At 42.7% G+C, this 72,089-nt stretch overlaps 4 protein-coding genes across 4 annotated transcripts; 2 read left to right on the top strand and 2 right to left on the bottom strand.

The window, feature by feature from the left end:
- Window positions 1-7,879: 7,879 nt before the first annotated feature.
- On the bottom strand, window positions 7,880-9,280 carry tcf21 (transcription factor 21). Its single transcript, XM_072441993.1, has 2 exons — window positions 8,814-9,280; window positions 7,880-8,228 (listed from the first exon to the last, which is right to left on the bottom strand). Exons 1-2 carry the CDS (start codon window positions 9,243-9,245, stop codon window positions 8,139-8,141), a joined length of 522 nt encoding a protein of 173 aa, XP_072298094.1. The 5' UTR covers window positions 9,246-9,280; the 3' UTR covers window positions 7,880-8,138.
- A 19,750-nt stretch (window positions 9,281-29,030) lies between these two features.
- On the top strand, window positions 29,031-36,818 carry tbpl1 (TBP-like 1). The gene is made up of 7 exons (XM_072441991.1): window positions 29,031-29,076; window positions 30,480-30,696; window positions 30,769-30,851; window positions 30,928-30,991; window positions 31,081-31,184; window positions 34,190-34,284; window positions 36,505-36,818. Exons 2-7 carry the CDS (start codon window positions 30,562-30,564, stop codon window positions 36,585-36,587), a joined length of 564 nt encoding a protein of 187 aa, XP_072298092.1. The 5' UTR covers window positions 29,031-29,076; window positions 30,480-30,561; the 3' UTR covers window positions 36,588-36,818.
- A 22,548-nt stretch (window positions 36,819-59,366) lies between these two features.
- LOC140356942 (TATA box-binding protein-like 1) lies at window positions 59,367-61,620 on the top strand. The gene is made up of 6 exons (XM_072441992.1): window positions 59,367-59,578; window positions 59,651-59,733; window positions 59,810-59,873; window positions 59,963-60,066; window positions 60,687-60,781; window positions 61,477-61,620. Exons 1-6 carry the CDS (start codon window positions 59,444-59,446, stop codon window positions 61,557-61,559), a joined length of 564 nt encoding a protein of 187 aa, XP_072298093.1. The 5' UTR covers window positions 59,367-59,443; the 3' UTR covers window positions 61,560-61,620.
- A 2,855-nt stretch (window positions 61,621-64,475) lies between these two features.
- Window positions 64,476-71,572, bottom strand: slc2a12 (solute carrier family 2 member 12). Its single transcript, XM_072441986.1, has 6 exons — window positions 71,558-71,572; window positions 70,833-70,939; window positions 68,173-69,456; window positions 67,559-67,681; window positions 67,337-67,469; window positions 64,476-64,635 (listed from the first exon to the last, which is right to left on the bottom strand). Exons 2-6 carry the CDS (start codon window positions 70,903-70,905, stop codon window positions 64,563-64,565), a joined length of 1,686 nt encoding a protein of 561 aa, XP_072298087.1. The 5' UTR covers window positions 70,906-70,939; window positions 71,558-71,572; the 3' UTR covers window positions 64,476-64,562.
- Window positions 71,573-72,089: the final 517 nt, after the last annotated feature.

Genomic DNA, 72,089 nt, shown 5'->3' with positions numbered 1-72,089 from the left:
ATTTTGACTAAATTACAGTCTTACTTTAATGAAGTAAAGGTAAAACACCTTTCTGTTTTCATCAAAGAATGTCTTTCAGCAAAGTAGGTACACCCTTACACACTGATTTGACATATGCCAACCAAATGATATTAACCTAAATAATTCAGTGACTTCTTCCATAATAATGACGTTTTTTTACGTACATCTTTGGCCTGTGTGCTTTGTGTATTTTTCACCCCTCTCAGTCGTTCCTCATCCCTATGTAACAGGAGCCAGCCCTCCCCTGTCAAAAATAAAAATCATTTGTCCGCTGCACGAGTGTGTCCATTAAAAATGCATGGCAGAGGGAGCGAGGAGGGGGGTCACTGGGGAGGGAAACTGATACTTGGCTCCTCCGGAAGGGCATTCAAGTACCAAGGTGGACAAATGGCATCTGGATGGAGAAAAGAGAGCAGGCAATCGGCTGTTTGGGGAATTCTCTAAGTTCTTTAATGATCGAGTCGTTCCCATACTTTTGAACAGGCCTTTCTATGTGTTGTTTTATTCATTGACTAATTTAGATCACAATGTCATTTAAATGGATGATTTCTGATTTTACACCCACTACTCTGACCTGCAGGTTACATAATCCATACATTAACAAAACATGCTTGCAGTCTGTCTGGGATTAGATAACCCTAATTTGCATTAGAAGCCCGTATGAACGCGAGTTGCACCTGAAAGCAAGTGGGCAGTCCTAAGTGGTTTTAATAGTTTAGAGATTAAAAAGCATGGAAACGTTCTGGTGTTGAACTCAGTTGGAGTCACACACACTCAATATTAAATGAGCAGAATATCATTTAACATTATCACTGCCATTTAAGACCTTTTCACACGGACCTAAAGTGCTTTCTCAAGTGTATGGGAAAATGACTGATTAACTATTGAAACCCATCTCATAACAGAAAATCCACAAATGTTGAAATGTACAGTTTTATAATAGATTGTTTTATAATTGTTGGGGTTATAACTTTAAATGACAGTTAAATAAAATTTTTTATTCCTCTCAACTCATCAGTGCAGTAGTTTAAAGACTCTAGAATGAGTCACTTGTGTCAGAAACAGTTCATAAAGGTGTTGCATGAAGATAAGAATGTATAAATTATTAATCTAAACCAAATCTAAAAAAGATGCGCGACGTAACATGAAAAAATACTTATTTGAAAAGAAAGCTGCACAGTTCAGGGTTTGACCTAAAGTCAAACGACAAATTATGATATTCTTTTTATATAATAAAATTTTTCTGAAAAACAAGTTTGAAGCTAGTTTGATGTGTAGCTGTAGTTCCGAAGAAAATACATTCCTAATTGCTAAAAAAAAATTGAAAAAATTCTTTAGGAAGGAATATCATTATTTGACTTGGATATATTTGTTAATTAATTGTTATTTTTTTCAATATGGCACATTGATGTCACATTGCAGGACATGGGAAAATATCTAGTTAGAGTTAAACCCAAAATTATGTAACGCTTGTGAAGACTAGTGTTGTAGATCTGATTTGTTTTGAAAGTTAATTTTTATACTTTGCTACAAACACTGGGGAACAATTAGATAATAATCATAAACCAGGTTAAAGCACCTGCACAAAATGAGAATAAAACGTTAACTCCACCTCGACTTTATACTATGGACTCTTTGCTATGACATCGTCATAATGCCATATTCCCCACTGTAAAATAAGTTATTCTCTTTAAAATGGAGAGGTTCTTTGGAGATATTCAGTAAAACAACCCAAAAATGTATTTAAACATAGTCAATATTTATCGATTTTGCGCTTTAGAGTCATACAACAAACCCAATGCAGTTTGCAGACGACATCAGCATTGAGACGTATAATACAGAGTTTGGCTTGTTCTTCGTGTTCTGTGCAATATCAAATAATAAAGCTATAGATTTAAATCACACTCTCCAAATATTCTCCTCCCCACAGTTGTATTTCTCCTCCTCCGAGCTGTCAGTGCGGATGTGTCACTCGAGCCACCTGATAAATCTGTCCAACAACCACCACTGAATGAAACGTGTGTTAAATCACCATCTGCAAAAATTCAACCTTCAATAATTCGACTAACAGGAAGCTAAAAGATGATTGTGTTTTGCCAAATACATCTGCAACTTCTTACGGCGCTACATCTATCGCTTGTCCGTCTTCCTCGCCGTGGTTTCTTTGCCTCAGCCGTATCCATCTGCTTCCTATAACGCAAAAACCCCCTTACAAAAACCAGCACTTTATTCAACCAAAATAACACCTTTTTTCCAACAGAGTAACTCGCCCCAAAGCTCGCTCCAAAGTGTGGTCAATCTGGAGACAATTAAACAGGGGACCCCCTAAATTTCCTTCACACCCAGCGTGAGGAAGACCTCTAGATTAGACGGAATATTTTCCTTATTGGCAATTTAGCATTTGCAGAATTCCATGTGACGATAATTGAGCCCATGTGTGCTTGGTATTTGGGCAAAAATGGCACGTTGTTACAGCCACCAAGGTTTCAGCAATTTTGATAAATCCACTTCTGTTTTTAGAATTATTAGAAGATGGAGTTTTCCCTTTTTTGGCGTGCGTGCGGAGAGAGGTGGAGGCCAAGCTGAGATCAAATAAACAGAGTCACCTGTGAGTGATTTGAGTGTACAATGAGACACGTGTTGGCTTGTTTAGGCTGAAGGCCACGGTGCGTTTGATAACGGTGGAGCAGGTCGGGTTTGTGGACATGGACTGTTTAAACTCTCATTTGATCAGGATTAGCCACTGCTGCCCACAAATGCTTAATGTAGATAATATAGATAAGGTTGTGTTCACGTATTGACTGAACCGGGCCATGAATACTGTCGGATATTCTTGTAATATATATATAAAAAAGATAACGGGACAAGCTCGTTCTGGTGTAAAGTGACAGTAAAGTGTATTTGAATTGAGATAAGCAGCGAATGCAATATCTCACAAGGATCTAAAAAACTGCCAATTTGTGAAACATCTTCAGTGTCAGTAGATTAGTCACGTTCATCTTATTTTTGGGCAATGTTTTATTGTCAGTATTTTCAGTTCAGTGACAAGTTTTCTGCCATTTTACTCTTTACAATGCACAACTTTTTTTGTTTGTTTCATGTTGTTGAAGGAACATTACCTAGTTTCAGAAAAAAATGAATGAAATAAAAGCTGTGAAATGAAATATGAGCTATTTAAAGAAAATATGAATTTGTAACCAACTGTAAAATTGTAATGAGCTTAAACTTTCACTACATAGGGCTGTAGCCAACAATAGTTTTGCTATTCGATGAATTCTTCTTTCCATTAATCACTTTGTTGTTTGGATTACAAAAGGCCTGTAGTAAATAGTGCTGCTTGATGACATCTTGATTGAGTATTTGTAGACAAAGTGTATTTATATATTCGTTTGTGTCCAGAACACTATGTTCCCTGTGTCATTTGTGTGTAATTCTTGCTTTGTCTGAGCCATAAAACATCTTTTATTTTGGAGTCTGTGTATAGTCTAGATAACAATTATGTGATTACTAAAATAGTTGACAATTATCTAAATAACGATTAGTTGTGATTAGTTGATTAACTTAGGCCTATGAGTGGATTGACTGAGGAGGCTGATGGTTCTGCTGCTGTGGTGGAGTCTTCTGTGACATATGGCATGAGGTACTAAAGACTGTGAATTCTTCGCCGCTATTTAAGTGCTGGAACCCAATTTTGAGTCATGTCTTCCTAATTGTAAAAGACCAGAATCTGCTAAAAACAACATGTGGCTAATTCTTGCGCACACACAGACGCACAAATGCGCAGAGATGTTTATGTGCATTAGAAACACACACATACTCAGCGCACAGGTAATTGTGTCCACCTGGGAAAACATCATTTAGCCCCGCGCCTCTTCCTTAAGCTAACACGGCTCTTATGCACATGTATAACTGGATGTGTGTCAACGTGACCTCTTTTGACCCTTACCCATGCTTTGATCCCAAAGTGTGAGCAAATATCAGCACCTACTGAGACTTAAAACTGTCCAATTACAATAGAGTGTTTACAAGTCACACGGAAAAAAGACCAGACATGGAAATAAATAGGAAATGAACTGTCTTTTGTGCTCCAACACGCTTCCTTGTTGATTTCTCAATATATGTAATGTTATCTTGGAGCCAGGAGCTGAGAACAGGCACATTACTGTCCTCTGCAGCTCTGAAGGAGATGAATGATATACAGCCAACAAGCAGACCAACCTCCAACCAGTCTGTGTATTACTACTTCAGTCAGTTTTACATTAATACAAATTACTTCAATCATCCTTTTTGTTCCAAGACAATACAGCTGTCATTGAAAATATAGATTGACTTTCTCACTGTAGTAGATTCATAGATTAGGAGTTGTAGAGGTATTCATAAGGGCCTATACTCCTGACATAGCCTAAATAACTAACATGTTTTAGTGTTTTGGTCATTAGAGAGACATGCATTTCAACATTACTGAAAAGAAAATGTAATGTAAAAATGTATTCTGTGCTGTACCAAACAATGGTACAACAAAACTCTAGTACAGATGCACAAAGTAACACATACTCCTTTTTTTGTTCTTCTGTCTTGCACACACACTTTTTTTGGTTAAATTATTGCCACTTGCCTCTTCTTTCATTAACTATGCACTACTGCCACCTGCAGGCTATAATTAGTGACTTCAACTTTACTGAAAAAGTCAAATACATGTTGTACACAGAAGAGGGTAGGATTGACTATTAAATAGGTTTGTCAAAAATGTTGAAATTTGAATGCTGTTCTAAATGTAGAATCAAAAGTAGATACTTATCAGTACAAGTATCGATCCAAAACAACAATCCCATAAACAGGACAAAATGTTGTCTTTCCTGATTTTTTTTTTTATGATTTTGAGCTTTATCAGAACTATATAACCACTATGATGAAAATATCAATGTATTTTTTAAGAACTTGACATCATTGTGTCGAAATCAATTTCTAAAAACAAGTATTTTCCTTGGTATCAATATTGAGTTTGAAATTTTAGAATTGTGATAAAACAGAAGAGATTTAAGCATTTGTTTTGTTTTATATTTTGACCTTTATTTAACCAGAAGGGAGGAGCCTATTGTACATGTTTTAAATGGTAGGGGAAACCGGAGCATTGTAGAAAACCTACACAGACACAGGGAGAACACGCAAATGCCACAAAGAAAGGTCCTGTCATCCAGACCTTTTTGCTGTGAAGCACCTGTAAAATAGCAGTAGTTTTTATATTGTTGGTTTAGGCCTGTACTGGCAAATATGAATTAATTAAGAACAGCTTTATATAGCCTAGCAATAGTTCGATGTAGATACTGTTGCACAAATCTGCAGCAGGTTAAAGACTGAGTCCATATTCATGCAGCAGCAGGAACAGGAACATGGACTTTTGATGTGATTTATGATGTGAAATGTTAATATCACAGACATGTTTCTACTCAAACTCAGTATGAGCTCACTATTTTCATATGTTAAGCTCATCTTAGTGACAAGTGATTCATGTAGTGACTCAAATGAGTGCATTGTGTTTGTGTTCAGTCACATTAGTGTGGACACAGAGCTCACTGCTGCTTCACTCTGTCATGTTCATACTTTATTACACTCTGACCTGCTTTTACCTGTGGCTCCTGATCTGTCCATGTTTGCACTGGTTTGGATGTTTTCCTCAGAGAGCATCATCACAGAAGATTATTTTCTTGTTGTTAGCTCCACATTAGTGCCACTTTTAGCACAGCTCTAATGTCCACAAAACCATCTCCTTTCTTTCTTCCACATGTTTCGCAAATCCACACGTCTCTTTCCTCACTGAGACCTCTGCTCTCGTCTGTAAAGTGCATGACGCGCTTCAGCACTTCTCTCTGCACTTGCACCGGCAGCACACACAGCAGCACAGAGCAGCATGTGGGAGGGGTGGCCCCTGCAAAGGATTATGGGACGTGTAGTTCTAGCGATAAAAACACTAAATATCTATAAAAAAAAATTAAATATAAATTCGAAAATTGTTCGGCGGGCCAGATTAAAATGTCTGGGGGCCTAGATTTAGCCCGCGGGCCACCAGTTTGACACATGTGCTGTAGAGTCTGTGCAGTCTGTGGAGGCTGTAGAATCTGTAGTCTGTGCCGTCTGTGATGTCTATGGAGCCTTTGATGTCTGTGAATTCTGTAGAGTCTGTGAATTCTGTAGAGTCTGTGGAGTCTGTAGAATCTGTGGAGTCTGCGCAGCCTGTGGGGTCTTTGATGTCTGTGGCGTCTGTGGATTCTGTAGAATCTGTGGAGGCTCTAGAGTCTTTAGGCTGTAGAGTCTGTGGAGTCTGTGCTGTCTGTGATGTCTGTGGAGCCTTTGATGTGTGTGAATTCTGTAGAGTCTGTAGAATCTGTGGGGTCTATGCGGCCTTTGGAGTCTGTAGAGTCTGTGGATTCTGTGGAGTCTGTGGATTCTGTGGAGTCTGTGGAGTCTGTGGAGTCTGTGGAGTCTGTAGAGTCTGTGGAGTCTGTAGAGCTGAGGAGTTCTTAACTCTGTGGCTGATGTATGAGGTGACAGAAGAGTCGGCTCTGATCCACTTCTAGCACTGATGATGGACATAATGAGTTAATTCATGTTCTGAGCTTGGGCTTGTTTCATTCCTTTTTATCTAAACTCAGAATTGAATCCATTTTTGCGGCATTTGATTTTTTGTACATTTGAAATCAATCTCTTTTCCAAATATCACTCACCTATATTTCACTTATTAGATATTTTATTTGTCTAAATACAAATACATTTGCCATATAATAAGGCAACTATATATTTACAATGAGTGTGCGATTTTGACAAAGATATATTTTGGAGTAATCCGATAACGTTAGTCAGACGATTGAATAGGAATGTGTTCAAATGTGTTCACTGAGGTTGACAAATTTGAAATGTAAACTTTTTTATTTTTTTTATTTTTAATCAGCTTTTTGTATTTTCTTTTTGTATTTTTAGTTCTTCACTACTTTACTATTTTATGTACTACTTTACTGTTACTATATATAGAGAGAGCTCAAGTTACAGAGTGAAACATGTGATTTGGAGTTAGGCTCATATGTGGAGAGGTTGTGTGAGGTTTGGCCTCTGCCTGGGTCGGTTGGTTGTGAGGAGTAAGCTCGAGGCGGCGGCGCAGAGAGGCCCACGTGTCCACAGCTTCACATAAATAACTGTCTGCTGGATGTAAACACAGCGGTCATAACCCGACCCATTTAAAACAACTGCACACAGCGGGACCAGCACCAATACTACTACTAACACTGCGCCTTTGATCCTGCTTTTATTCCCAAGATCTCCATGTTCTGTGATTGGTTGTGAAAAAAACATACTAGCAAATCAGGACACCATCTCTACCTTCAAAATCCATATTTAAAAGTGACTGTAGATGACACAAATTGGTATAGTTTGCCTTTACATCTCAAATTTTGGTTATTTGTTTGTTTTTCAAAGGCTTGTGCCGCAATCTCAGCACTCACTTTCCTATATTATATACAAAATAATGAGTAATAACCTAATTTCTTAGTCAACAACGTGTTAATCAATTGTACATACACTGCAGGAGATTAACGTCTATTTCAGTCATGTGACTTTAAAGCAACAATGCTCTAAGGTGAGTACATTTTTGGCTTGTTTGCACCAGGGCTCAGTGTTTGAAACAATCTAGTTCTAAGTTTGTTTATGTAAAGACCAAGATGTCCAGTGGTATCTTTCAGAAACAACAGAGTGAGTGTTATCTGCCCAGGCACTTTGTTGGTGCTCACTTTGTGTTATTGTGAAGAGGTGAACAGATAGGAAAGGTTAGCTGCATGGCCCACACACAAACGCTCCAATATACACGAGGTGAGCGAGATACAAATATAGTTTTATATATGTACATTTTAGACAATATTGAGACAGAGGTAAAAATGCATCAGCGTCCTTAACAAAAGCCAGCATCATCTTTGAACCAGCAAAGATCAACAATGCATTTAAATAAAAAAATGTCATACGGGAACGAAGGAGTGGAAACATTCCCTCCATTATTCCCACTCAGAGAAGTGTCTATTGTAAAGTCCTTTAAACAGGCAGCATGAGTGTTTATGGTCCATTCAGAACACGTTTCAGGAGGCGGTCGTTCCACACAATCTGCTCGTGTTGAGGATTTCCTTCAGCTCGCTCTCCGGTTTTCCTGCAACCATGAAAGGCCACGTCTGAAGAGAGAAAAAAGAATGTGGTTTATTTAAATAAAAAATAAATTTAAAAAGTCCAACCAAGTACAGAACGTTTCAAATGATATCAATATACCTTATACTTTTGAACACTTGGGCCCACAGTTTAAGAAACATGCAAAATTATGTGTTGTAAAATACCTATTTTACATCTACCTATTTTACTTATCTTATAACTACTTATTTCTATCATTCTTAAATTTTAAATGTAAAAAAAAGAACAAAATTACCAACATTACTAAATTCACAAATATTGACTAATATTTGTGCTCAAGTGAACATGTTTCCAATGACTGCATTAAAATAAACATTTTCTCAACAAATAAAAAACAAAAAAGTACAAATTAGAGAAACAAATCTTGAAAAATGAACTTGTGCTGCGTGCGTAATGTGCGTCAAAGTGGCTGGAGTCATCAGTGTGAAGTGCTATGTTCCACAGGCTCCTACAGGGCTATGATTAGGCCTCTGTTATTATTTATGCTGCTGCTTTATCACGGCAAACCTGCAGCTCAATCGCGTTGTGAAACTTGGAATACATAGGAATAAAAGCATGTTTCAGTGTATTACCAGGTTGACGGGGTGGATAAATCCGTTTTCATACTTGTCGTTGGCCAGAATCTGCCGGAGGTGCGCGATGTAGCTCGAGGCCAGCCTCAGCGTGTCCAGTTTGGAGAGCTTGGTGTCGGAGGGGACCCAGGGCAGGGAGGTCTTGAGGCGGGAGAAGGCCTTGGACAGGACGCGCATCCTCGCTCGCTCGCGTGCGTTCGCCGCGTTCCTCTGCACCTGCTTCCCCTCCTGCGGGGCCCCTTTGCTCGCAGCTTTCCTCCCCGTGCTTTTCCTCCTCTTCCCCCGCGCCTGTCGCTGCTCCTCCGCAGAGCACGCGCCCTCACAGTTGGAGCTGTCGTCTGTGCTCTCGTTGGAGTCTTTACCTGACGAGCCAAACTTCAGGATCCCGTCAAGGAGCTCGTCATCGACATCGCTGAGAGAGCCAGTGGACATGATGGACGATCTCCCGGAGCCGGTTAAAACATGAGAGCACCCAGGAGTGGATAAAGATGACCACGGGGCTGTGAGCTTTCATGTACCGCGGACACATTAGGGTTGAGTAGTTTTATGTTTAAGCGAGAGGGCGTTTCTGTGCGGGGAGGAGACTGTGGTCCAGCTCCCACTCAGCTGGAGGACGGGAGGACGGAATTTAGGCCAACTATTATCAGGCTAAATATTAAAGTGTAAATATTGTATGAAAATTATCAGCTAAACCACAGAAAGCAACTAAAACGTTTTTATTTCAAATCATTCCACCTATTGTAGTATTTTATTACAATATTGTCTGCAGTATAGTACATTTAAATAGTGCATGTATTGTAAGTGGACTAATGTTATTACAATATTGTCTGCAGTATAGTACATTTAAATAGTGCATGTATTGTAAGTGGACTAATGTTATTACAATATTGTCTGCAGTATAGTACATTTAAATAGTGCATGTATTGTAAGTGGACTAATGTTATTACAATATTGTCTGCAGTATAGTACATTTAAATAGTGCATGTATTGTAAGTGGTCTAATGTTATTACAATATTGTCTGCAGTATAGTACATTTAAATAGTGCATGTATTGTAAGTGGACTAATGTTATTACAATATTGTCTGCAGTATAGTACATTTAAATAGTGCATGTATTGTAAGTGGACTAATGTTATTACAATATTGTCTGCAGTATAGTACATTTAAATAGTGCATGTATTGTAAGTGGACTAATGTTATTACAATATTGTCTGCAGTATAGTACATTTAAATAGTGCATGTATTGTAAGTGGACTAATGTTATTACAATATTGTCTGCAGTATAGTACATTTAAATAGTGCATGTATTGTAAGTGGACTAATGTTATTACAATATTGTCTGCAGTATAGTACATTTAAATAGTGCATGTATTGTAAGTGGACTAATGTTATTACAATATTGTCTGCAGTATAGTACATTTAAATAGTGCATGTATTGTAAGTGGACTAATGTTATTACAATATTGTCTGCAGTATAGTACATTTAAATAGTGCATGTATTGTAAGTGGACTAAAAGCACATTTTACTGTTACACATGTTACTTTTTGAGAGGATTCTGGTGCCATTGATTGCGCTTGCTCCTCATTAATCCAGATCATTAAAGCTCCCTGCGAGTGCCATGTAACTTTCAGCACGTCCAGCCCGTTAGCAGGGCTGAGTGCAGGACAGGGGGGTCAGGTCTCACAAACTGGCGCCTCGGTCCCTTCTGATGAAATAGATATGCAGCACCCAAAATCCCCTGTTTGGCCTTCCTCTTCATTCCACACCGATGCTCAGCTCCGGCCTGGTCCCCAAGTCCAAACAACAGCAGCAGAGAGCGCGGGCACTTAAGTCAGGGCTTACAATGAAACACAACACTCCACGTTGTTACGAGAAAAAACACTGTTTCAATGAGTGGTATTTCTTCATCATCAGCTTCCGACGGATTTTATGATTTAATGTCCTTATTTTAAAAAGCAGGCCCCATTTTATTCCAGGTTTGAGGAGTAATTTCAATGAAGCAGCAGAAACTATAAAAAAAAAACATCTTCCATTCATTCATGTTGTTCATTCCCTTTAATAATTCTCAAGACCCTCGATTGACGCAAATGAGACTAAAGGATCACACATTAATTATGCATGATATTGCTGTGGTTTGTTGTTATGCTTTTATTAGAACAGTGCACAACAATACACTGACCAAGAGAAAGTTATTGTTATTAATGCCAGGTTGTAACGTAAATGCTTGTTTACACCTATACTTCCTGAGCAGATTGGTATAAATACTGAAATATACAGTTAAACACAGTACATTAGAACCATTACAAGCCCAGAATCCCTCTCGACGCATACTGTGATGTATGCACGGCCCACACAACTCAAGTGTGTGCAACGATAAGAGGTGTGTCTCTGGAGGATTGGCCTTTGACCTCGCAGTTCCGGTCTCTTCTAAACAGGCACCGGTCCTGATTTTTCTTCCACGACATGATGCCGTAAAATGGATAAATACATTGTCATTGGTGCGCTGTATTTGTAAACCATGGTACTTTGAAGTAAAAAACAAAAACAAATCCACATAACTAAATTCCCGTACTTGAAAAGTGATGGTTACTTTGGGACCGAGACTGCATTGGAGCCTGTTCTTGTCTCGTGGGTGGGCTCTGAATCAAATCACTTAGTGGAAAAATAAAAATAGACTGTGCTAGATTGATGTTCACTATTTAGAGATACATGAGTTCAAGATTAGGGCAAATGTTTGTGAGGGGTGACGTAAAATAGCTTTTACTGGTACAATAATGCTTTACACTTTGGATAGAAAATATGCTTTCGATAGTTAACGTGGGAGCTAAATCTGCAGTGCCACTGTGACAAAACGCAACAGGTGGAGAGGGGGGAGTGTGAACGCTGGAGAAAGACAAAAGCAAGGGTCCCCAGCAGTTATGGAGGGACATCGAGCTAATTAGCCGCTCCAGGGTCAGAGGTCAGGCCGTTTGCGTGATGTCGCCGCTAAGGGACGGGTTCCAGATGCTGTTCGCACGGCCACCGAAGAGGAAGACACCTGATGCCGTGGATCATCAGCGTTTGCAACTGTTTGGAGAAAATGTAGTTTGAAATCAGATGCAGCCTTTTGACATGTGTGACTGGAAGGGCATCTGGCATAACAGTCTTTTACAATTCAAGTCATGTATTTTTTTTAATTTATTTTTTGCCATGCGCTCCAAAGTGGTTGGCAGTGCGTTTATTATTGTCTCCCTCAAACACCACATTTATGAGGAGATGGAAAATATATCTTTTGATGTTGTTTTGAAGATATGCTAAATTTGAATAGCGATTACAATGTTAATAGTTTAAAAAAATGCTGGTAAAAGAGCTGACATTTCACATTTGTCTAATAATTCAACCTCAACAAGGACGTTTGAAAGCATGTTTTAACACATTCCTACTGGATTTACATTAAATCTTCTGAATATTGTTAACGGGATGCTCAAAAAAAAAAGTTACAGATATTAATTTTTGTCAATATCACCCACCCCTAGTGTCTTGCCCAACAACGCACGGGCAGAACATGCAGTGGTCACAGCTTTCCAGTTAAAATACTTCCTCCCTGAGCCACTGTGGCCCATTCTATAGATTATTGTGACAAATTGAAGATATTATTTTTTGTTTTTAGTACAAACAGGAGTTGGCTTCCAAACACTGTGGACAAATTCTACAAAATGTAAAAAATTCAGTTGGCTCGTTTTCGTAAGACTAAAAGGGGGAAATCAGAAATGTCCAAATGGGGCTTAAGGGTGAGAAAAACATCATTCATCTATGTCCTAGCTCCAGTTGTCTGTCCCTTATCAGCCGCACTCCCCCGACAGCAAAGCAGACACACTTTTAACACACAAAAGTCTCAGCTCAGTTCAAGTGCCTCTGAACGCAGCCTAAAGGAACACGAGTGAACACGAGGTTGCTCAAAGTGCAAAGATACAGGAAGTGGCAGACAGGGAAGACAATAAGAGAGAATTATGAACATCTTTATGGGAGTCGTTCATATTATTTTTTCAAAAGCAGCACAATGCTTTGATATTCAGTGACAGGGACATCCGGGGGCAGACTGCTTCAAAATAAGACAGATTTTGTGTCACTTCGCAGGTTAATGACCTGGAAGTCTTGTCCCGAAGTTACAGTGTGAGGGAGTGTCTCTGTGGAAAGTCCAGAGCCAGAATGATTGTATTTTAGAGATGGGACAAGATCTCGTGCCACTAGATTGTTTGAGATTTCTTTCTTCATGGGTTCAGCCTGGACTAATAAAGGGATTAACATTTTTTAAATTATGGACCCAATCTCGTTTCTTGTTTCAACTCGTAGGAATTGTATCTCGTCACTAATTGTTTTATCATATTACATCATATGAACCTGAATTGAATTGTTTATAGTAGTCTCAGTCTCTATAAGTCAAAATCCAGTAATGACAATGACAGTCATAAGCTTAAAGATGAGCTACAATTATAGACAATAGGAGTGTAATTGTGGCATATTACACATGGCATATTACATACGTATTACAAACTGATATGAATCATAAAAAGAGTTTATGCTAGTTCCTGACTCAAGCTTCCATATTCTTCAGGCTTTGGTCTGAAGAGCTGATACGTCTTTGTAATGTGTGGCCAGTAGCTACAATATAAGTATTTGCTCATATCTATCAGATATTAGCAGAGGTTTAAGTTGTCTGTGTTTGTACAAACTGGACAGACCTGTTTTTATGAGTTTTTGTCTGGTCTCTGTCACTGTGATAAACAGAGATGGGAGAGGGGGGCTGCGTCTGTCCCACGTGGTTCCGCCCACATGTGCGTCTGGGCTCTAAATCCTTCACTCGGTCCACTCTTGTCTGTCCAGGACCAAGGATCTGGTCCTGGTCTGGTTAGTGTAATCAAGTCTAGACAAAACAATTTATTAAACTTTCACCCACTAAAGGTTTCTGCTCTGTCTGTTACAACTACACGTTCAAAAATATTGTCAATGTTCAGTCCACTAATGTGTGATAAATCATTTACCCCAAGCCCAGAGAAGACTTTGTTGACACTAGAGCAAAAACATTCAAAACAATGCAAATAAATGAATCCCTTAGAATATGTATGAGACCAAACAAAAACAGGACACGAGAACGTTGTTAATAGAGTTTCACAGGTAGTTTTTTATATTAAACGTCTGAAACTCCTTTATCACACCTAGTTATCTCCCCGAGTCTCTTTGCACCTGATCAGTCAGACTGTTGGGTGATGGTGCCGTGCTCTGATTGGCTGGATCAGGCTTCTTTGATCTTCTTCCCTCTCATTAGTCTGAGGGAAAGAGTGGTGTGTTAGGGTACGATGTCCCGGAAACAACTGTGAAAATGTATTGAAGTTGTATGAAAAGCAACCATATATACTCTTTGTATAAAGGGATGTCAAGATTAATCAAGTTAATAGATAATTGTGATTATTCAGGTCACAATATAAATATAATTCAAATAAAGAACTAGAAAATAATAATCTTGAGAATCTTGGCAGCAACATTTTGTCATTTCAGTTCAATTTATTCTTCAAAAAAGTGAAAAACAACTGTAAATGTAAAGTACTTTTTTAATCTTGCGACATGTGACAATATCATTCTTTTTCAGAACGTTCGCTTTTATAAAGTGAGGACTGGTAACCATTAGAGTTATTAAGGATTTCACTGTTGTTTGCTCATGGTGCCGACAATTGTTAATAATCGTAAAATTGTGATGTTTCTTCTCACTAATTGTAACATGTAAATTTGATATTGTGACATACCTATTTACACTACATTTGAGTAAGTATTGCTCTGACACATCTGCGGTTGCTCCATCGTTTACTGCAGCTCGACACAATGAGCAGCAATATTTTCCCTTCCTCAGACGTTTATCGGAAAAGGACATTTTTGGCGGCTGACATGAACTCTTGCGTCACATCTGCTCTATCTCCTCTCTACGTTAGCTCATAGCGTTCACTCAAAGAAGCACACATTCGTTATCTGTGAGGTTGGATGCCGTGCACGGGTAACTACCACAGCTCCCGGTGCAGGGCGTCGCCGGGCGTTATCAAACCGCGGCCCAGATAGAAGCCGCTTGCACATTATTCCATATTGCATGAGGGGGATCACTGTTCTCTGTGTCCAAGCATACAAACTCCAGGCTCATATGAGATACACCACAAGCAGTCTGTCTCTGCGGCTGATAGGCAGGAACGTGTTGACTGCTTCCACTGTAGGGAGACCTCTGCATTACGCATATCCAACACTCCCCAGGCCCACAGGGAACCCTCGCCCCCATTGCACCCCAGAACGGAGCCTCCATCCGGGGCCAGGCTGCTCACACTCCCCCCTGGAGCAGTCATGATGCACGGGGAGGCGGCTCGTACAAACAGAAAGACTGACTTGTACGTGAAGTCTGCTTTAGTAAATCCTCACATACTAACATAAAGTGACAGATGTAATTTGTACTGTAAACATCTCCCACACATGTAATATTAACACTGAAAACATGCACTGGGATTTGTCAGTTTTGACTTAAAGCAAATAACGCTTTTGCTTAAAGTAGCTTTAGGGCAATAGGCATGTCTACAATTTCATAATTTGTACATAAATGAATACACATTTGCACACCGGGACTAAACACAAACTAAACTCTAAATTAAACCTGGACTACTTCAGGGTTAAACAGGACCAACTCAAGTCAACACCAGGACTAAAATGGGCTGAATTTAGGACCAAACTCTAAATATCCTCTTTCTTCTTCTTTCAGCTTCCTGTTTTGAGGATTTCTCACCAAAATATTCAAAATATATCTTCATCAGTCAGAAACCTATGAATAAAGAAGTGGAATTACATAATAGAGAAGTTTACTCAACACATTTTTCACTTTGAACCTGAAGATGTTTATTATTATTTCTCGTCATTGTAACTCCAAACTCGTTTTCTCAAAAGCCTTTTCTCTTAGCGGAACATAGAGCCGTACGCGCTCGTCACTGCCTAATGTCGTCTGTCAGGGCCTGAAAACCGCTGAAACACCAGATGCCACAGTGTCGTTGTGTCCTTAGTCAAGACATTTCACCCACTTTGCCAAGTTTTATTCTGGTGTCTGTAAATGAGTGGTGGTGGTCGTGGATTGGCAGCCTCAATAGTAGCTCACAACTACCACTTGTGGAGTGAAGAAATAATGCACTGTAAAGCTCTTGGTGTCATGACAAGTTACACCAAGAGGCATAAATCCAACGATTGATTAATGAATTAACTAAAGAGAACCTATTAAAGTACTACCTAAAGTACTACCTGCACACCAGACTTTACCATCTTACACTTCAGATTATGACAGATTGTATCAAATTTTATTCTAAGCCCAAGTCATTCAAATGTTAATTGTTAATGTCAAATATAGTTTACTGAAATACTAAATAGGATTTTCATTTTTTTAATAAATATAGCATCAATCAAATGACGCAAGATATTTAGACCTGCCTCTGTCCATTGTTCAGATTTATATGTTCCAAATATGTGCAATTTTTCCCATTTCACTCACAAAATGACACATGATTATACACTTTCCCCCCATATATTCATTTATGTGAACTTTAGGGCAAGATTCAAATGTGTACCTGTAATTTCACCTGCAGTGTCTCGTTTTAATAACAATATGTAGGATGTGCAGGTCCAAGCATTTTCTTCCTTCATTTCAAAAGCTAGAGAGAGCAGACATGGTGTTTGCAGTCGTAGATGTAGCTGACCTGAGCGGCACCTTCCTCTCATTTCATCCTAATCTGTGTGTTGTGTGTATCAGTTCTCCCCAGAGACCCAGAGCTACCGGACACAGACGGGAGGTGAGGAAGAGGTGAGATGAAGGTCCTGATAAAAGTGCCCCTAATGCCCACATCAACCCTCCAGAGACGCCCCCAAAACCCCTCTGAACCCCAGGGCCCGGGGCAGGAAGCAGACACGTGTGCATGTGTTGTGCTAGCTCATTAGTGTGTGCACGTGTTTGTTTGTGCGGCTCAGCTCCGGGGCCGAGAGTGTCCACTAAGAGACAGCGGACAGACACAACAAGACATAATCCACGTCACCAGATTCTCCACAGCAGTCTGAATCATTCACCTTGCACTTTATCCTAATCTATAGAAATAAGGAGTCATCTTAATTGACTTTAACTGCAGAAAAAGAGGGACACACAGTTGAATGCGGCGGGACATGGAGAAACTGACTCGGGGAAATTAAAGCTCATGGAGAATAATTGCAAAAAAACACACGTTTTAGTTATTTTTATCGATCGTAAAACACAGAAAGAGATAATAAGAGTTGTAAGTGCCAATATATGCAAAAGCCAGAACACCAGAACACCAAAAAACACCAAAAAAGCATGAACGTAATGCAGCCAGAATACCAAAAAAGCCAGAACACCAAAAAAAGTCTTCATTTCCTTAAGAGAAAATAGAATGTATAGTATGTTAATATCTCACTCTTTAGGAAATTCATGTGGTATCAATGAAAAAGTGTGACGAGGGCCTAAATATCTGTGCAGGACAACCAAAGAGGGACATGTGGTCACCCTAAGTGTCATAAAGGTTGTGTTCACATGACATAACAACATTGAATTCACATGGTTTAAAATTGGCATTTGCTGTTTAACTGCAGATGTTTGGACCTGGTTTATGCTAATATCACTATCATTACTGAGACAAAAATTAGCACAAAGTTTGACATCTTATCTGACTTAGTTGTTTTTTATTTCAGAAAAACATTTGGTGGTCTTTTGTTAACCCAGAGTCTACAGTTTTTCAATAAGCATCAGTTACATTTGGTCTCATCTCAAATGCAGGAGAAAACAGGAGTACTCCCACATGCATGAATCAAAAAGAATACGACTGTGAGTAAGTTAAGGATGAGGAAACACTGTTATAACATGTGTAAATCTCTCTTGTGCAGATGGTCTGACAGATGTACAGTAAGTCCACTCAATCATCTCCAAATTCACACTGAACGCAGAATATGCGGAACGCGGAATATGTTTAACTTTAACAAATCAGTGACGACATAAAATAAATGAATCGTGTGATAATTTCCACCAATACAAAACAAAACTAATTGTAGCTCCCACAGTCACAATCACAGCCAAAACATAACATATTATATACATTTCAATTTATCTTCAGTGGTGCCATCATTCAACCCTTAAGATGGGATTTTTGTGAATAAATGTTTGGGACTCACATGGCAAGTTTGTGGATCCACTCTCTAACAAATAATATATTAACAAACAATGATAAAGATCAACATTTGTGGATGTTTCTTTCAAAAGCAGTGAATCTCACGTAGAGTTATAAAGACTCCTCCAACTAAAAATATGGGTGTGGTCACATCAAAATTGGGACTAAACCTTAAAACTAAACCTTGACTAGATCAGAAATAAACAAGGACTTTAACAAGAAATAAGTCCAATTCAAGACAAAAATGGGCTCAATTTAGGACCAGAACACACCCTCAATATACTTATTTAATAGGACATTCAACAACAGAGACAGTAATAACATCAAGCCGCGCCCTCTTAATGTTTATAGTTTGACTGGTTGTTTGGACTACAGTGGAATCGGTTTCTCGCTTGTATAAGATTCGAATGTAACTTTTGCCCAACTTGTTTTGTTTTATTGTTTTATTTTTGCTTATATTGCCAGCTTAAAAATCTGAATTGATCCATTTACCAGTAGATTACTGGTCAAAATCCTGTTTTTTCTTTCACTGCCATTGTGTCTTTTTCACCTTGTTTGTCTTTGTCTCCTTTGTTTATGTGACGATGAGCCTGGGGAAGGTGAGTAAAGGTGAAAGTATTTGTGTGTCATAAGAAAGAAGTGAGACATTATAAAGAAGTTGTGACTGAGATAACTTTGGTCTTTTTTTTTTAGGTGAAAAACTGTGCGCACATCCGTCAGGTGGTGCTGGTTCTTCTCTTGCGCCGTGTCCCCCTGGATGCTAATTAAAGACAATAAACCCCAGGATCATTTCTCTAAAGGTCCAAACTCGGCGTCAGCGCTGTCCTCTCCTCTCTCACTCACACACATGCGCCGCTGAGGCCACACACGGCTCTTCAAAGTCGCAGGTGTGCGGAGAGATGTTTTACACAGCTCTGAGCGATACAAATATCAGTGAACAGTGTGAAAGGGCAACGCCGGAGAGAACTATTTAGAGAGCGAAGGAGGGGACGGGCGGATAACAGAACAAAAACACATGCGCATTCTTGGCTGTGGAAGAAAACTGAATTAAACCAAATGGTAAATCTGTCTCGAAGTCTTGGCGCTGTGATGCAAGGAAAGGATTTGACAAACCGTGACCCTATATTTGGGAATAAGAGCTGAAGATGCCGGGTAATTACTCGATTGCAGTTGTTTGTGCAATATCTAAACAGACAAGTATGTATATGAATTCCTGGTAAATGTCAGTGCCATCAGAGCCACGACATTTTGTGTAATCATTTTTTTTTTCCAATATGTAAAAAACACTTAAAACACAGAACACAGAAAAAGACCAAAAAGCAACCGACAAAGCAAAATGACGACAGGTGGCACAGAACATCCACAAACAGCATCACGAGTCACGACACATCAAACCCAAAAGAGCGGCCCAACCCAGTCCAAAATCCGTTAAATGTGTCAGTTTCCAAATGATGTCCATGGTCTGTGTATCCTTTATGATTCTAGTCCGGCCCTTGATTATAAGTGCAACTTCTGTCATCCATTTTTTGTGATGGCCTTTTTCCCTGCTGCCAAAAGCATGTTCAAAAGGCGTCATTTATGTTGTCCATGGCAGGAGTTTTGAGGCCCAAATACATAGTTCTGTCAAAACAATTCTGCAATTCCTTTTTAATTTCAGTCCAATATTTTTGAGCAACAGGACAGTCCCAGAACACACGACAGAGTTGTGCCACCTGGCAACCACTATTTCATATTTCCCTGTGACTAATGAGCACTTTGACATGCTGTTATGAATAAAGGCAGATTGAGAATGAGTCCAGATGATACAACTGAATCTTTTTCTACAATGGAACACTCCTGGACGAATGGAGGATTACACCCACATGAATAAACGGGTCACATTCTACCAACACATTTTTTTCCAGATATGAGATTTTGTGGTCCTCCAATTATGAGGTGCATGTATTTTCCCATTCTCTGTCCATCAAAACAAAATTGCTCCCTGTGTCTCATTTAATATATTTAGTAGATTGGCTGTTCAGGTTTCTAATGCATTTATAGTGTGAGAAAGTGAATTTTTATGATTCGATATGGATTTATTTCAGCTGATACCGATATCCACAATGTGTCTTGCTACTGTGGCTTGAAATTAATATGTCAAGATTTTAATATCTATTGCAAGACTCAAAGATGTATGATAAGTTGAAGTTAGGTTGGGCACAACCTGGGGCAGCTACATACATTTTGGATAAATTAAATAATGGACCAATATTGATAACTGATACCTGGAACACCTCTCCAATATCACGATACATATTTAAAGGTTAAGCTACACGTTATTGTACCCGTGGGAAAATTTAGTTTCCACATTTGACCCTATAATATTGTTCATCCATAATGTTCCTCAGAGTATGTCGCGGCTGATCCATAGGTTCGCTCACTTAAAGTCTCAGTACGTAACTTTGAACAAAAAAGAGGAAAATAAAAGCTTTTTTTGTGGTTGTTTTTATTGCATTAAAAACAGGTCCTTACTGTGAGTGGGCCTTCTTGCCTCTCGGTGAGAAGGTCCTGAGATCGATTCCAAGATGAGGTCCTTCTGAGTGGTTCTGCCTGTGTCTGTGTAGGTTTCCTCTGCAGGTTTCCTGATCTTTAAACACATGCTGGTGAGGAGGGAGAGTCGTGTCAGCTCAGGACTAACCACCATCTGATATAACATAATTTTGTTGTACAACTTGCATGTATATTGACAACTAAATAAGTTAAGATAGTCCACATAATGCCATAAACACATCTATCTTCTATGGAGAATGTTCAGAAATATATAACTATATAACTTTCTATTTTCATGGAAGAATGCTGGTGACGTGCCACCTCCAGAAAGTGACAAACTGTTGCTTTAATTCAACTTTATTACATTCATTGCCACACACTGTTGTTTTCCTGCAGCTTCTCACAAACAAAGACATTTATTTTGGCTTTGAGACATAGAGTCTATGAGTGCAGTTTTTATTGAGCAAGAAGATAAAACGGCGGTTCTGCTTTGTGTCCATTAGAGCTAAAATGTCCAGAAGAGTCTGATGAAATGGAGTAAACTGTTGTGGTTATCTCCTCTGGCTGCAGGGCCGGGGAGAGTACAGCGCAGACTCACAAATACAGCTTCATACACACACAGCGTAGTACTACTCAGTGGTACTGCCCAGGTCTGTATTTACTCTTAACCATAACACAGTCAGTAGATAATGGCTGATGGGACCATCGTAAAAGAACCTGGCACAAGAGTGTTTGAACAACCCCCATATCCTGCATTCTGGCTCATGGCTCCTGTTCATTCAAATCTACCAGCCACAGGGAAAACCAAGCAATGCATTTTGTGTTTTTCTATTCCTAATATGAGTGTATTTATTTTGGCATGTATGAACTGTCTTATCAGCAATAAAGCAAAAGCAGCGACTTGTTTTCCCTCCAAACAAGTATCCATGTTTGCCTTGGATACAAAATGCTTGTCCACCAAAAAACCAAATTGAGAAGGAGGAAGATAAACAGAGAACAAAGTAACTACATTAATCACATTGATTACTTCCCATAATAGGTGAGGTTACATAGAGTCATCATAAAAATGATACATTCATATTATACTAAGAAAACTGGTAGAAAGTTCAGTAGCAGACAATGTTAAAATGAATGTGGCTGAGCCTGCAGGTTTTTTACAATAGAATTACAATTGAACAAACTTTAGTAAAGTTACCTTGCAACAGTCTGTCATGTTTTAATTACTTTAGTAGTAGTAGTAGTAGTAGATAGTAATCATGTTGATGGCTTCTTGTTAAAGTTCTGGTACTTAGGCTACATAGATAATATTCATCCAAACCACTTCTTCATCGTGGCATTTCGCCATGGCAAGCAGTAGATTTTCATTTATATGTTTTTATTTTTGAAAAATTACTACGTGATAAGCTTTCAACCCTGCCCTGGAGTCAACTTGTTTTTTTTCCAAAACTCAGAAGTATGTTAAGAGTGGGCGGGGATAGGGGGTGGGTGAACATCTCTAATGCAGTGCAGTACTCTGAGTTAGTGATGAGGGAACACTGTAATAACATGTCTCTTGTCTGACAGTAGTCACATCTTCACAGGGAGACACTGCAGACTTGTACTTCAACTGCTCCGTTACGACAATATATATATATATATATATATATATATATATATATATATATATTATACAATAATGTTATAAATATTCTACTCTAAGAACAAAAAGTAGCTAGCACAGTCACAATCACAACCAATTCTTAATAAGCACAATTAAATAGAACCTGAATTTTTTGTTGCTGTTGGATTCCTAGGGAAGATAGCTCTACTGTTACCATGGTGACACTGTTGCTGGCATTTTACACCTCGCCTGGGACTACAGATGGAAACCAGCTAAACTCCAGCTAATACTGGCACATTTACAGAAATGTTGATTAATGTGCACTGTCCCAGTTCAAATAAACTAATTATATTTTTTCTAAATGTGTTTGCAGATATGTGGCCGTATCCGCAAACAGAAAAGTTTAAATGATGAGGAACTAGGACCGTTGCCATAGCAAATAACAATTTAAAATAAAATACACCTTTTGAGAAAAAGTCCACAAAATGTTACATAAAACAGGAAGTTGAAACCCATAAATAAATCCTCTTGGGAAAAAGAAAAAAACAATTCCGGAGCCTGAGATCAATTCGAGCGTTCATGTCCGTTTGGTTCATGTCTGTTTGACTTTCAGCAAAATGTTAGCATGACTAACTGAAAAACAGGCTACTTCATGTTTTAACTGCAATTCTATTTGAAAAACAGACTTACTCACGTCAGTAATTTCAACTTAATCAGTGTTTATGGTCAGATTGTGTCAAGTCTAATCAGAGTCACAGACAGAGCAGTGCCTCCACGTGGCCTTGCACCCCCAACTGATGACGATGGCATCTTGTGAAAAGCCTCAAAGGAGACCTGAATATTGAGAGTCAAAATACTCTTCTCTTGGCTATTGGTGATGCAAGGTGGGTGGCAAAATGCAGTCGTTTTTTGCAGTACATTGAAGTGGCTGGGATGAGTCCTTCCTGAAACACAGTAAAGATGTACAAGCCAGAGTAATGTGGCCATATCCGACGCATTCACAAATCAGACCGCACTTGTAAAAGAGCTCATTTACAAACTGTGCCCAGGCATTGGTTTGAGTTGCTTCACCGAGCGTCTCCTTCGCTTTACAAGTCCGGAAACAATACAACAGATAACTTGAGTAAACTCCCCGAACTCTGAGGGAGGACACGACAAGCCAGTATTTTATAACTCCACACGATATATCTGACACGGCTTTATGGGCCTTTTCTTTAATGACTTCCTGTACCCAAAGAGCCTCCAACATCGAGAATTAAGATCTTCCTTGTTTTAAAATCTTTGTTTTTTTGTCTCTTTGAACTGTTCCTGAACTATTCCCGCTCCTTTTTTTCCCATGCGCTCACACCGGGCGGCCTCTTCGTGGATGTCCAGCGCCTCTTGGATCGCCTGTAAAGTGAACACCTCTTGAACACGATAAGTATATGACCTTGTTTCACGTATTCCTTTGTGAACCTTATTCTGTTTTTTGCATGGCTAAGATGGGGTTACTAATGGGGTTCGGATGATGAAGCCTTTTTCCAAGAATCTTTTCTCCCAAACGCCCGTGGCCTTTGGATGACTCCCCAAGGAGACCATTAATTCAGATATCAGTGTGAGTGTGTGTGGGCATGTGTTTGTGTGCACAAGTGAGGAGATTCCAGTTCGTTTCGCAGTGCTGTAGATCTCAGACATAGTAATTAACAATTATCAGGCTTTTGTCCATTAATGGGGACGTTTCATGCAGTGGACGAACTGGAGCGGACCGAGTGAGCAGAGGCATTGTCCCTCTTCCTATCATCTGTCTTCACCCCGGCCCCTGTCTGCTCCCCAAAACATCCTTCTGTGTCATCGCCTCCACCCCCGCTCCACCCCCGCTCCACCGCTCCTCAGATCCTACAGGCAAAGCCTCTGGGGTTTTACACTCACATTAAAGTCACTGATCATTACGTTTATTTAGTTGTAGTAATGTGGTGATGTATGCTACGGTCTTCGCGATTACGCCGTCATATTCATCATCTCACTGTGTGTTTTACAGCTGGCCCATTTGCTTTTGAACCCTTGGGCAAGACACTTATTGCGTCTTCACTCCGGTGTTGCATTTATGAATGAATGACAGGCAAATCAGTTTTCCTCTGGACATCTGTGACAAATGTTGGTTCGTCTGCTGATGGTGATTATGTGGAACACAGAGAAGCTCACTCTTACGGCGGTGAAATGGATAAAGCCCTCACGATGCCTTCGCTGACCATTGGAAAAGTGTGTGGTTTTCCGCTGCAGTTGTCGGTGACATTGGGCCGTTTGTTTTGGGAGCGCTCTGTTTCAGTGACAGAGGAAGAGTCCACTCCACAAAGATTACTCCAGCTCCTTCTCTGTCCAAACACTGCGGTGCCTGGGCCCCAGTGGAAACGCCGAATCATTTTGTTTGTTCAACACTGTCAATGAGTGTTTTCAGAATGTAGTTTGTATAATTGAAAAAAAGTCTTGAACTGATGTCATCTGAAGAAAGTAAACTAACTGACCCTTTTTCTCGCCGTTCTGGTCAGTTAATTAAATAAAAGGAATTATTTTCTAAACCAAAATAAAACAACTAAAATAACATGTTGTTTTTTGCTTAGCTTACATCAGCACTGCTGTGGTTTTAGCTCAAATTATATCCATAAGTGTGCAGCAGAAAAGGACTGTATGCTTATGGTTTTAATTTGACTAGTGACAGATTAGTGAAAACAGCAGGTGCGCTGGGTGCTAAATGTGTAAAGATAATTCTGACGGCGACGTCATCATTTTAGGACTAGTCTAAACATAGCTTTGGGCTGAGTAGCATAACATTTGTGCAGGTGTGTTAATATTAGGCCAGTAAATCTTGTGTGATGAGTGCAGCCGTGATAATCCCTCTGTCTTCTCCTGGCCTCCTAATGAAGTGACGCAGACTGGACATCCCAATCTTAGCAGTGATCTCTTTTTATAAAGTTGGAAAGTGTTTAGTCTTGATAGCCTCTTACAGACAAAGGAAGTAGTTTTTCAGATAATGAATTCCATATGCAAATGACAAGGCGCCAACGCTTTGCTTATGATCCTGTATTTTATGTGCAATTCAATAGTCTAAAAGAACCACCAGCTTCTCTTATTTTCTACAATTTTCTACAAATTAACCCTCTTGTGATGACCTGTTGCCCAGTTTTTTTTAAAGGTTTGATGTCACAATTCATCTATTCATTAAATTGTGCATAATAGCAGCAGTCTTTTTGTATCCAAGTGTCCTACATGTGGCTTCATCAGTACAACTGTCTGTGCAGAAGTGCTCTACCTGCTCTGCTCAGCGTGCAAGCCTGTGTGCCCTGCTGTGTGTCCCTGTGTTATAAACATGCGGGTTGTTCCCACGTCTCTGTTTACACTGGAGGACCCCAGAGAAGAGCTACGACAGCGCTGGATTCCCCCTGCACCGCCCGCTCGCACAACGTCCATCTCTGTCCCATAACAACACCCTCTACAGTCAAGTCTGCGACAGTTTCATGACATCGGGAAAGTTATATTAAGACACGCTCAATGTCGTTAGATATTCTTATCCAAACTGTAATTGTAAGTAGGCTGTGGATTCTCTTGGATGATAAGTTCTGACTAAAATACTGCATATTGTGACAGGTTAGACAACGCATTCTACTCAAACGTAGTGAACATGATTATATTTAAGAATTGGCTAAAATGTGTTGCCTATTTTTCCCGTTTGATAATTTGGTTGAAGTTTATAATGCTACTTCCTGGTTGAACATGAGCAGCGGATGTGACATAATTCCAGAACTGTTACCTAGCAACCATACTGTAAACAGAGGCCAAAAGCCATATAAATAGGAAAATATAATCAAATAATAATACCTGATGGCCTCTTTAGTTTATGAAATGACTCTTTAAACTGACAGAACAATGTGTCTGCTGCGCTTCACATTTTTGACACCACTGCATACTTCAAACTGGTGCTGGTCTCTTTCACTATGAAACATTGGTCTTCATTTATATTTCCTTTTTTTACAAGACTGTCCATCTTTTTGTTCCCAGCCTTGTCCAGCATATAAAAAGTATCCAGTGCTTGAACAGCCCTCCTCCGTGTTCCCACAAAGGCATCAAACCCTGAAACATTTACAACGCTCCAGTCGAGCCTGTGAGACGCTTAATGTGGATCTTAAGTCCACTTGATTTAGATGTGTGATGTACGCCCAATATAAACACGGGACGGCGCTGCTGATAAACATGAAGAGTTTACAGGCAGAGGTGAGGTCAGCGGCACCACCTCTGCACAGAAATGGACTTAACAACCACAATTTGAATGGCTTTTATTACAATATCTTACGAACATAGAGATATAAAATGATCATGTGATGTTTGCACAAAAGCGAATGGGTTCATTTATGATTAACGTTTGGTTTACTGGCTCTGTATTTTTATGTTTTTTTTATGGTGATGTTACCCGTACACACAACTGTTTGTCATCAAGAGAACGCTTCTATTTGTATTACATTAACGCCACAAAAATATGTCATAATAAACTTCCTATTGGTTTTGTGAACATGTAATTACATAATCCTGTTTAAAAGGGAAAAATATGATCCGTACTTTAGTAAATCGTTGTGTATTGGTAGTAGTTTCTGTAATTATATAGACTATTATTGGTATTGTGTTACTTCTTCTCATGTATACTGCCTCCAGGGATATGACTTCCCTTCAGCTTTTCCCTGAAAGTAAATAGATTGCTGATAAATTATTTCTAGAGATTCACCAGCTAATTGTGTATTTTCTGTGTCTTTTACTGTGCTGTATTTAATGGGAGTCCTACAGGCTTGGAACGTGTGTAAACAGTGAATTGGGTATAAAGTAAATACTGTATGTGCACCTTGATCAGCATTATACACTTTTTCCCTACTGGCTATATTATTGCATAAGATATATGGCCTTTTCCCTGATACACTTTTTATCCTCCGCACTTAGACACAGATAGAGCAGCTCCCAGTGATGGACGTCTATTTATCCAGAGACATATCTGACTGTATGAAGGACTAAGTGCTCACATCTGTGTGTTTACATGGCTCGTCTTATGACCTAATGAGAAGAAGAGCATTGTTCCCCTGGGAAGTCCCTGCTCCAACCCAATAGGACTGTAAACATACTCCTGCATCCAGCTACATCACCAACACACACACACATGCACGCACGCACACACACACACACACACACACACACACACACACGCACGCACGCACGCACGCACACACACGCACGCACGCACGCACGCACACACACACACACACACACACGAACGCACGCACGCACACACACACACACACACACACACACGAACGCACGCACGCACGCACACACACACACACACACACACACAGCAGCAGCAGCAGCAGAACACAAACAGCCGCAGCAGAAAACACACAGCAGCAGAACACACACACACACACATCAGCAGAACACACACACACACATCAGCAGAACACACACACATCAGCAGAACACACACACACACACACACACTGTGACATGCGCTGAAACAGAAGTGTGTAGTAAACATCCTCGGACATCCCGTGCTCAAGTGCAGAAGAGATGAAGAGGACAGAGTATATTTCGCTATGGAAACAAGGGAGGGCGAACAATAACAAAGGCTGAATCATAAAGGAGTTATTTTGTGTTTTATTTGGGGATGCTCCAGCCATGAGAAGTGGCCCAAAGAACAATGCATCAAATTATACTGTGTATTAATAGGAAACTATTACAATGTCATGACAGCAACATTTTGTGAAACTTTGTTAATACATGTATAAGTGCATTAATATCTTGATGGAGACTAGCAGAAAAGTGACATGGTGCATATTTAATTTGGGCTTATTAAAATGTGCAGCAGAAGTTCAATTTTAGATCTACTTTCTTCACTACTCTTATAGGCAATCTGTTGAATTAGGCCAAGTCCTATGTTGGGTTTTATTGAAAAAAATAAAGGCTTTACAACTCCACAGAATTTACCCTGGCCTGGAGGAGCCTCCTCCTGTTTCCATGGATTTTTCATTTTATTTTTTCTAAAATATTACACAGTATGGCATAAAACATATCCATCTGCATTAAGAATGTTCCAACTATGTTAATGTTATAATAATGCCAAATGTGATTTCTTTCTATTCCATATTTGCATTATAGTGCTCACAATCAGTAAAATTATAGGCATTTCTGTTGTTAAAGCTTTTTTTTTTAACCAGACTTCTAACTTCTAACTACAAAAAGTAGTGTTTTTCTCTAGACTAAATCTCATGAACGTGTCACTTCAGTCACAATCTAAATGGTGTATTGTGTAAATCCTGGCTGACATTTTGGAACAGTGTCCATTGATAAACTTCATTCATGAGTCACTGGACGGCTGTGTATTATCTCAATGATAGCACAAACATTCACAGCCTCCTGAACTATGGGCTTGGGCGTTTGTCTATGACCAGATGTGCTCCCTTCTCTACTGACAAAAATAATCAACATGGGATCTGTCAATGTAGAACAAACAAATGTGACGCGCAAAAAGACTATTAACCAAAAGGTAGAATAATCTCAATAATTATGGCTGTACCGATAGGTATTTTTATGTGTGCATTGTGCTTTTTATTATAAGGTTTGAATTATCTACTAAAAACTGTACTGTTCTAAATACTCCACAAGGTGGCAATGTTCTGTTAAACTTCCGTCTGCAATGGACACAAATAGAAAATGGATGAATAAAAATAAAGTATTAAAAAAACAAACACACGTATGTATTTATTTCGTAAGGCAAATGTATGCTTGACGCTTGAAGAAGTTTGGGAAAAATAAATAAATAAATACAACTTTTTTCACAAACGGAAGTTGTGCTTGTTTTGGAGGAACACCGGAAACATCGTTTCTTCCACAGAAAAGGGGGTTTGTACACAATTCTTATTTTTAAATGCCTCATAAGTGCTACACAACGAGATTAAGAGGATTGCAGTAAATCTAATGTGGCAAATATATCTTTAGCTTTGATTTGTCCAGGTGTGAAACCGAAAGAAGCATTTAGCGTGCTATGCTAATAACTTTTCATTCATTATTGTGTAGCTACTTCTTTGTTGATGGCTAACGGGGAGACGAGAGTGTTTGCCAATGTTACAGCACTATCCATTTGTAACATGTACTTTCTGTCCTTTTTTAACTTCTATCATTAGCTTTTGGTATTATAACGTTTAAAACAAATGCAGAATACGTAGTGTGCATGTTATGTTAGCACAGCTCTTGGCTAACAGAGCTTCTCCAGAGAAGCTTCTCCGTAAACCTGCACCTGAAACTGCAAAGTCAAGCACCGCATACATCCGACACCAAACTGATCTTATTGTTGGGTTTTTGACTATTCCTATAGCGTGCTGTACTGCAGTTTTTGGCTACGTCAGTCATTTTCCACATATGTTCTTCACAGCAGCTTATAGTGTTAGTTTTGCCACGACATAATCTAGTTCTATACTACTGTCACTGTGCTTTGCTTTAAGGGCACATTGTGTGGTAATAAGCTGTTAATTACTAGAAACTATTGGAAACAAATAAATAGCTTTGTTGTCATATTTACTTATGCAATCTAAACATTATTTATGATGTAGGTCTATATCAAAGAGAAACTAGATGCTGTGCAATGACAGAGGCCATTGCTGACTGCGTATTTTCTGAAGAATATTTTGTGGAAGTGCTAAATCTGGCCATACCTGCTTGTCAATGCCCGATTCTGTCAGCTCTCAAAAGCTAAGCTGGACAGGCCCTGATTAGTACTTGGATGGGATACGGGAACACCAAGTGCCACAGTGGGGCGGCTAGAGGAAATGTTGTTGTGTCCTTGGGCAAGACACTTCACCCACATTGTCTAGTAAAGAGCTTTGAGTGCCTTGAAGGTGGAAAAGCGCCGTATAAATACACTGCAATAATTTCAAAACACACCTGCGTAAGAGTACTACATCTGCGTAAGAGTACTACATCTGCGTAAGAGTACTACATCTGCGTAAGAGTACCACATCTGCGTAAGAGTACCACATCTGCGTAAGAGTGCCACATCTGCGTAAGAGTGCTACATATGCGTAAGAGTGCTACATATGCGTAAGAGTGCTACATATGCATAAGAGTGCTACATATGCATAAGAGTGCTACATATGCGTAAGAGTACCACATCTGCGTAAGAGTACCACATCTGCGTAAGAGTACCACATCTGCGTAAGAGTACCACATCTGCGTAAGAGTACCACATCTGCGTAAGAGTGCTACATATGCATAAGAGTATTACATCTGCGTGTACCTTTAACCTGCAGCTCCTTTTAGTGATGGTGGTGGAGCCATGATGAGGCTGTGAGAAGTCATCTTCTGTCTCTATTTGGTGCTGCACACTTCCTGATGGATTCCAACAATGATGAATCGCTGGATATTATTATCACCAACGTGGTGGCAACTTTCAGAACCAGGTGCCATCTTAATTTGCGCACCATTGCTTTAGAAGGAATTAATGTAATCTATAAACCTGAAGTCGGGGTATGTAATTGCATTATCTGTAAATAAACCATCTATGATGATATATATGTCTAAATTGGAATTGTTTTTCAGAAAGTGCTTATAAAGCTTCGTAAACCCAAGATAACTGCCTCAATATGGTCATCTGGGAAAATCATCTGCACTGGTGCAACAAGGTTTGGGACAAGTTTTATTTTCTCCAGACCAAGTGCATTTCACTGTGTATTTACTGTTGAGTTGTCATTGCTCTAGTGAGATGGAAGCCAAGGTGGGTGCTCGAAGGTTAGCCCGTTATTTACAGAAGCTTGGCTTTAAGGTAATGTTTCATTGTGATATTATTAAGCTAAAATATTCAAATCAAACTATTTAAATCCATATTAAATGTATGTCTGTGTCTGTGTTCAGGTGAGGTTCTCAGCCTTTAAGGTCGTAAATGTTCTGGCAGTTTGCTCGATGCCCTTTGCCATTCATCTCATAGACTTTACCAAGAAGAACAGGCCGATTGCAAGGTAATTGTCCTTATATAACAACTTAACTATTTACTATTACACAATTTATTATGGTCAGCAGGAGGTTTGGCCAACTCAAGTGTTAATAGTCAATGAGTTGTGTTGCATTAAATAGTTGTTGCTTGGATTGAGTGGCCTCTTGTGGACACAATTTTTAAATACTGGCAGACGTTAAAGGGCCTATATCATGCAAAATTAACGTTTAACATTCTTACAGTGCTATAGGTACCTTGTATATGTGCCCAAGGTGTTAAAAAAAAAAAAAAAAAAAGATTCCTGTAGTCTTTAGAGAATAGGCTCTCTCCTTCCCCTTGGATGAGCAGACAAACGGGGGCTACTCACCAGGATGAGTCAGCCTGGTGAATGCTGCAGCCATGCCCCCAGCAGCCAAGATGACCGCCCATTCAAGTCAATGGCAGCTGCTCAGTAGCGCATGTCGCCAGTTAGCCTTTAGCTCTTCAGGCAATACAGCCTGGAAGTTACGTAGGTTTGCGTCAGGTTTGCGTACCATGTGATTGTGCTGACCAATCAGAGGGAGTTACTAGAGCAGCGCAGAGCCCAGTGTGAGATAAAGCAAAATATTAAACAACTGGTTTAAGAAAGCTGAAGGATTTTGAACCGGGAAAAAAAAAAAATAATGACCCGAGCACGGGGCGATCAGAGAGTTCGGCGCACGAGGCGAGCAGAGAGCAACTCTCACTGCGTCGTCATAAAATCAAGCCGTTTTCACTCATGGATCTATTAAAATATAAGCTTCACCTTAAAGTTTAGCTCATGATCTAATACTGGTGTGCTGCTTCTTTACTTTTACAATACATCAGAAGATTTGCTCATTGATGCAATTTTGTTTTTATACGTCAATCTAATTATATTATATACATAGTGCTAAACTGTACATTTTGTATATGTATTTACCAAAATCTATTTATTTTCATGGCTCAATACTTTAGTGTTATAATTCAGTGTTTTGTGTTATCGCAAATAAAATATAAGATCATAAAAAATGTCTAGTTTGTAAACTTTTTCACTGACAATTGAAATAATTTTGATTTTGATAATACACGGAATGTATGATCTAAAATTGATTTCTTAAATTACGGATTTTTTATCTGCCAAATGACTGCAACATGTCAAATGTATTCAGATGACATGTTGATGATCTACATGCAAAACATGCTAAAGTCATGATTAAGTCCATATTTAGGTTTCTTGTCTGTGTAATACAGATAACAACACTGATGGACACGAAACGTAACATCGATTAGTTTATACCTGGCAAAACATTCCATTTCCACAGCATTTATTACGTTATTTAGTTTTTCAGGCAGAAACATTTCAAGACATCGCTTCTGAGCAGTAGATCCACAGCCTTCAGGTCTGTGGTGGTCATTAGTTTCATGATTTGTTCTGTTATTAAACTCATAGATCCATAGTTTTACGCCTTTAGCTCAGTCGTGGCATTTGGGCTCATCCACAGCATCTCGGCCCGTTCACTTCACCTATGTGCGCTGATTGGTCTAGGCGGTCACGAGCTGGGCTAGAGCGGCTCACTAACAGCTAACAGCTTAAAATGCGTTTTAAAGACAACTGAAGAAGCTTATTATTAGAAAAAATCAATGACCCATAAATAGGTAAGAATTGTCACTATATCTGACATTTCTGAAAGCTCTAGGTCAGTGGTTCTTAACCTTGGTTTGATCGATCCCTAGGGGTTCGGTGAGTCAATCTCGGGGGTTCGGCGGAGGTCAAGACACAGATCAGACTCAGTCTTGGTACCAGCTTGCACCTCAAAGGGCCAAAAGGACCAGGGAAATCGCCCAGAGTCTAACCTGTATCAAAACCCCTTTTGGGATAAGACTTGTCACCAGCCTTGGCCCCAAGAGGGCAAAAAGGACCAGGCCAGAGTCCCCAGAGACAAGCCTGCAAGTCTTTGCACCGGCCTGGCCCCAAAAGGGCCAAAAAGGACCTGGCCTGGGAACAAGCTCCAGAGTCTAGTCTGTATCCAAGTCTTCCTTTCTGAGCTAAGTCTAAGCACCAGCCTGGCCCCAAAAGGGCCAAAATGATCACAGAAAAGGCCCCAGAGTTTACCTTGAATCAAAGCTCTCCTTTTAGGGCAAAGTCTTGGCAACAGCCTGACCCCAAAAGGGCCAAAAGGTCAGCCAGTAAATATTCTTATTACGTTTTTGTTTTTGTGTGAAAATGTTGTTCTTTGAACACAGTGATGTTGATGTATGGTTCATTTTGTGCACAGTAACATACGTACCTATGTTTTGAATTTGAAAAAATCATATATTTTTTTAACAACTAAGAAGGGTTCAGTGAATGCGCTTATGAAACTGATGGGGTCTGAACCCCATACCTACAAAAAGGTTAAGAACCACTGCTCTAGGTGCTCTTTCAGCCGAACACGAGCAGTTTTTTGTTACATTGCGCTCTAGGGAAAAAAAGCTTTCTGGGCCGCACAATTTCTTTGGCTGCAGTACCAATAGAGTGGCCACTGGGGGTGGTGGCGACATGCTGCGGCTAGAGCCATACCCTATCCAGATAATATAATGGATCCATGGCTGCGGCACACTTTCCTGTTTCAGCCCATCCTCCAGGATGCACTCTGTACCTGTCACACACAGAATCATTGATTAAAGGATTACAGCTCTTATATTAGATTAACAATGTGCAGAGGCCACAGAGTGAAAAAACTCCTATTCGTCATTGGAATTAAATACAATCTCATGAAAGTTAGAAAACAAACTAATTAGGCGAATAGTGTAATTTTTTTCGAGCAGCCAATTTATTCATTTTGATGGTTAAGACGTTAAGGGGTTTTTATTCAATTCCTACCTGCTACCTATCGACTTTGTTGCATACTATTTTATATTGTCATTTTTTGGGGATAAATACCAAAACATATTGTGATATAGTTTCAAGTCCTTGTCACCCACCTCAACTCTCAGGTTGCTTAAAGGTTTTGTTTTCACCAAGTTAATTTGTCTTGATTTTCTTTGTAGTTATGAACCAGAGCTGCATCCTGCTGCCACTTATAGGATCAAACATCTCAAAGCCACAGTGCAAGTATTCTCCACAGGCAGCATCACAATCACAGGTACCAACACGCATTTACTATTATTGAGAAGGGTTTTTTCTCTGCCAAAAAGAGCACAATATTTCCACTCCAGGTCCACTTATTGACTAATAACCAGACAGTTACATTTCCATACTTCGGCTCTCTGCAGCATCTCAAACATTACCAGGAAAAAAACACTATCCAAGAGTCCAATCAAACAAGCTATTGAGCTCAATACGAACACAGATTAATACAACGTGCTTCTTAAATTTTCTATGGAAATTCTGCCTGAGTATATATATACAGTGAGAAAAATAAGTATTTGAACACTGTGCAATTTTGCAAGTTCTCTAGACATTATTAGGGGTCTGAAATGTTCATCGTAGGTGCAGTTTCACTTAGAGACAGTCTAAAAAAAATCACATTATATGATTTTTAAATAATGTATTTGTATATTATTGCTGCAAATCAGTATTTGAACACCTGCCAATCAAAAACATGCTTGCTCTCAAAGACCTGTTAGTCTGCCTTTTAAAAAGTCCTCCTCTACTCCACTTATTATTCTAAATTAGTAGCACCTTGGTGTGTCTGTGTGTCACTCGGACACTCGGATCTGCAGTGTGGGGGCGCCCCAGGGCACTCTCCTCGCGCCCTTTCTCTTCACCCTTTACACTGCAGACTTCAGACATGACATGGACAGCTGTGTCCTGCAGAAGTTCTCTGTACAGAGTACAGAGGACTGGAGCAGGACTTTGTGGACTGGTGTCAGCGGAACCACCTCCTCATCAACGCGGGGAAGACCAAGGAGATGGTGGTGGATTTCCGCAGACGCCACCCCACTGCCCCCTCACCAGTGAACATCCAGGGACGGGACATTGAGAGAGTGGACTCATACAAGTACCTGGGTGTTCATCTGAACCACAAACTGGACTGGACTCATAACACAGACGCACTGTACAGGAAGAGCCAGAGTCGGCTCTACCTCCTGAGGAGACTCAGGTCTTTTGGAGTGACAGGGCCACTCCTGAAGACCTTCTACGACTCTGTGGTGGCATCAGCCCTCCTGTATGGTGTGGCCTGCTGGAGCAGCAGCATCACAGAGAGAGAGAGGAAGAGGCTGGACAGAGTCATCAAGAAGTCCAGCTCTGTCCTGGGCTGTGCTCTGGACTCGGTGCAGGAGGTGGGGGACAGGAGGGTCCTGGCTAGATTCACATCTATGCTGGACCATGAGTCTCACCCCCTGCAGGACACTCTCTCCGCTCTGGAGAGCAGCTTCAGTGACTGATCCACCCTCGCTGTGTGAAGGAAAGGTTTCACAGGTCTTTCCTTCCTGCTGCTGTCAGACTTTACAACAAACACTGTTAGCCCTGAACATGTGTCATTCATCTTCATAATCACGAGCAAAACTGTTTGGTGCAATATTCTCTGTCCATATAACAGCTGTAAATAAGAGTTGTTATTATTATTATTATTCTTTTCTACTTTTTATTAAGAGTACAAGAGTGTTTTTTGTAAAAGTTTTTTTTTTTATAAGTTATTAAGTTTAAAGTGTCTGGGTAATGACTACTGTTTTTTATTCTTATTGAGTGTCTGCGTGATGTCACGCTATATGTTCTTGTGTTTTTTATTCTTATTATATTTTCCAGTTTTTTCCTGATTTTCGGTGCGTTGCAACTCCTTAACACTTTCACCGATTTCAACAAGTTATACCTCATTACGATCGTTTTCACTGTCTCATTACTGCTATTACTTTTGACATTTGTACTACTTGTACTTTTTGCAGTATTTGCAAAAGTAGGGTGTTCCAATACTTATTTGAACACTATTTATTATAGTTTTTCTACTATTACTTAATTTAGTGGTTAAATCCAATCCCCCACACTCTGCACAAAGAGGATGTCACACAAGTGTTTTGGTCTATAACAACCAGAAAATCCGTCTGTACTAACCTAATTCTCAGAATAATGTCCTGAAACTGAAAGTTCATAGCCTCTTTATATGACATAGCTGACCTGCACCGTTCTTCAAAAATATTTTTAGTGATTTATATCAAGATACATTGTGGTCAAAGTTAAGGTTATTTGTAAGGCTATTCCAATAATGCCATAATTTAGTTTCTCCCCTAATTGTATTTTTGTTTGTCTTGAAATGTTACAATGGCTTAATTACATTTACCGTATTTTCTGGACTATATGTCACACTGGAGTATAAGTTGTATAACGTGTTTTCTCCTTTTCTTACTCTCCTCTCCACACGCAGGACCAAACGTGCAGAATGTGGCCACTGCTGTGGAGACAATCTATCCTCTACTATTTGAGTGCAAGAAATCTCTTCGTAAATAGTTTGACTGGGAGAGACATTGGAGACATGTGCGGCCTAAAGACCAGAGACAATGCACCTTAAGCTCGGAGTCTCCTCACTACACGCCGACAGACTTCACACGATTTTAACCTTCAACTCTAAGATAAAAACCTCCTAAATGTCTTCCTAATCCCACCAAGAAACCCTCTGGATAATTTAAACCAAAGTAATCAGTTCAACACTCTTGTCATTGGACATGTTCCAAGTTGCTGGGGGGAAGTAAACTCCCCACACTTCGTTCCAAAATTGTTATGAAAATTGTTCTCTGATTTTCTATCAATATCAGTCAATGACAGTCGTCATAATTTGTAAGTTCAACTTGATAACAATATTTTTTTCTAAAATAAAAACTGAAAATGCAGTTTGAAATGATTATGCACAACATAGTTTCAAACCATATTATTGTTTTAAAGAACTGAAAATGGTCATTTGTTAAATTAGAAGCATTAGCAGGTCACATTTACTGAAATCAAAAGCTATTTTAATCAAAGCATCTTAACAGGTCAAGTTACATTAACATAGGACACCTTATTTTATAGGAGCTTCACAATTCTTGTATCCATTGAACTTGAGGGTTTCTGCTTGAACGTCTTTGCAGGATGTCAGAATAGCCTCCCAGAGCTGCCGTTTCTCTTGAGGATGCTCCAAAGCTTCTCAATAGGGTTGAGGTCAGGGGAGGATGGGGGCCACACCAGGAGTTTCTCTTCTTTTATGCCAATAGCAGCCAATGATGCCGAGGTATTCCTTGCACCATGAGATGGCGCATTGTCATCCAACCAGCTTTCTCACATGATTCCAGCCCAGAACATGACTCCGCCTCCTTGCTGACGTCACAGCCTTGTTGGAACATAGTGGCCGTCCATCAACCATCCACCACTCCATCTATCTGGACCATCCAGGGTTGCATGACACCCATCAGTGAACAAAACTGTTTGAAAATTTGTCTTCATGTGCCTTATCTGCACAAATCCGTGTGTGCTCTGACTTGGCTACAAATGTCTTGATAGTACGATGATCACGCTTAAGTTTTTATGAAATTTCTATATTTCAGACCTTGTCCAAGGCATTCAACCATTTCATTCTTTTCGGCACTAGAGATCCTTTTTCCTTCCCATATTGCTTACAAATGATGGTCTGCTTAATAATGTAGAAGGTCCTTCTTAAGTAGTGTTTCCTGTAATTGGACCTTCCTGGCAAACTATTCTGCACATGTGTGTCTGAGATTAATGATTGATCTCACTGACCCAAAGAGCCGTCCATGAGTTTCACTGGATTAATGGATAAATTACCTTTATGACACTTAAACACAATTTGCATAATCATTTGATATTATTAACTCCCTTTGTTGGAACCCGTCCGTCCTGTCGTTTGTAAGAAATTACTACCACAGCCTTTTATTTTAATCCTGTTCTTTTCATGCCACTTGTTTCTAAGGTTGTTGTTTATTTTAACTTTGATTATTTACAGTGGATATAAAAAGTCTTACAGTCCTCGGTGAAAATGCCCGGTTATGTGATGGATAAATCATTTCAGAACATTTTCCACTTTTTGATGTGACTTATAACCTGTATGATTCCGTTGAAAATGATTAAATCCTGTGTTCAGAAACAACCGATCACATTCAAACTCATGTTAAATAGGAGATAATACACACCGCCATCATTTAAATAGCCTCTGATTAACTCCAAATGAAATTGTTCTAGTAGGTTTTTCCTGACTGAATCTTACAGGTTACATTAAAGGTGAAAAAACTTCTGAATTTATTTTATCTTGAATCTTTTTTCTTTTTTTTTTACATTAAAAAACATGGCATTTTGTAGACTTTTTATATCCACTGTGTACTTTTTACTACACATTTTTCCAATAATACTGAAACTAAAACAGCACTCTCTTGCACAAACATTGCATTTATTTAAATTAGATAGAAACTGCAAAAATACCAAGTCAGAACTGCATAAGACTAGAGAAATAATGTTTGCACTGTAGCAGCCATGTTTTAGCTTAACCTTTTGTAAATACCATAACCTTTTGTAAATACAATATAACATGTGTGTTTGACTAAATGTTGTACATTGTTTTAATATGTTTAATGGAGTGCTGTTTGAACCAGTGTCAACTGCAGATTTCAGTATTTTGTATTTTCTATAAAATTAAAATTAAATCTGTTACCATGTATATGAAATAGTGTCTTGTATATTTGTGATAAAATGAGGATAATTGGCTACTTAATGATGGCAATGTCACAATATAAAATTTTAGTTTCACAATTAGTGTAAGAAAAAACATGATTTAACAACTATTCACCATTATTGAGATTGTGACTAAACAAACAGCTCATTTTATTATGTTGGCTGTTGTCTGATAAGAGTATAAACTTGTGTACTACATCTGTGAGAACGGTGGCCATGACGATGTCACAAAGCACAAACATTCACACAATTCACTCAGTCAGGTTTTAGACCTCATCACAGCACTTAGACTGCTCTTGTCAAGGCGACAAATGACATCCTCCTGAACATTGACACAGGCAAAGCCTCAGTCTAAAGCCTCGTACAGATAGGCCATCGGCTAGCTTCTGTATCTTGTCGTTCCGTCCCAGGGTCCTGGGAAATACTTTTTGTTATGGTTTCTATGAAGTAGAATAGTTAAACTTATTCCACCAAAAGTTCATCAAGTGGGAACTTAGTGTGTAAAATCGTCTGTTGAAGTTAGGAAATGTACGAAACTCATTTTTCACTCAATTTATCTCAGAAAGTGAAAGGGTCACACGCTTCATTTTTGGCACATAGACAGACAATACAATGAATATTTGATATGTGAAATATCAGGTCGATGGGAGTGCTAGTCTTGAATTAGTCATGTTAAAAAAGCCATAATTTCAAAATTATCTCATATTGAAACTCATATTGCTACTATATTGCTCACCATTGTTGTGTTCAAAATATCGATACGGCGATATGTCGTCACGGACTCCATATCAATACTGAGTCACAGTATCGATATTTTTTTCACTTAAAAAACAAGAAAAAAAAAAGATAAAAAAAAAAAATTATAATAATGTTTTTTGAAGTTTTGTGGCCCGTGGGCTTTAAACGAGGTGGATGAAAGGTCCTTGAGTGGGCCTTGACCTGGAAATTATCTGAAGTCAATATATGTTTTTTTCTTTGAAATCTCATTCTCCAGCATTCCATGGAATTATTGTACATCACACTTACCGATACTTTTTAATGAAAGGAATGACCAGCTCAAGTCAAAGATTCAAGCGGAGTATCCTCAGATCACCTTTCATCGCCCAACTATAAGGAATAAGAGTGAACTTGTGTTTGTGGAAACACTTTCAACTGGAACTGTTTTAGATGATTTAGACTCTGCATCAGAAAGTGACTTAGGCTCTTCAGGAACAGACAATGTCACTTTAAGCCCAGAGCATGTGACTTCAGGACTTGACAAGGAGAGGCCTCCTCCACACACTGTGCTCTGCTGTTAAACAAAAGCCAGGTGTTCAGTGGGCGTGGCCTCCTACTTCTGAGGAGTTTAATGTCACCAATATGTGCCTCATGAACTTTTTAACCTCCTTGCCTGGATAGTGGGAGCATCAGAAGATCCTACTTTGGACGAATTACAAGACGTATCTGGCCAGATTGAACTCAAGCTTCTGTCTATCTTGCTTCTGATGGCTATAAACAAACACCAAAATCACTGGCCCTTGGACTAACAGTTGGACATCTCACAGGTTTATCTCATGTAATGAAGATACTGAATAATCTTGGTCACATTGCATCATTTGATAGTATCATGAACTTTGAAAGTAGTCTGGCCCAACTGCAGGTACAACAGGAACATGTCCTTCCTAAGGGCTTCAGTCCTGAAGTTTCCACTGTCTTCATCTCCATAACATCGATTTTGCCGAGGAAAGCATCTCCTTGATCACAATTTGTCCAGATACAGTTTTTATTTGATAGTATGATGGTTATGCATAATTAAACTATTTTCTGCTAGTAGCCTATTGTGGAGCTCGTGATATTAACTGTTTGATTATTGAATTTGTGAACATTGGGGTATTTTTATTATTAAAGAATTTGGAACTTATCATAAAGAGTTTTGAACTTATTTTAACATTTTGTTATTAGTATCAGTTAAGGGGCCTAATGAAGTCGAATCTGAAATGTAGTATGTGAAAAATTGGTGAGTCAAAAAACCCATGGTGAGTAGGGCTGGGTATTGCCAAGACCCTTGCGATACGATACGTATCCCGATACTTGTATATTCTGATACAATTCCCTCATTACGATATGTATCTTGATACATTTTTGAAAAAAGGGTCTTAAAAATTTACCAAATGGGTAATATTTTTACTCTGGATACAAAAATTTATGAAATTTCACGTTTATCCACAAAGCGCTTATTTATAAATCCATTCTGCTCTAATAACTGAATTCATACATCCAACCAACTGATCCAAATAGAAATATAAAGAACACATTCTAGTAAAGTATTGCACACAATTGGCCTGGTCTGAACATGTTGCAGAAGCTTCTTCTGCACAGATCAGCTTCTGATCAGGTCCACAGCTCCTTCTCACCTCGGCCGAGAGGAGCAGCACAAACAGCAAAAGTACTATTCCACCTGGTTTAAAGCCTACGGGCCACAAAACTTCAAAAAATAAATAAATAAATATTTTTTTTCTTTTTTTTTTAAATAAAAAATATCGATACTGTGACTCAGTATTGATATGGAGTCCGTGACGACATATCACTGTATCAATATTTTGAACACAACCCTAATGGTGAGCTTGTTTCAATATGAGATAATTTTGAAATTATGGCTTTTTTAACATATGACTAATTCAAGACTACCACTCCCATCGACCTGATATTTCACATATCAAATATTCATTGTATTGTCTGTCTATGTGCCAAAAATGAAGCGTGTGACCCTTTTACTTTCTGAGATAAATTGAGTGAAAAATGCTATGAGAGGCTAATATTTGCATGTTTTCGTACATTTCCTAACTTCAACAGACAAAGTGCAAAGTTCCTGCTTGAGGAACTTTTGGTGGAAGAAGTTTAACTATTCTACTTCATAAAAACCATAACAAAAAGTATTTCCCAGGACCCTGGGACGGAAGTCATTTTCTAGGCTCTTTCTGAGAGCTAGCCTATGGCCTAAGACCGCTGCGGCCGAATTGCGCCCGACGCAGAATTTGAGCGCGTGTACATTAGAAAGACAAACACACCGGACGCGCGTTCTCGACGCCCTGGACTCATGACCGTAAAAACACTCGGCAGCAGACGTGCGTCCGAGTCGTCCTGCGCACATGCGCAGTGGATGAGTTGTGCTGTGTTGCTTTTCTCTTGGTGTAAATGGAGGTTAATGTTGGACCATAGCTTTGGTTTATTAACTTTACAAAGTCCAAAAGCGGAGGCGATGGGCTCCGTGGCCCGTCTGGGATCCGCATATACTTCAGAGGTGAGCAGAGTTTAGTCAATATCATTATTTGCTCCAAGAGCTGCGTTTTAAGGATTTTTTTTTATCTTGCGGGGTTTGTTTTGGGTCTTTTTCCGGGTCGTGCGTAGGACGTCATCTCTGATTGGCTGCTGCAGCGCATCTGCTGCAGCGAGCTGAACAAATCTGAACATGTCGCGCCGGCCGCTTTGGCCGCCTCGGGCGCCTCATACGCGAGCTCAAAGCGTCAAGAGCGTAAGAAAACGCACCAATCGCGCCGCAAAAACGAAGAAATCGCGCCGCGGGTAACGCACTACGTGCTCGACGCGCGTTTACATAGACTTTGAATGTAAACTGGACGCTTCGGCCGCCGCGGTGTGGAGGCCCCTTTAGATCCTAGTGCTGCGTTTGACACTGTCAATCATGGGATCCTCTTACAGAGACTAGAGGACTGGGGGGAATCACTGGCACTGCCCTAAATTGGTTAAAGTCCTATCTGGAAGACAGGAAGTACTTTTGGTAGCTGTCTCAGACCACATGTCCCTGACCTGTGGAGTGCCACAAGGGTCAGTCCTGGGACCCCTTCTGTTCAACCTCTACATGCTGCCGTTAGGTCAGTTGATACACAGCGAAAATGTGTCCTATCACAATTATGCAGGCGACACTCAGATCTATGTTTCACTGTCGGCAGGTGAATATTATGGACCAGTGGATTCACACTGTCACTGCATCCAACAGATCAGTTTGTGGATGCAAAACAACTTTCTCCAGCTGAACTCAGACAAGACTGAAATCATTGTTTTTGGCCCACAGAAACAAAGAGAAAGTGCTAGCGGAGTCTTGCTCCAAAACCTACAAATCAAATAACAGTAATAATCAACTCAACAACCTCCACCCACTGCAGTTGTACTTCTAGACTTTATGCTTTAGACTTTATTCTTCAGACGCGCAGGAATTCAAAGCCCAGGAGTTCAAAGCACATAAGTTCCAAGCACTTGTTGTTGTTTTATGGCGGTTGGCATCCGAGTGTTGCATTACCGCCAGACTTTATTCCTTAGACTGTTGTTGCTGTTGTTATTGTTTTATGGCAGTCGACAGCCGAGTGTCGCATTACCGCCAGACTTTATTCCCCAGACTTTGTCGTAGTCCTAAAAGTTGTTCTTCCAGTGCTTTGACCTCCAGTGCTTTGACAAAGCCCAAGAGGTCATGAGATGCCTTTGTCATTGTATCCTATAGAAGTTCTTCCTCCCCTCAGACTTTGTCGTAGTCCTTAGAAATTCTTATTCCAATTGCTTCGGAAGTACAAAGCCCATGAGGTCATGGGACGTCTTTGTTGTTTTACAAAGCCCATGAGGTCATGGGACGTCTTTGTCGTTTTATCCTTTAGAAGTCCTTCTTCCATCACTCTGTCGTTTCTAGGCCCATGAAGTCAAAGCGCGTTAGAACATCCTCCTGCTCCTCATCCTCGGCTCAGTCTCCAACACCCCCCACCTCTATACACGTTTACCCACGGCTACCAAGCGGCGACATCAGTGGACATATTAAAGCCTATAGAATGAAGCCTGAAGAATAAAGCTGTACGGTGGAAGCACCGAACGTCAAAGAAGGAGAGGAAGATGAAGAAGAGTCTCCCTGGAATAAAGCCGGTTGGACTCTGAAACAACAACAACTATTCTAGTCACAAAGACATATCATGACCTAATGGGCTTTGTAACACCAAAGCAATGGAAGGAGTACTTTTACGGACTACGACAGAGTCTGAGGACTACGACAAAGTCTGAGGAATAAAGTCTGGCGGTAATGCAACACTTGGATGCCAACCGCCATAAAACAACAACAACAACAACAACAACGTTTACCCAGCCCTGTGCTACATAAGTAAGCAACCACAGCCTGACACAAACCCTGTGACTGGATCGCCAGAACGTTCCGCAGATTGAACTCCCGCCCATTATTCCGAAACCACAAGGCCAACCCGGCCCTTTCTCTATCATAAGCCTCACAGCAAATCAGCACATGCTCGACAGTCTCTGGCACCCGACAGTGACCACACAGACCGGTCGGATGTTTGCCTATCCTACACAGTGACCAATTGAGTCCAGTATGGCCAATCCTCATGCGGGCGAAGGCCCTTTCCTCCCACGCGTTCCTGCCCATAGACCCGCAAGGACCCACACTACCCTGAATGTGATAGAGATGCCGTCCAGTAACACAGTGGCTCCAAAATTCCTGCCAAAGGCCGACCACATGACTCTTGATAACGGGCTTGATTTCAGACTTGCTTAACTCAACCGCCACATCAATTGATGGCCGCCTAAGGGAACGTTTAGCCAGTGTATCAGCCATTTCGTTACCATCCACCCCCACATGCGCAGGGACCCAAATGAAGGAAACCCTCACATCCTTCCTGGACAGGGAGAGCATCAGACAGAAGATGCCATTCAACACATCCTGTCTGCAATCCGATTTCCCAGATTTAATGCTTTGTAATGCAGAAAGGCTGTCAGAGGCTACCACAATGCCGCAACACTGTAAAGCAGATTCCGCCCATTCCAATGCCAACCGTATCGCTATGAGTTCCGACGTGAAAACAGAAAGGCGATCTGTCAACCTCTTCTTGACCGCCAGCCCCAGGCCAGGCACAAAATAAGCGGCGCCAGTACGCCCACTCTCAGGATCCCTAGACCCGTCGGTATAAATAAACACATCACCTGAGTGCTTATCGATGAGCGCTTGTACGGCAAACTGCGGTGCCCTCCCAGCGACTCCTCTAAGCTTGCCATGCAAGCTAACATCAACAGGAGCCGGGACAAACTTCCACGGAGCTATAGCAGACAAAGCCACCGACGGGCTCACACGCAGATCACCAACCCCCGCAAGCCGCGCCTTCGCATTTCCTACCTGGCTAAAAACCATACCGCCAGCCTCACTCTGCCCCCCATCAACCCTGAGAAAGTCCCTCACCGGGTGAGAGCTCGTATGACCTTGCACATTCACCCAGTAAGCCAACAGAAGTTCTAGCCTCCGGAGCCGTAACGGCAATTCCCCCAACTCAACCTGCAGCGCCGAGACAGGGGAGGTCCTAAAAGCCCTACAGCAGATGCGCAAGGCCTGGGCTTGCTCCACATCAAGCTTCTTTAAGTTAGTCTCAGCCGCAGACATGTAGGCTATACAGCCATAATCAATAGCCGCCCTCATGACGGCCCGATAAATACCCAGGAGCGACCTTCTGCTGGCCCCCCAGTCCTGGCCGGATAGACAACAAAGCAAGTTATTCACCCTTTTGCATTTACCACTGACCTCATCAATGTGCTGACGCCAACTAAGCCTCTCGTCAAAGGTGACCCCCAAGAACCTCACCTCCCTGACCTGTTCGAGCACCTGCCCATGCAGTCGAAGGGAGACGTCCCTATGCCCATTGAAGAAACAGATCACTTGAGACTTCCGTACGGACAGTTTAAACCCCCACTTCAGGGTCCACTGCTCCACCTGCTGTATTGCCCTTTGCAGTTTCGCCTCGTAAAACCGGAGATTCCTCCCTCTCACCCATAGAGCGCCATCATCAGCATAAAGGCTCCTCCCAACAGACCCATCCACGTCGTCAAAGATGTCCTTAATCATAACATTGAACAAGATAGGGCTACACACACTCCCCTGCGGTGTCGTGTGCAAGGACGCGGCTCAGCAACGGAAGGCGATTGGAACTAAACGTCTGGGTGGAAAGGACATTCTTGTGTCTGATGCTGAAAGAAACACGGTCAGAGGAGTTATCGTAGGTGTCCCTACGGCGACGTCTGTGGATGAAGTTAAGGAGAATTTGACTGGAGCTAAGGTGGTGGACGCTAGGCGGTTGAAGGTGACCCGGTCTGGGGCTTAAAGATGTGACAGCTTGTCGGTAATGGTAACACTTGAAGGGAGGTGCCTGCCTAGTACGGTGTTCATTGGGTTCATGTGCCATGACGTTAGGCCATATGTTCCACCGCCCCTGCGTTGCTTTAAGTGCCAGCGCTTTGGGCATATTGCAGCGGTCTGTAGAGGGAGGCAAAGATGTGGTAAATGTGCAGGAGATCACGAGTATGGGAAGTGTGACGTGGGAGCAAAACTGAAGTGCTGTAACTGTGGGGAAGAACATAGCTCTGCCTACGGGGATGCAGGTTTAGCAAAAGAGCTGCTGAGGTGCATAAAATAAAGGTCTCTCAAGGTGTATCCTATGCAGATGCAGTCAAGAAAGTTTCAAGTAACGAGTTTAGAGTAAATACAGAGAGAGGAGCCAGCGCTGCTCCAAGCCAGGGCGAAATGAGAAAGGCCAGCGTGGCTCCCAAGAAGTGTGAAGGTTTCAAGAGTGGAGGTCCCAAGTGTGCAGGTTCCAGAATTAATGAGAATACCCTGGTTGTGGATAGAGAGGATTTTGTACTCTTTATGGTGAATGTTGTAAACTGTGCTGCTCAGACTCAAAGCAGAACTGTGTAGGGGAATGGAGATGGACATTCCACGGCCAGATAACAGAAAATCTCTCCTTGAACATTGGGGGTTTTTCGTTCTCCCTGTCTCCCTCACCGCAGGGGAGCCGCTGTGACTTTTCTGCTAACAGATCTTCTTTTCCCCACAGTCTTACAGGAAGACACCCCGATGAACTATGTTTAACGTGATTATGCCATGAATGTTTGTCCGAATCAACTCCCTACACCGCATGTTTCACCTTGTGTTACGTATTTTTCCACTGTTTAAGGTTTTATATTCCCAATGCTTTAACTCGAGCGCCCATCACAGGTGAAAGAAGATGTAAAATGTGTCTACCTCAAGAAATAATGTGCACAAACTGCCAAAAGTGTTTAACGTGTAAATGTTAAAACAGGGTTCAATGTTTTTGCCATTATTATTTACGTTACTCCAGTTTTATTTTCTCGGTCAGGAAAATGTTAAATAGGAAGTTTTCGCAGTAGCGCCCGCCCCTTTTGCTCCCAGCATGCCCTGCGGGCCAGGTATCAAAAGGACGCTCCAAGCTAGGTTCGCTCTCTTGTTCTCTTCTTCTCATCCCCTTTGTCTTCTCTCCTGGAAGCTGTCTCCACGGACAGGCCTTTCACTTTTCCTTTGTCTCAACAAAATCCGTCCGTCATGTGGTCGACAAGGCCATGCCAGCCCTGGACTCTGAAACCACCTGAAACCACCTGGAACTACCTGGAACTACCTGGAACTACGCTTAAGTGCTAAACCGGACAGAGACTTTCTTTGCTACTTCGTTTCTTTTCTTTTTGAAGTAATCTACGCCGTTTACGTGGATCAGCGCTACGTCCTCATCTGAGTAAAGGCCGCGTGAGGAGCTAACACGCCGCTAAAGCGTTCTACCGCTTAGGAACTCTCAGATATCGCCTCCGTTGCCGCCGCCGCTTCAAGGAGGTCGCAGCACACCGCTCCACGTGACCCCTCGCTCCCCGGCGCAGCACACCGCTCCCCGGCGCCAAGGACCCTACAGCACCTCGCAGCCTCCTCCGCTCCACGCGACGCATCGCTCCCCGACCGCCGCCAGCTCCACGGCCGCCGTTCGCTTCACAAACCTTCGCCGCCACACCGCTCCACGCGACGCCTTGCCACGGACCTCGTCCGCGGACAAGGACCAGTCGGACCGAGTCTCTACAGAACCGTAAGCCGAGTCCATTGTGCGGTCCTCTTGTGGCGTGATTTGGGTAGAGCTCAGCTGTTCCTCCTCCCTTTAGCTTCTCACTTTCCCTCTTTTTGATATAGATTAGCATAGACACGTTTGGTTATCAAAGGCAAAACCCTGGTTTAACATTATCTGCATGAAATCTGCTGTTAAATCTGATATAACGTCACTTGTGATTTACCTGTGCGCATTTCTGCTCCGGTGTTTTGATTACCCTTTTGATAAATAAACTACGCGAAAGAGTTATTGACTATTGTTTGTTTGATTAGACTATGTGTAAGTCCCTGAATCGTGAAACACCCTTCAGACCTTTTTAACGAGCACGATTAAGGACCGTATCTTAGCTCTTTGGGTTTAACCCTGGTGCCCCGTCTTGTCTTGTTTCTGCTAAGAAATCTTCCTTAATCATAAACTGAATACATGTAGTTTGAGACCCTACATATTTGATGCCCCCGCGTGAGCCGATTAAAACTTTTCATAGTCTATGAATCAGATTAGTACTCATATAAACTTTTGTGGACGTTTGAACTCGAACTGTATGCTGCTGTGTCGATGCTGGAATTTGAGACTGCTTTGTGAACTTGCCTGCGCTGTAACGATGCTTGGATAAACCGTACGCTGCTGTTACCATACGCAAACCGCCTAGTTACTTCACGAACACGTGCACAAGATAATTATCGAACCTGCGGAAGCTTATTAGGGCTGTAACGCCGCATAAGCACATCCACCCCAAGACGGAGGGGCAGTACGGCGAATTTCCCGTCCCCGAACAACTGCCACTCTCGTGAATATTTTTGGCTCGCTACCAAATGACACGAGCAGAAGCTAGTACATAGGCTACGGCCCTGAGCTAGCGCAAACACGAGCCGAGCTAGTATGCTAAATGCCATGTTGTTGTGCTAACCGCCATTTTGTCTTTACAAACACGCGGCCGAGCGTGGATGCTAACGCTAACACATGAGCTAAATGCTAACAAAGCCGTGTAGAGCGTGCTGAGTGACGACTCGACGCTAACTCTGACCCCCCCTAGAGGCGGTCCCAAGCGCCCTGCGCCCAGCTGGAATTCCTCCGGAGGAAAACTGTCCAGCCCAGGAGCTTTGTCTCCACCTAGTGGTCATTAAATTGAATCACACTCTTAGCGGAGCTTTGTCTCCACCTAGTGGTCATTAAATTGAATCACTCTTTGCGGAGCTCTGTCTCCATCCAGTGGTCATTAATTTGAATCACACTCTTAGTGGAGCTTTGTCTCCACCTAGTGGTCATTAAATTGAATCACACTCTTAGCGGAGCCTTGTCTCCACCTAGTGGTCATTAAATTGAATCACACTCTTAGCGGAGCTTTGTCTCCACCTAGTGGTCATTAAATTGAATCACACTCTTAGCGGAACCTTGTCTCCACCTAGTGGTCATTAAATTGAATCACACTCTTTGCGGAGCTCTGTCTCCATCTAGTGGTCATTAAATTGAATCACACTCTTAGCGGAGCTTTGTCTCCATCTAGTGGTCATTAAATTGAATCACACGCTTAGCGGAGCTTTGTCTCCATCTGGTGGTGGGTAAATTGTACTACACTTTACCCTTAGGCTGACCCTGTTCCCCTGTCAACACACACCGGGGGGTGACAATCAAGTCTCACCTAGACACTAACAAGATTAGTGTTTACTTTCGCACTGCATGCTCCTCGCTGCTAACACAAATTGTTTAAATGCTTTCGCACAGTTTCCCCACTGCTGTTTTAACGCTTTAATCAATATTTTTCTTTTAGAAGTGCATGGCCGGTTTTAACTAACCGCTTTGTACCTGTTCTGCTGCAAGTATGTACACGCCCCAGAACAACCCCTTGTTTAACGCCTGTTCTGCACAGCCGACGCTGTTTTAACACGTTAATCAATATTTTTCTTTTGAAATGCATGGCCTGTTTTAATTAACCGCTGTGTATCTGCTCTGCAAGTGCTTGCATGCTCCTCAGCTCACACCAATTGTTTAAATGCCCTTTTACACAGTTTCCCTACTGCTGTTTTAACGCTTTAATCAATATTTTTCTTTTAGAAGTGCATGGCCTGTTTTAACTAACCGCTTTGTACCTGTTCTGCTGCAAGTGTGTACACGCCCCAGAACAACACCTTGGTTAACGCTCGTTCTGCACAGCTGACGCTGTTTTAACGCGTTATTCCATATTTTTCTTTTGAAATGCATGGCCTGTTTTAACTAACCGCTTTGTACCTGTTCTGCTGCAAGTGTGCACATGCCCCAGAACAACACATTGTTTAACGCTCGTTCTGCACAGCTGACGCTGCTGTTTAACGCTTTGATTAAACAACATTTTTCCTTTCTATACACTGCATGATTTTCAACTAATCTCCGCAGGTGTACCCCGGCGCTAAGTAACACTTCACTGAATGCTGCACGCTATCAGAATAACAGCTTGTTTACCTGTTTGATTGCCTACTGAACGCCGATCAAGAACAGCGAGTGTCGCCCCGATCAGACCTCTTGTTACGTAACTGCATGGCCCTGACCCCGCTAAGCCTTGCCGTGTAACCTAGTGAATTGCCGTGGACACTGCATGCGTCCATGGTTGATGTCTAATTGCAATGCCATTTAACATGCCTTGTTAACTGTTGTTTCATCCAAACATCAACACCCGCACGACTGCATGCCCCGCTCACGCACGAACTAGCAAGCTACACGCACAAAGGTTAGCCTAGCCACAACAACTTAACATGAACACTCTAAAACGTTTCTTTTAAATTCTCTTAAGCGAGCGATTTTAATTCAGAAACTATCGGCGTCCCGACATATCTGTCCCACTTGACTGAATTGATCTAGGCAACTCAGACCTGGCGACTTGGGACCTTCTCGTCCCGACCCTGCCCAAAGTAAACATGGCGGACTCTGATAGTGATGTCATTCACTGGCCTGTAGACAACCTACACGAGTCCATGGTAGACTATACCAGTGAAGTAGCCCCTGGCGTCCTGGGAAGGAACAGGCTCCTGTCCAACAGGGTCCTTCACGAGGACCTCGCGCTGTGGATTGACCTCCAACAGGCGCCAAAGGCCCTGGAAGCTGATCTGGAAGATGCTAAGCACGCGCTCCACCGATCCATTCAGGCCACTGAAAAGGCAGAGACTGAGCTGCATGACCTTAGACTCCAGATAAAAGACCTGACTGACAGGCGAAGCCGTGCGAAATCGTCCTACGACCGACCGAGTACAGACAACCGGGAGGACCACGGGAGGGGGACTCAACCCAGTCCAACCCCCGTGGCCCGCCTGGATCCACAGAGGCTGTACTTCGAGGAAGAAAGGGGAGACTGGACGGACCGTAGCTGGCCACCACGGGGCCACGACTACGACAGACGTAAGAGCCCCACCCCGTACGCTGACAATGACCGACCCAGAGACGATCGAACCTCCGACTCTGACACGCATGGACGAACCTACGAGGGGAGGAGCCCAAGCCGGACCTACACTGACGGTAGACGACTGGGGGACGGCCGTGACCGAGACAAGTCCCGGTACCACCCCGGACCCGACTCTACCAGCTCAGCCCGACGTTATTCGGACTATGACCTACGGGACAGGCGACGTGACAGACGTGACAGCCCCCGCAGACATTACGCCGAACTACAGGACGCGCGACGAGACGACCGTGGGGACACTCGCAGGTACCCCGACGACTTCAGGGACACTCGCAGGTACCCCGACGACTTCAGGGACACTCGTGAAGACTATCGCGAGTGCAGAGACCCCGATAGACGCCATCGAGGCCCGACCGACCATGACTTCGACAAAATAGCCAGGCATATCTCTCGGTTTGAGCCCAAGCCAGGCGTCGCTAACGACACCAGCGCGTACCTGAGAGACATCGAATTCTATGCTGGACGCCTGTCGGATCCGTCAATCAAAGACAAGATCTTCTTGATCAAACTAACGTCCAGCCGAGACGTTAGCAGCTTCATGGAACGCCAACCTCCTTACGTCCTGAAGGACTATGAGCTCTTGTGTCATGCTCTCGTCGAAGAGTACTCAGATACAGGCACCTCAATAGGGTTGCCTGCTGCCCTGATGTGCAAGCAAGGCAGACACGAGGCTCCTCAAGCCTACAACGACCGATTGAGGAAAGCGTATTTTAGATCACAAAATGAAGCAGGGATGGAGGAGGACAAACATTTCAAATCTTTGTTCCTACAGAACCTCCACCCCGCAACCAGCTACCACCTGGGCGTGGCAGCCTGCCCAATAATTCAAAGCAGCCGCCAGCTGCGAGATTTAGCGGTAAGGAGCTACACCAAACAGGCAGGAACAACAATCAGAACCCAAGGCCACTCTTCCGTCCTGAGCGTCGAAAGACCTCTTGAGCTAGAGGGCACCTTGGAAAACCATCGCTCGGGAGACACCCGAGGACCGCAAAGACCGTTTAGGGACAGGGAGAACGCCCCAGGTAGGTATAACAACCGAAGGGACTCCCGGCTTAACGGCTCAACGAAGGAAGAAACCCCAGAAGACTCCGCAGGTAAGTCTTCCTCTAAACTGAGTCTCGACGCTTCGAACCTCAGTAAAGAACAGCTGAGTAAGGTGCTGAAAATGATCCAAGACACGAAACGGAACCAGAAAAGTAAAGCGGAGGGCCTCGCCGTAACCTCCCTCGGACCTGAGACAAGTGATAACTCAGCGCTCAGCCAATCGGAAGACGAGTTAGAAGACTTCTATCGGAGACCTGTAGACCTGGACCCTCTGTCGGAAACACCCGTCACTGGGGACCAACCCCCTGAAGACCAGGAACTTGACAGCAACGATCAAATGCCACCGGAGGCTAACGACGTCTTTGTGGTCCAAGTAAGTTCTATCTCCAGCCCACAGGATAACGACCCGTCGATCATCCAATGCGAGCCCCCCTTTACCCAGTTTCTTGGTAACCTTTCCGAAAAGGGAGCCGCACGCAAGCTTTATCTTTCAGTCCTCTTGGAGGACAACTTCGTGCACGACGCACTCCTTGATACAGCCGCCGACATCAGCTTGATCTCTCGCGATCTTTTCAGAACCTTACAAAAGGTGGCCCAGCACTCTCAACGAGAACTGAAGTCACAGCCCTGCTGCTTGGAAATCCGACCTTACTGTCAGGTCAACACCACCCTTGACGAGGTGGCCCTGATCCAGATAACGATCGGCCCCATGAAACTGATGCATCCTGTTTACGTTTCACCTTTGAATTCTATTCCCCTTCTTTTAGGTCAAGAGCTGCTCAGTCGCTTCGAGCCACTGGTTGATTTTAAACGACTCAAAATCTGGGCACAAGTCCGTCGACCTCTGCCCATGCCCCAATCAACTCCGCCAGTTCAGTGCAGTGCCATCGTGACCCCTCCCGAGGTCGACGTGCCGCCAGACAAAGACCTCAACGACCTAGCCGAATCTCCCTGGCAAAACAAGGGGCCCTTGAAGGGGCTCCCTGTAACTTACAGGCTGACTCACTGGACAGTGAGTTGATGCCCACCCAGCCCACCCTTTCGGTGGCCGCGATCACACGGCCCCGTGCTGTCACCAGACGGCCCCAGCCCGATCGCGCCCTTCTTAAAGTGGCTCCGACCTTCGCTTCCTCTGACCTTGTGTCTCTACAAGCAGCCGATGGGGCTATAAGCCGCATCATCGGTTTCCCTCCTGACCCTGCGCCAAGTGCCATCCCTCCTGATGCACTTGCTGCCGACGCATCTCTCGCCGCGCTGTGGCGCACAAGAGAGAACTTCACCTTGCGTCATGGACTGCTGGTGTTTGCCTCTGAGATCCTCACTGCACCCGCATTTGTGGTACCTCAGAGCCTCCGGGGGGTTATGCTGACGCACGCACACGACGCGCCAACAGCTGGCCTCCGGGGGGTCAACGCCACATACGAACTCTTGACTGACCGACAGATGACCCTCCCCCTACACCTGTTGTACAAACCGGGAGAGGTTAGCATCGCAACCGCCTACACCACCCACCAATACATGTTGGACTTACAGGAGCACCTGAAAGCGACCTTCTCTTTCGCTCAGAAGAAGCTTGAGAAAAGTGCAAAGGATTGCAAGGCTTACTACGATCAGAAAGCCCCAAACGACAAGGTATGGTATTACATCTTAGCGCACCCGATCGGACAGACAAGAGACTGGCTAACCAAGCTAACCCGAAAGCTCCTCCCACATTGGTCGGGACCCTACGAGATTGTCAACAAACGATCTCCGGTGGTGTACCACGTGAAGATCACCAAAGGACGCAGAGAACCTACTCTGAAGTGGATTCATCGCAACCAAATCAAAGCGCACCAAAACCCCATGGGACATGTCAGGGATGCCGATAGTTCCAACTAGAACACAACTCTGACATCACCAAAGGACGCAGAGAACCTACTCTGAAGTGGGTTCATCGCAACCAAATCAAAGGGCACCAAAACCCCATGGGACATGTCAGGGATGCCGATAGTTCCAACTAGAACATAACTCTGACAAACACACGCCCGTTAGGGACTGTACTAACAACTGTTTTGCACGGATTGTAAAGTCTACTAACCCTAACCACTAAAACCTAATCATCAAAGAATTACGTGTTAGTGTCTCTAAAAACATCCCCAGATGTATGTTGACAGAAGCATGTGGTCACAACGCCTCCTCCTGATGGCATGTGACACTTACAGACCCCAGACGTTATTGCGTATCGTGATAGCAATACATGACAGTACCGGCGGCGTTTGCGGTTAAAAACCTGTGACAGCAGGCAGCGCGTGCCCAACCTTCGTGGCGGTGCGAGACCAGGTCACAGAGACCCGGGCTAAAATAGTTGGGGGGCCGTCGACTCGTGAACACTTCCCTCCGAGAGGCGATCCTCCACTATGACAAGCATGACACAGCAGCACGAGTTGTTCTGCCCCGACAACATCTAACGCAGGCGCCACCTACTGGAGCTTGGAAAATTTTAGCCAAATCCCCGACTTACAGCTGGTCCTAAGCCCGCAAAGTCCCTACCACTAGCCTCGTATGTTAATCTCCCCTGCATGCAAACCATAGAGTAGAATATTCTGTCACCTGTTTCGAACAGAAGCGGTCCAACCTAGAAGTTGCCCCTTCGCTAGGGTAAAACGTATGTCACCTTGTTAATCACTTTCGTTTTTTTTTCTCACCATAGACATCCACTTTGATCTAATTTTGTACCTCGATACTACATAAGCTACCTCGGTGTCTTAGAATCTTGTTTCTACGCCCAAATTCTTGCACTAGGAGTCAAGAGCTCTTGCATGGTTTACCACTCCCTCTCAGGATGATGTGTTGAGAGTTAGTAGCCTAGGGATAGTGTAACACCCACTAGCACCTGCCCCTCAGCCCAAATAGGATAAAGCGACCAGTCCAGGTTCAGAGGTTTACCCAAATCATGCCACTCTGTGACGCTCGCTGACTCGGTAAGGACATTCCCTTTGACATTTGCCCGATGCTTCTTCATCGGAGAACCAACGGCCAATCGGGGGGTTGTAGGGGAATGGAGATGGACATTCCACGGCCAGATAACAGAAAATCTCTCCTTGAACATTGGGTTTTTTTCGTTCTCCCTGTCTCCCTCACCGCAGGGGAGCCGCTGTGACTTTTCTGCTAACAGATCTTCTTTTCCCCACAGTCTTACAGGAAGACACCCCGATGAACTATGTTTAACGTGATTATGCCATGAATGTTTGTCCGAATCAACTCCCTACACCGCATGTTTCACCTTGTGTTACGTATTTTTTCACTGTTTAAGGTTTTATATTCCCAATGCTTTAACTCGAGCGCCCATCACAGGTGAAAGAAGATGTAAAATGTGTCTACCTCAAGAAATAATGTGCACAAACTGCCAAAAGTGTTTAACGTGTAAATGTTAAAACAGGGTTCAATGTTTTTGCCATTATTATTTACGTTACTCCAGTTTTATTTTCTCGGTCAGGAAAATGTTAAACAGGAAGTTTTCGCAGTAGCGCCTGCCCCTTTTGCTCCCAGCATGCCCTGCGGGCCAGGTATCAAAAGGACGCTCCAAGCTAGGTTCGCTCTCTTGTTCTCTTCTTCTCATCCCCTTTGTCTTCTCTCCTGGAAGCTGTCTCCACGGACAGGCCTTTCACTTTTCCTTTGTCTCAACAAAATCCGTCCGTCACGTGGTCGACAAGGCCATGCCAGCCCTGGACTCTGAAACCACCTGAAACCACCTGGAACTACCTGGAACTACCTGGAACTACCTGGAACTACGCTTAAGTGCTAAACCGGACAGAGACTTTCTTTGCTACTTCGTTTCTTTTCTTTTTGAAGTAATCTACGCCGTTTATGTGGATCAGCGCTACGTCCTCATCTGAGTAAAGGCCGCGTGAGGAGCTAACACGCCGCTAAAGCGTTCTACCGCTTAGGAACTCTCGGATATCGCCTTCGTTGCCGCCGCCGCTTCAAGGAGGTCGCAGCACACCGCTCCACGCGACCCCTCGCTCCCCGGCGCAGCACACCGCTCCCCGGCGCCAAGGACCCTACAGCACGTCGCAGCCTCCTCCGCTCCACGCGACGCATCGCTCCCCGACCGCCGCCAGCTCCACGGCCGCCGTTCGCTTCACGAACCTTCGCCGCCACACCGCTCCACGCGACGCCTCGCTACGGACCTCGTCCGCGGACAAGGACCAGTCGGACCGAGTCTCTACAGAACCGTAAGCCGAGTCCATTGTGCGGTCCTCTTGTGGCGTGATTTGGGTAGAGCTCAGCTGTTCCTCCTCCCTTTAGCTTCTCACTTTCCCTCTTTTTGATATAGATTAGCATAGACACGTTTGGTTATCAAAGGCAAAACCCTGGTTTAACATTATCTGCATGAAATCTGCTGTTAAATCTGATATAACGTTACCTGTGATTTACCTGTGCGCATTTCTGCTCCGGTGTTTTGATAACCCTTTTGATAAATAAACTACGCGAAAGAGTTATTGACGATTGTTTGTTTGATTAGACTATGTGTAAGTCCCTGAATCGTGAAACACCCTTCAGACCTTTTTAACGAGCGCGATTAAGGACCGTATCTTAGCTCTTTGGGTTTAACCTTGGTGCCCCGTCTTGTCTCGTTTCTGCTAAGAAATCTTCCTTAATCATAAACTGAATACATGTAGTTTGAGACCCTACAACTGAAAGGATCAGGATCATTGCTAAAGCTGCAGGGAGATTCCTTGGAACAAAAGAGCTTGATTGGACAGATGTAGAGAACAAGCTAAAGGCGCTAAATGGGAGTCGGAGTGATGGGGGTCTGCTTTTGGGGAGTCAGGGTGATCGGAGTGACGAGATGGGGGTGGGGGTGGTCACCTGTCCTCGTCCAGTCTCGTGGACGCACGGCTGCCAAGCAGCGACATCAGTGGAAATATTAAAGCCTATGGAATGAAGCCTAAAGAATAAAGCTGTACGGTGGAAGCACCGAACGTCAAAGAAGGAGAGGAAGATGAAGAGTCTCCCTGGAATAAAGCCGGTTGTTGTTGTTGTTGTTGTTTTATGGCGGTTGGCATCCAAGTGTTGCATTACCGCCAGACTTTATTCTTTACAAAGCCCATGAGGTCATGATATGTCTTTGTGACTAGAATAGTTGTTGTTGTTTCAGAGACCAACCGGCTTTATTCCAGGGAGACTCTTCTTCATCTTCCTCTCCTTCTTTGACGTTCGGTGCTTCCACCGTACAGCTTTATTCTTTAGGCTTCATTCTATAGGCTTTAATATTTCCACTGATGTCGCTGCTTGGTAGCCGTGCGTCTACGAGACTGGACGAGGACAGGAGACCACCCCCACCCCCATCTCGTCACTCTGATCACTCTGACTCCCCACAAGCAGACCCCCATCACTCCGACTCCCATTTAGCGCCTTTAGCCTGTTTTCTATATCTGCCCAATCAAGCTCCCCTGTTCCAAGGAATCTCCCTGCAGCTTTAGCAATGATCCTGATCCTTTCAGTTCTGCTTTGAGTCTGAGCAGCACAGTTTACAACATTCACCATAAAGAGTACAAAATCCTCTCTATCCACAACCAGGGTATTCTCATTAATCCTGGAACCTGCACACTTGGGACCTCCACTCTTGAAACCTTCACACTTCTTGGGAGCCACGCTGGCCTTTCTCATTTCGCCCTGGCTGGGAGCAGCGCTGGCTCCTCTCTCTGTATTTACTCTAAACTCGTTACTTGAAACTTTCTTGACTGCATCTGCATAGGATATACCTTGAGAGACCTTTATTTTCTGCACCTCAGCAGCTCTTTTGCTAAACCTGCATCCCCCGTAGGCAGAGCTATGTTCTTCCCCACAGTTACAGCACTTCAGTTTTGCTCCCACGTCACACTTCCCATACTCGTGATCTCCTGCACATTTACCACATCTTTGCCTCCCTCTACAGACCGCTGCAATATGCCCAAAGCGCTGGCACTTAAAGCAACGCAGGGGCGGTGGAACATATGGCCTAACGTCATGGCACATGAACTCAATGAACACCTTACTAGGCAGGCACCTCCCTTCAAGTGTTACCATTACCGACAAGCTGTCACATCTTACCCCAGACCGGGTCACCTTCAACCGCCTAGCGTCCACCACCGTAGCTCCCGTCAAATTCTCCTTAACTTCATCCACAGACGTCGCCGTAGGGACACCTACGATAACTCCTCTGACCGTGTTTCTTTCAGCATCAGACACAAGAATGTCCTTTCCACCCAGACGTTTAGTTCCAATCGCCTTCCGTTGCTGAGCCACGTCCTTGCACACGACCAGCAGCGAGCCATCTCTAAGGACACTTGCACTCTTGATCACTCCCACAGCTACAGTTAGGCTCTTTGACAATGCCACTGAATTCTACTCCTTAAAGGATGCACTATCCTGTGCAAGCTTTATGATCACCTTACAGTCTCTGCTCTCACCCCGGATATCAATAGCTTCAGCCTCATCCTGCTGCTCATTCCCAGAACCCTCGGACGAGCTAAGGGACTTTTTATGTTTCCGGGCACGTGCAGGCAGAAAAGGCTGCTCCTCCACGCCGTCCAGAACGTCTTCCATCCCCGATCCACTCTCCTCCGCCATCTCCCGTCTCTCCAGACCGGGTGTTGAGCAAGGTCTCCTCACAGTTTTAGTCCAGGGCTCCAAGTGTTGGATTACCTTGTGTCAGAGACCAACCGGCTTTATTCCAGGGAGACTCTTCTTCATCTTCCTCTCCCTCTTCGACGCTCGGTGCTTTGGAAGTACAAAGCCCATGAGGTCATGGTGGATGACTGAGCCGAGGATGAGGAGCAAGAGGATGTTCTAACGCGCTTTGAACTCATGGGCTTAGACACACTACAGTGATGGAAGAAGAACTTCTAAAGGATACAACAACAAAGACATCTCATGACCTCATGGGCTTTGTGACACCTAAGCAATGGGATAAGAACTTTTAGGGACCTGCGACAAAGTCTGAGGGGAAGAAGAACTTCTAAAGGATAAAACAGCAGCAGCTCACGCTTGGATGCCGGCCGCCGTGGGACAGCAACAACAACAACAACAACAACAACTTTTACGGACTACGACAGAGTCTGAGGACTACGAAACGTCTGAGGAATAAAGTCTGGCGGTAATGCAACAATTGGATGCCAACCGCCATAAAACAACAACAACAACAACAACAACAACAGCTCATTCAGTGATGGTGGTGGAGCCATAATGAGGCTGTGAGAAGTCATCTTCTGTCTCTATTCGGTGCTGCACACTTCCTGATGGATTCCGACGTTGATGAATCGCTGGATATTATTATCACCAACGTGGTGGCAACTTTCAGAACCAGGTGCCATCTTAATTTGCGCACCATTGCTTTAAAAGGAATTAATGTAATCTATAAACCTGAAGTCGGGGTATGTAATTGCATTATCTGTAAATAAACCATCTATGATGATATATATGTCTAAATTGGAATTGTTTTTCAGAAAGTGCTTATGAAGATTCGTAAACCCAACATAAGTGCCTCAATATGGTCATCTGGGAAAATCATCTGCACTGGTGCAGCAAGGTTTGGGACAAGTTTTATTTTCTCCAGACCAAGTGCATTTCACTGTGTATTTACTGTTGAGTTGTCATTGCTCTAGTGAGAATGACGCCAAGGTGGGTGCTCGAAGGTTAGCCCGTTATTTACAGAAGCTTGGCTTTAAGGTAATGTTTCATTGTGATATTATTGAGCTAAAATAATCAAATCAAACTATTTACATCCATATTAAATGTATGTCTGTGTCTGTGTTCAGGTGAGCTTTTCAGACTTTAAGGTCGTAAATGTTCTGGCAGTTTGCTCGATGCCCTTTGCCATTCATCTCATAGACTTTACCAAGAACAACAGATCCATTGCAAGGTAATTGTCCTTATATAACAACTTTACTATGCACAATTTATCATGGTCAGCAGGAGGTTTGGCCAACTCAAGTGTTAATAGTCAATGAGTTGCGTTGCATTATTGGACACATGGACACATTTGTACAATATTTAAATGGACGTTAAGCTACATATTTATATATTTATTACATTTCTGAAGATTTCTTTTACCTACATGGTCGAGTGGTCATGGCACAGCACACGTATGCCAGGTTCCAAGTGCAGTGTCGTGAGTTTGATTCCTGACTCCGACATTTACTGCATGTCCTCCCTTCTCTCTCTAATCCCCCATTTCACACTTCCCTGTCAATAAAACCCACAAGCACCAAATCTTTAAAGGATTACAGCTCTCATATTAGATTAACAATGTGCAGAGGCCAGAGTGAAAAACCTTCAAAGCGTCATCTTGGAATTAAACACATTCTCATGAAAGTTAGACAACAACCGCGAATAGGGTAATTTTGTTTAAGCAGCCAATATATGTATGTATGTATGTATGTATGTATATTGTAATTTCAAGTCCTTGTCACCCACCTTAACTCTCAGGTTGCTTAAAGGTTTTGGTTTCACCAAGTTAATGATTCTTGATTGTCTTTGTAGTTATGAACCAGAGCTGCATCCCGCTGCCACTTACAGGATCAAACATCTCAAAGCCACAATACAAGTATTCTCCACAGGCAGCATCACAATCACAGGTACCAACACACATTTACTATTATCAAGTGTGACCTATTGACTAATGACCAGACAGTTACATTTTCCTACTTTGGCTCTTTGCAGCATCTCAAACACAACAGAAAAAACACTATCCAAGAGTCCAATCAAACAAGTTGTTTAGCTCAATACGAACACAAATACGAGTAATACAAAGTGCTTCTTAAATTTTCTATGTAAATTCTGCCTGGGTATATACTATATATACTTTTAAAACCCTTCAGTCCACAATATTGCCTGTGTTTTTCCACTTGTAAAAAGCAAGTGTCCTGTTGTCAGACGACACTTAATTTAGTGGTTAAATCTAATCCCCCACACTCTGCACAATAGATGAGAGGATTTAGGCCATGTCACACAAATGTTTTGGTTTATGGCAACCAGGAAATCCCTCTGTACTAACCTAATCCCCAGAAGAATGTCTTGAAACTGAAAGTTTCTGCAACTTTCTTCCAAAATATTTCTAGTGATTTATATCAAGATACATTAGGCCAAAGTCAAAGCTATTCCAATATAGCCATGCTTTTGTTTCTCCCCTAATTGTGTTTTTGTTTGTCTTGAAGTGTTACAATGGCTTGATTACATTTAAGTTATTTCTGTGTAAGCAGGCATTTTTTCATTGTTTTGTCGTGTTGTATAACGTGTTTTCTCCTTTTGCTACTCTCCTCTCCACACGCAGGACCAAACGTGCAGAATGTGGCCGCAGCTGTTGAGACAATCTACCCTCTACTATTTGAGTGCAAGAAATTTCTTGGCAAATAGTTGGACTGGGAGAGACATTGAAGACATGTGCAGCCTAAAGACCAGAGACAATGGACCTTAAAAGTTAGAGGATTTTTCACCCCTTCAACACCATCCAGCCGCTGCTCCTGAGGGACAAGCTGGAGACGGCTGGTGTGGAGTATGACCTGGCAGAGTGGATCCTGGACTACCTCACAGACCGACCCGTTTGTGAGAGCACGGGACTGTGTCTGACACTCGGACCTGCAGTGTGGGGGCGCCCCAGGGCACTGTCCTCGCGCCCTTTCGCTTCACCCTTTACACTGCAGACTTCAGACATGACACGGACAGCTGTGTCCTGCAGAAGTTCTCTGATGACTCTGCCATCATCGGACTCATCACGGACGACGATGACACGGAGTACAGAGGACTGGCGCAGGACTTTGTGGACTGGTGTCAGCGGAACCACCTCCTCATCAACGCGGGTAAGACCAAGGAGATGGTGGTGGATTTCCGCAGACGCCACCCCACTGCCCCCTTACCAGTGAACATCCAGGGACGGGACATTGAGAGAGTGGACTCATACAATATGTATGGATCTCATCTTCTCTTTTAACATCGACCTTTTGCATCTGCAGCAGTCAATGTGTGGAGACTTTAAATGCTCATGGACCTTTTCAGATACGGATTAAGGATTACAAGGCTTCAACCTACATAACATTCTATTGCACCTATGCAATTGGAAAACGAATCAGATGACAATTCAGTAGTAGATAATAAATGGAACAAAGTCAAAACAGACCAAAAAACTACAAATCATATTTAATCAACATTAAACCTACTAAAAGCCTACCCATATCTACTACTCAATCTGATAATGTTCAAACACTGTTTTCCATCAAAAATAGACTTTATTAGTGTGGGCAAAACAAGCAAATCCGGATATATCGTATTCTCTGAAACATGGTTAACCTTGGGCGATTATAATGTATTCCGTTGTGATAGACCCAGTGAAGGAGGTGGGGTAGCGATACTTCTAAAATCTTGTTTTACATCTCCAAGTCAAAATGTTTTGACTACATAGCTCTAGAGATGGGTTTGGGTAAAAATTATACTGGGAAAATGATATTTGTAGGGTTTTATCGTCCTCCATCTGCACCTGACGGTGAGCTAGAGGACTTCTTTACCTTACTCTCCACTTTTGATAAGTCTGAGCTGCTTGTGACATGAACATCAATTGGTTATCCAAAACTTCTGTGGCCCTCAGAGGCAACTGTTGTTGTGATTTTGGGCCTTACAAAAATAAATTGATTTGATTTGATGACTTCTGACAGTGGGTGCACGGTGGCAAAGGCGGTTAGCGCTCTTGCCTCCCAAGAAGGAGATCATGGGTTCGATTCTGGGTGGAGTTTGCATGTTCTCCCCGTGTTACCGTGGGTTCTCTCCGGGTTCTCCGGCTTCCTCCCACTGTCCAAAGACATGTATGTGTTAGGTAAAATTGGTGACTCTAAATTGACCCTAGTGAATGAATGTGAGCGTGTAATGTCTATGTCTCTGTGTTGGCCCTGCGACAAGTTGGCCACTGTCCAGGGTGTACCCCGCCTAAGGCCCGAAGTCACTGGGATAGGCTCCAGTCACCCGCGACCCCGAAAGGGAACAAGCGGTAGAAAATGGATGGATGGACTTCTGACAGTCTAAAAAACTATTGTAATGAATTAAACCTGATGCAGATAAACTTGCCCCTCTTTCACTATCAAGGACCACAACCCCAGCTACGATGGAAAGTGTTTATTGGCATTTGAGAAACATGAAAAACAAAAATGTACAGAAGTGAATGCTGTTTTGGGGCTTCTGGCGATGAGGGCAGTAGGCTCCTGGGCCTCGATACCCCCAAAAGAAGCTTAACTGAGGCAGTACACATTTGTTATGTAATTTTGAAAATAAAGCCATCCACTGTCTTTTAATTGCACAAAAATTGCATTTATTTAAATTACTGGTACAGATAGAAATTAAAAAAATATTGCATCAAAAGCGCATAACACTATACAAATAATTTGCGCATTAGCAGCAATGTTTTTTGAAAATAAAATATAAAGTGATTGTAAATGGTAATGCAGTTTGACTAAATGTTGTACATTATTTTATTATGTTTAATGGAGGGCTGTTTGAACCAGTGTCAACTAAAGATTTCAGTATTTTGTCTTTTCTATAAAATTTCATTGTATATTTGTGATGCCATGAGTAAAGCATAGGTTGTTGACTGGCATTGAAAAAAGATGAAAATGAAAGAAAAACACAATGGGACTCTCTTAATATTTAGCTTTCGGCAACCAAATGCTCCAACCTTATGCAGATGCTAGCCTAGCCACCAAAGCAGAGGTAAAAAAGAATGTAGCACTTCATCCCAGATGAAATGTTGAACACGTAGAGAAGAGTTTGGCAGCAGCTGATCAGGGCCAAATCAAATAGGGAGAATTGGCTGCTTATGAATAGAGTTGACACGAGAAAATAAAGTTAAATATGACATAAACTGAAATTTAGGTATATTTTTGGACTATAATTGAACTAAAAAGACATCATTTTGATAATTCATTTTTTGGTTCTTACAATTATATTGTGACCTGAATAATCACAATTATCGATTAACCTATAATGTTAACAACAATACTTGTGGAGCCCCAACTGCCAATGGCACAAAACCTCCACTCTAAGACTCTCTTGAACATTTGTTTGAAAATGCATAAAAACGGCACTGCTACGGAAGCACTACGGAATGCTACAAAGGAGTGGAAACATAAGCATGAACAAAATTCCCTTGCAAATGATTTACTACAATTGCATTTGTCTTCTGCAATGCCCGTGGGTTGGCAGGGGGATTGTGTCATCTTCATTCAGCAGCAGGGGGATTTTTTCCCTTTAAAAAAAGTGAACAGTGTCATAAAAACTGTGACTAAAAATAAAGGAGACCACAGCACAAGTGGGAGGGAGTGGACCCTGTGCATTTGTTTTGTATTTTCTCAGTCCCAACATTCGCTGTCTGGCATTTTAATGGGCAGCTCCGCTCATCAGACTCTCCTGGGTGTGCCTCTTCGTACACAGTCTCACCTCAAAGTAGTTTCTGAAATACAAAGGTTTAGAAAGAGCGTTGAATAGGGATGCGTACCGGTACGACGGACCAGACCGGACTTGTAAAAACGTTTCGGTTCAGGTCCAAAGAAAACCGAAACCCCGGTGATTCGGTTCTGGACTCATACAAAATCTAGCACTCACATACTAAATCCTTTTCGTTCTAGAATCTAGACCATCTTAAACCTCCCATAGAGCGGACAATTTGCGCTGGAAAACACGTAAACACTACCATACGTCACTATCAATGGCGCACACAGACCCTAATTAGTGACGCACGGCACGTGTCTGTCCCCCAAGTTGAAGCCGAGGAAATTTGTTAAAAGATGCGAGAGACAGGAGCCGTATGTGTGAGAGACGGGAGCGCCTCGTACGTGTGAGAGACGGGAGCGCCTCGTACGTGTGAGAGACGGGAGCGCCTCGTACGTGTGAGAGACGGGAGCGCCTCGTACGTGTGAGAGACGGGAGCGCCTCGTACGTGTGAGAGACGGGAGCGCCTCGTACGTGTGAGAGACTGGAGCGCCTCGTACGTGTGAGAGACGGGAGCGCCTCGTACGTGTGAGAGACAGGAGCCGTACGTGTGAGAGACGGGAGCGCCTCGTACGTGTGAGAGACGGGAGCGCCTCGTACGTGTGAGAGATGGGAGCGCCTCGCCTCGTACGTGTGAGAGACGGGAGCGCCTCGCCTCGTACGTGTGAGAGACGGGAGCGCCTCGCCTCGTACGTGTGAGAGACGGGAGCGCCTCGTACGTGTGAGAGACAGGAGCCGTACGTGTGAGAGACGGGAGCGCCTCGTACGTGTGAGAGACGGGAGCGCCTCGTACGTGTGAGAGATGAGAGCGCCTCGTACGTGTGAGAGACGGGAGCGCCTCGTACGTGTGAGAGACGGGAGCGCATCGTACGTGTGAGAGACGGGAGCGCCTCGTACGTGTGAGAGACGGGAGCGCCTCGTACGTGTGAGAGACTGGAGCGCATCGTACGTGTGAGAGACGGGAGCGCCTCGTACGTGTGAGAGACGGGAGCGCCTCGTACGTGTGAGAGACGGGAGCGCCTTGCCTCGTACGTGTGAGAGACGGGAGCGCCTTGCCTCGTACGTGTGAGACACGGGAGCGCCTCGCCTCGTACGTGTGAGACACGGGAGCGCCTCGTACGTGTGAGAGACGGGAGCACCTCGTACGTGTGAGAGACGGGAGCGCCTCGTACGTGTGAGAGACGGGAGCGCCTCGTACGTGTGAGAGACGGGAGCGCCTCGTACGTGTGAGAGACGGGAGCGCCTCGTACGTGTGAGCGCCTCGTACATGTGAGAGACGGGAGAGCCTCGTACGTGTGAGAGACGGGAGAGCCTCGTACGTGTGAGAGACGGGAGCGCCTCGTACGTGTGAGAGACGGGAGCGCCTCGTACGTGTGAGAGACGGGAGCGCCTCGTACGTGTGAGCGCCTCGTACATGTGAGCGCCTCGTACGTGCCGAGCTGCGCGGAACTGTGTATCCACATGCGAACATTGAAGTGACAACTGGTAAGATGGTGTTAAAGGGGCGGGGTCAGCGTGGTCTGGGTGTAAATATGAATGAAATAACTTAAGTGTTATGTTGTGATGTGATGTATTTGACATTAAGTAAATACAAAGTAAAGTCAAAGTAATATTGCTTAATTGCTGCATTCATTAATTGGAGTTTATATTTTTTAATAGTATTTTGTATTTGTATTCTACAGTTGTTAAATATGGTCTGGTGTTTAATGCTGCTAATATGATGTATTATTTTGATTTGTTGTGTAAAATATTTTCATATTCTACTTTGTAAAGTTGATGCTTTATAGTGGTTCTAGTTGACTTTTATGCCAGTTTTTGTAACTCTGTTATTTTACACTGGTGTATTGTCTGTTTGAAGGTTTTACCTGACTTTTAATGCCAATGGATCTGTAACATTAAAGAGTGGAAATGTGTCTAAAGGCAAAACATTGTATCAGACAAAACAGCTGCTTTGACCTTTGACCCAGACTGACCCTGTCAACAATACTCAACATGCTCTTGTTCCTCAAGTAAAACACATGGTGTGTTAACTGTTAAGCTATGTAGTTTAGCTGCTAGCTAGTAGCTTGTGATTTGTAAGTTGTATTTTCTGTTAAAAACAGTGAATAAACCAGACCAGAAGTTGAGTTTATTTCAATCTACAGTTAAGCCTTGTGTTTGATAATCGTCCTTGTTCATGTGTCTTCAACTTAATTTAGCCAAGTTGCTTGTGTTATGCTGTTATAACATTATGCAAATATGGCATGTGTTCATAAGGTCCGAACCTGAACCTAAACCTCTGGATTCGAATCCGGACCTGAACCTGAACGTGGGTTTAGGTATGCATCCCTAGCGTTGAAGAAGCAGAACTTCATATAATTGAGCAAATTTTCTTCTTTCTAATTGTTTGGGTATCAACATTTATCACATATACTGATTCTTTGTAGTATCATAAGATTTGAACCGCAGCGAGTCGAGTACAGAGAGTTCAATTACCCTCATAGATCCTAAAATAAATCAATTGTGCTAATTAATTTCTTGCAGCTCCACAGGGATTCTCCTGCTTTAGGGGTTAATGTGTCATTGATACAAAGTAGTTTCAATTCAATTATCGTTTATTGTGATATTTTCTGTAGCAATATAAATCGTACTTCAAAATGTGATATTGTTATAGGCCTACTTACTTTCTAGCAAGCTCCTTCGAGATCTCCTCCAGAGTGCGCCCTTTGGTCTCAGGGACGCAGAGAATGACAAACACCAGCAGAACAAAGCACATCCCCGCGTACAGGAACAGCATGCTGGGCAGCCCCACCGTCTCTGAAGAACATTTTACATGACATTTATTCACGGAGAAGTAACACAGAACAAAGTAAGAGACTTGCGTTTGTCCACATGTTCTTGTTTACCTGTTACGGTCAGAAAGGTCATGGAGATAAGCAGGTTGGTGGCCCAGTTCACAGCTCCCACCACAGACGCAGCCCTGCCCCGGACTCCCATTGGAAATATCTCACTGATCACGACATACACCACTGAAAAGAAAACACACAAGTGCCTGTAACGTTTAGAGACCATTCTTGCATTTAACACAATACATTCGAAACTATACATTGTTCCATTTGGTATTCTGAATTTTAACATTGAGTGGCAAAATACAAGTCGATGGTGAGTATTTCCTCCCGTAGGAGCTCAAAACACAAGTAAAATGTGAACGTGCTTAAGTTCTAAAACAGGGCTAAATATTTAGTTTGTGTCTGATTTCTCAAAAACATTTTCTCTCCATAATTCTTTTTTTTTTAATTCAACCTGTGAAAACCCTTTGAGACTGAGACCTCTTTTTCAAGGGTGACCTGGGCAGGATGATTTTGAGTCAGTTTGTTGAGAACAATCAGAAGCTATTTTAATTTTAATTTTGGTGTATAAAGTTCATTTGAGCTAAACAAATGCTTCACGGAAGTTGAAGTTACATTAGAGAGCAGATGTTACAATAACAGTGTGTTGACTGTGATAGAGAGGCTCTTACTTGGCCCGAGGCTGAAGGAGAAGCCCGCCACATAAACCAGTAATGTGACGAGTGAGGCCCATTTGAGAGGCGACGATATTGTTTGAGTTTGATCATCCAGTGCACTTTGACTGGTTTTGAGAGTCCTCTGTGCCTCCTCTGTGTCCCATGTGCTCGAGAAGGTATCCAAATAAAAGGTATCATTGTCTTTCTCAGTGGTGGTCCAGTTTAGGTCCCACATTTGGTCCGTATTGTTGTCCAGTGTGTGGCTTTTACACAGGCTGGTGAGGTGAGTGTGGCTCTGCAGTGTTAATGTCCCCAGAGTGGCCAGAGACAGCCCCATGACCACAGCACCCACACAGAGGAAGCTCTTGGGCCCCACACGGTCCACTAGCATCACGGCCGGGATGGTCCCCACCACTTTGACCACTCCGAAGCCCGTGGAGGCCAGAGTGGCTGCGTCATCGGTCGTGAAGCCCATGCTGCGCAGTAGTGGAGAGGCATAGGAAAGGATGTTGGGCTGCCCTGTGGCCTGCTGCAGGAACACTAATGCTACACCCGTTAGCAGTCGTGCTCTCAGGTTAGCTTTGGAGCTAAATAACTCACTGAAACTGTGCTCGGACTCCGCCTTCAGACCTGCCTGTATGTCCCGCAGCTCCACTTCCATGTCCTCCTGTATCCCGCCTCTCATCTTCTGCAGCACAAGCCTGGCCTTCTCCACATTGCCCTGGGCGACCAGGAAGCGAGGGCTGGGCGGTAGAAACATGAATGCTCCAAACTGCAGTATTGCCAGGGGAATGACAAGTCCAAATGTAAATGTCCAGCCGTGAGGCACAGCAGTAAAGGCATAACTACAGCTGAAGCCAAGCATCACACCCAGCACCAGCATGAACTCATAGAGTGTGATCAGCAGGCCGCGCCGCTCTCGAGGTGAAATCTCTGCGATGTAAAGACAAGCTGCAGTTCCAGACAGACAGGTGCCCATGCCCACTATCACACGGCCCACAGCCAGAGACACCAGAGACGTAATGGAGATGAGAACCAACGTCCCCAGCACCACCAGGACGGCGCTCAGGAGCAGAGAGCAGCGGCGGCCATAGCGATCCAGGATGGGACCTCCAGCCAGACAGATGAAGAGGGCTCCGACCACGTGCGCACTGACCAGCACCTCTTGCTCTTGACAGGACAGAGAGAGGCGTTCCCGCAGCTGCAGCAGCACACTTGAGGTCAGGCCCATCTCATAACCCAGCATCAGCCCACTCAGGTTCGCCATCATGGCCGCCACCGCCACACGCCAGATGCAGCCTGCAGAAAGTACAAAGAACAGACAAAAGACTGCCTGAAACCCACTGGTTACTCCATGTGTTGACGTCATGTGTGTAGAGCACACAAAACTTAAAGTGAAGACTGATAGTCAAAGGTACACTGGGAGAATACTGCTGTAGACATCCTCAGATGTGTAAGTGGTTGGACTGAAAGTCAACAATAATAATGATGAGTCAGTATCCCTGATCCGTCAGTAGACACAAAAAAAATAAATATAAAAAAGTTTATTTGGTGGGGACAGAACATGTTAATGAACATACATGATACACGTGCTGTAAACACGCTGGATTGTTGCCATGGGATCATTTCCATCCGTTGTCCCCCTTTCACTCTCACAAACACACTCTCATTCATACACCAGCATACTTAGACACTGGGGCGAGGTGGGTGTAGTCAAGTGTCTTGCCAAAGGACACAACGACCCGAGCATCTGGCATTTGAAATTGTATTTTCAATTCAATATTTTTTTGTAACTACCAAAATCGCGACTAATAATATTGTAACAACATCAGATTAAAATAAGATAATGGATACTGTTCTGGGAGAATTAGCTGCTAATCTTTTCTTGTCATATCCCTGCACTAAGTAATTAAAATTCAACCACTGACCGGAAGTTTTGGAATTATTTACAGGGCACGGTAATAAACAGCTCATGCGTTTTTTTAAAATTTTCCACATCAAACATAAATTTAGTTTTGAGCCAATTGAAGCCTGTCAGCAGAATAAAACTGTAATAAGCACATTTCTTTTCATTAATCAATGTTGGAGCTTATGTAAAGAGGCAAGTTACACATTGAGCTAATTGTTCAATAATCATCAAAGAAGACACAAGTCCCTCAGACGCATACTCTGTGGATAAGTGCAGAGTCCAGTTTTTTGCAAACAGGAGTCTTTTATCATCAATAGCAACAAGTTAAGGAAGGTCATGTCAGGCAGAATTGCAGAAATCAAAATACAGGGACAGGTTCAGTCTAGATTATGTTTATGGAGGTTCTTTACTGCCAAATACAACCAAAGAAATGAAATCCCACAGGGAGCCGAGCATTACTTTAAGTTATACCATATTTTCCGGACTATAAGTCGCACCTTTTTTCATAGTTTTGGCAGGGGTGCGACTTATACATATATTTATACTTATATACTCTGTAGCAATTTATATGTGATATTATTTGTTATTTTCACAATTGCAACCGCATTTCATACTCCAGTGCAACTTAAACATGTTTTTTTCTTCTCTATTATGCATTTTTTGGCTGGTGCGACTTATAGTCCAGAAAATATGGTAGTTTTAGTAACCATTAATGGCTTTATGACTCAAAAACACACATGTGAGTTACACCTGTGTCCTCTCGTACCTGTGAATTTGGACGGGCAGTGCATCTGGCTGCTGTCTTCAAGCGTCTCTTTGCAGGAGTTATCAGCCGCCATCGTCTTCCTGGCATTCACTTATCGTCACCAACTCCTGATAAAGACAATAAATATGTCCCATTGAATCAATTAATCAACATAACTCGTACGGAAAAGGGTGAAGAAAGTTCTAGGGACAAATGGATTACTGTATATAATTGCCCGAATAAAATAACACTCAAGAACCTTTGGAGTTTAGTAATATAGTTTATTTGAGGACATGTCAAAAACAAATGACAGATCTTCCTCTGGTGCCAGCAGCTGCAGAGCTGTCCAATGTCCCTGTCTATGTTATGTTTTTTATAATGCAAATATCAGCTGAAACATGAAACTCAGAGAAGCTGCATGTTATTCTCTTTCTATAACAAGATCTGGTTGTTTGATACACACATGATGCACATAGAAAACACTAAACAAGTCTCTGTTCTGTCCCTACACCTGAATAACTCCGGAGCATCACCCCAGAGGCCACACTTCAGTCAACAAACTCTTGCACTTTATATATTACGGAGGACTTTTAACTGTCAGCAGCGTGAACGTTTTCTGTAATACATGCAAATCCTTCTCCAACACAAAGACTGCCATTAAAAAGTCGTCCTGAAGGTTGTGAGAAAGATGACGTCACGCTTTTCTCTCTCAAACTTTGACGAAGTGAGTGTAAAACGTGTCCTACCCGCGCGGTCTCCGTCCGGGCCCGGGGCTCGTCTTCAGCTCTCCATGTTGGGCTTTGGGTCAGAACTTCTCTCGTGTCCAAAGTCGGGACTCGCTCGTGTCGGAGCACGCGCGCGCGGCCTGTTTTGGTAACGCGTTTGTACCGCCCCGCCCATTTCTACTCCGCCCACCAATAGGAACAGCGCTTTTTTCTAGCAAATACCCAGAGTCCAGTCGCTATTGGTCCACATCAAACGTATGTAGGCTTGATTAGCTCAGAGTTTGTGCAGGACAGGAGCAACTCAGACACTCTGTTTAGGTGTTGGAGACGTCAGAGTTTTAGATACAATAAAACAGGACAAAACGTTCCTCTCTTAAGTTCAGAGGTCCAGGATTGATATAATTATTCTAAAGGTTAAGTGCATGTTCATTACTATGGTAAAATATAGTCCCATACAGGTTGGGACTTTTTATTTCTATCTCCATGGGCACGTCCACTTTTTCATTCATAAACATGTAAATACAGTGGAAATAAATAATGTTAAAGCTACTTT

Source organism: Eucyclogobius newberryi, unplaced genomic scaffold (genome assembly GCF_026437365.1).
Source record: "Eucyclogobius newberryi isolate DKJ021-1_F unplaced genomic scaffold, fEucNew1.0.hap1 SCAF_1, whole genome shotgun sequence".
Lineage (NCBI taxonomy): Eukaryota > Metazoa > Chordata > Actinopteri > Gobiiformes > Gobiidae > Eucyclogobius > Eucyclogobius newberryi.
Note: the sequence above shows the minus strand (reverse complement) of the source record. Positions and strands in the feature narration are given on the sequence as shown.

Coding starts and splice junctions, on each gene's coding strand:
- LOC140356942 (XM_072441992.1), top strand. CDS start 59,444: ATGGATTCCGACGTTGATGAATCGCTGGATATTATTATCACCAACGTG. Junction 60,067..60,686: donor AACAACAGATCCATTGCAAG/GTAATTGTCCTT, acceptor TTGTCTTTGTAG/TTATGAACCAGAGCTGCATC. Junction 60,782..61,476: donor AGGCAGCATCACAATCACAG/GTACCAACACAC, acceptor CTCCACACGCAG/GACCAAACGTGCAGAATGTG.
- tcf21 (XM_072441993.1), bottom strand. CDS start 9,245: ATGTCCACTGGCTCTCTCAGCGATGTCGATGACGAGCTCCTTGACGGG. Junction 8,229..8,813: donor TTATCCACCCCGTCAACCTG/GTAATACACTGA, acceptor TTCTCTCTTCAG/ACGTGGCCTTTCATGGTTGC.
- slc2a12 (XM_072441986.1), bottom strand. CDS start 70,905: ATGGCGGCTGATAACTCCTGCAAAGAGACGCTTGAAGACAGCAGCCAG. Junction 67,682..68,172: donor CTCCTTCAGCCTCGGGCCAA/GTAAGAGCCTCT, acceptor TTTTCTTTTCAG/TGGTGTATGTCGTGATCAGT. Junction 67,470..67,558: donor GACCTTTCTGACCGTAACAG/GTAAACAAGAAC, acceptor AATGTTCTTCAG/AGACGGTGGGGCTGCCCAGC.
- tbpl1 (XM_072441991.1), top strand. CDS start 30,562: ATGGATTCCAACAATGATGAATCGCTGGATATTATTATCACCAACGTG. Junction 30,992..31,080: donor TACAGAAGCTTGGCTTTAAG/GTAATGTTTCAT, acceptor GTCTGTGTTCAG/GTGAGGTTCTCAGCCTTTAA. Junction 31,185..34,189: donor AAGAACAGGCCGATTGCAAG/GTAATTGTCCTT, acceptor TTTTCTTTGTAG/TTATGAACCAGAGCTGCATC.